This window comes from Triticum urartu, chromosome 6A (genome assembly GCF_056163025.1).
Source record: "Triticum urartu cultivar PI428250 chromosome 6A, HENAU_Tu73, whole genome shotgun sequence".
Taxonomy (NCBI): Eukaryota; Viridiplantae; Streptophyta; class Magnoliopsida; order Poales; family Poaceae; genus Triticum; species Triticum urartu.
The window spans coordinates 440945585-441017510 of NC_141878.1; the positions used below are offsets into that span (position 1 = coordinate 440945585).

Genomic DNA, 71926 nt, shown 5'->3' on the forward strand with positions numbered 1-71926 from the left:
GCGAGATAACTTGCTAAACTCATCCACGTACTGAGCCACAGTACGGTTCCCCTGGCGTAGGTTGCGGAACTCCCGCTTCTTCATCTGCATAGCTCCAGTGGAGACATGGGCTGTGCGGAAAGCTTTCTGAAACTGGTCCCAAGTGACATTGGCTATAGGAAAAATGGCTATGTAATTCTCCCACCATGAGGCTGCTGGTCCATCCAATTGATGTGCGGCAAAGCGCACCTTCTCAGCATCTGTGCAACCTGCGGTGTTCAACTCCCTTCCAATTCGGCGTAGCCAATCATCAGCAACTATAGGCTCGGTGCTACTGGAAAACACCGGCGGCTGTAACCTTAGAAAACGGGCTAGGTTGTCCACTAGCGGTGGGTTTTTGTTGTTGTTGTTGTTGTTGCCCTGGTTCTGAACTAGCAATTGCATCAAGGCATTCTGCTGCTGGATCAACTGGGTGAGCTCCGGCGGGAAGGCAAAACCGGTGTCATGTCTCGGAGGCATTTGAGGGGTTTAGATGGGAGAGATTTATAATAGAATAGGTCTAATGAGAAAATACTACCCATATGCACATGAGACAAACACAATCATTTCACTCAATCAATCAAGCAAGGGCATACAAACAGTCTAGAACTATCGCAAAAGTGCTCACTACTACTATATACATGGGGGAAATACTACTAATATATGGTAGTCATCTAGAAATTTTGATCGGTGGAAGACTCCATGATGTCTGCTCCAGCTTCGTCTTTAAAGTCATCATCACTAGGGTCAGAGTCGGTGTCGTCGATGATGAAGTAGTCCTCGGGGCGTATTTCCTTGGGTTCTTCTTCTTCTTCTATTGGTGCTGGTCCTCCCATGAATACTCCGATATTCTTGACTAAGTCGTCATTCTTCTCCAGTAGGGTCTTGATTTCCTCCTCATATCCATCGCGGGTAAACTTGAGTTCTTCCTCCAGCTCGATGATCCTAGTCTTCGCCTTCTTCAAGTACATCATGTCCGCACACATCTGGTTCTCCTGACGTCGAATGTGCTGGTTTAACTCCTGGATGAAAGCTGCAATGGATCTATCCTTCCTGGTGTTGATTAATTCCCATTGCTCGTCTCGGCGCCCACATATTTGGTAAATAGTGTCCTTAAGCTCCTTGTTGTAAACTTCTCCAATGCGCCACATGGTGATGCGAGCTGCCATACTCTTTCCTAAACTACAGGTTGGTGCGTCGAAGGAAAATTCTATGGGTTTAGAAGTTGGCGAGAACGTCCTTCCTGGAACTTGTACTTGAATCATCCAGCGCTCCTCTTCAGGTAAAGTGGCGTTGTACGTCCCGGTGAAGCTTGGTATTCCAATGTTCAAGTACCTAGTGACTTCCTTCAAGTGGCGTCCAAAAGGTGTGTCTTCATCCGGTTGTTCAAACTTGTTCTTCATCTCCGTCATCCTAAAGAGTAGAAAATGGAGAGGAGTCAGAAATGAGAAGAGAAGTGTGACATAGGGTTTATCTTAAGGGTTGTGTCCTACACTCAGTGTGTGCTCTGATACCATCTTGTAGCGAGCCGACCTCAGATGGTCAAGTCTCTGTGCTTCAGTGTCATCCCTGGATCGGTAATGCTGACACACACAGTACTCGAAGGATTTATAACAGAGTAGCAATCACACACCATTACATCGAATGTCTCCAAAGAGAACTTATTACAATAATATGGCTTAAGGCCATCTAATGCGATAACAGCGGAAGGCTTGGAAGATAGGGTGAATCCATCAACTCCAACGGCATAGCTGAGCTGCACGGCAACGACCTAACGAACCTTACTCGTCTGAAAAGTCTGCAACATAATACGTTGCAGCCCGAAAACGGGTCAGCACATGGAATATGCTGGCAATATAACACAGTAGAGCAGAAATAGAATAATGCTATCACTACATGCATATATGGCTGGTGGAAAGCTGTATGATTGTAGTTTTGCGAAAAGCCAATTTTTCCCTACAACAACGGAATAGATTTTAATTTTACTATCATGGTGGTTGAAACATCATTGAGAAGGTATCCCCAACTCAATCCCAATTAAAGTGAATTAACATCCCAACAGTATTAATTAAGCATGGTGAGATACATGCGATAACCCAAGTACTAGATACTCAAGAATTGTCCATAACCGGGGAAACGGCTAACCATGATTAGATTGTACACTCTGTAGAGATTTGCGCACTTTTCCCCACAAGACTCGATTGCCTCTGTTGGATTTGTCGCACTACATGGTGTTTGAGAAACGGATGACCGAGACACAGTCTTTCAGAAACATTAACTCTCTACTCCAGGTAGACCATACCAAACCTACAAAACCCACTACCTGCTGATCTACCTCTTCAAGAGCTTCACGTAACTTACTCAACTATGCTAGAGCCCATAATAGCTTGTGGCTGCACACGGAAGTTTCTAGCTTGAATCATCTCAGTTCCCTTTGAGCCTGGGTGGCGGTCCATAGGAAGATCACACGGGCACCCCGGGATTTCCAAAAAAACAGACAACACTGGGTTCCCCAGGTGCCTCAATCCACCCAGTTGTTTGATTAAGTTGCCACCTTAAGTTGAACCATTAATTAACAATCTCACATCTGACATGAATTTCACTCAAACCCAAACCACGTCTACGAGCATAGCATAGCAATATAAGCAATACGTAGAAGTAACTCCCAAGGGTTTGAATATAACAGGGCAATAGGTTCTACCTCAGCAACTACTTCCCAACCCACAAGTTAATGACATCCTAATCATGCAATGTTTGAGGATTGGAACTAATGCATAAAAACTGGGTAATAATGGCATATGATCAAAGTGTTACTTGCCTTGCTCACGATCCGCGAATCCTAGAGACTCGTAGTAACACGCTTCACACTCCGGGAATTCTATCACAAGCAAACAATAACATACATAAGTAACAAGCAACGATGCACAAGAAAAACTCAAATAAGAGAGGTTGACCAGAAAGTTCAAATTAAGAACTCCGGTTCGCAAAAAGAATCAAAACAAACGGAGCAACAAAACTCAAACGGCGAAAGAAAGAAGCTTCGTTTACTAATCTGAAACTAGGTCAAATTTTACAGTAACAAAACTTGTTTGAGTTGGTTAAACGGAAAGAGGGTTTCGAGACGAAACTCCAGGCGCTTGAATCGCCTGATTCCGTTAAACGAGCGAAAAGATAAACAGAAACTAAGATCGGATCAGAAATCACGATCAAAAAAATCACGGAATAAATCCGATAAAAGAAAACTCACGAACAGACTAACGAACGAGCGTTCGTTAGTTGTTTCTAACGGGCGAGGAACCATTCGTTAAAACGAACGTTTGGTCGAACGTCCGCTAACTAGAAGAACCGGAAAAAACCGGCGAATCCAAAGAAAACGGATCTAGGGTTTCTAAAAAAACGAACAGTTTTTATAAAAAAAACCGGCGGCAGGGCGCGGTGGCTACCTCCGGCGAGAGGGCTCTGGCGAGGCGGGGCAGCGGCTCGCGAGGCAGTGGGGCTTGGTGGCGGCGGCGGGGCTTGGCGGCGGCGGTGGCGAGCGCGGGCGGCGGCGGCTGCGTGAGGCGGCGGCGGCTGCGAGCGGCAGGGTTGGGGCGGGGTGGCGGCGTATATAAAGGGGCGGGGGCGGTGACTTGGAGGAGGGGGCAAGGCACGGCGGCTGCGGAGTCCAACTCGGACTCCGGTCCGAGTGGCGGCGGCGGCGGCGGTGGCATGGCGCGGCTGGGCCTTAGGCCCAGTCGGCGCGGAACCTTTTTTTTAAAACTTCGCCGACCGAAATAAAATCCTAGAAAAAAAATAATAATAACTAAAAACCTAGAAATGCCAAAACAATTTTTCACTGTCTAAATAAAATATTTAGAACAAGATGAACATTTTTTTGGCCCTAAAATGCAATTTTGAAAAACATGCAATTTTTCTAGTGCAAATAAAATCCAATAAAAATCAATTTAATGATTTTAATATTTTTCCTCCAATATTTCATTTATTTTGGAGAAGTCATATTATCTCCTCTCTTTAATTTTTTATGTGAAATATTTTTCGGAGAGAAATAATTAAAATCAAATCCTCTTTTCATTATTTGATAAAAAGAATCAAATATGAAGACCGGGAAATCCCCAACTCTCTCCGAGGGTCCTTGAGCTGCTTAGGATTTCGAGGATTACGGAACGGAAAAGCAATAAAACATGATATGCATGGATGATCTATGTATAACATTCCAAATTCAAAATTTGGGATGTTACATACACGGAGTGACAAATCCTAATCTCGATCTATGCCAACTCAACAAACACCATCGGGGACACCTGTAGAGCATCTTTATAGTCACCCAGTTACATTGTGACGTTTGATAGCACACTAAGTGTTCCTCCGGTATTCGGGAGTTGCATAATCTCATAGTCATAGGAACATGTATAAGTCATGGAGAAAGCAATAGCAATAAAATAAACGATCATAGTGCTAAGCTAACAGATGGGTCAAGTCAATCACATCATTCTCTAATGATGTGATCCCGTTCATCAAATGACAACTCCTGTCCATGGCTAGGAATCTTAACCATCTTTGATTAACGAGCTAGTCAAGTAAAGGCATACTAGTGACACTCTGTTTGTCTATGTATTCACACATGTACTAAGTTTCCGATTAATACAATTCTAGCATGAATAATAAACATTTATCATGATATAAGGAAATATAAATAACAACTTTATTGTTGCCTCTATGGCATATTTCCTTCATCAATCATCACCACTACAAAGGGTTGGAGAAACCGGACCCTACCACGGAATTGTAGGGGAACACAGTAATTTCAAAAAAAATCCTACGCACACGCAAGATCATGGTGAAAGTGCAACTATCCCTAGGTGGGTTTGGTAATTCCTAACAACATATAGCTCATTGAGCTAATGCTATTTCAAGATTAATATTTCAGGAAAGCTCAATGATTGGCATGGCATGGATGAGAAAAGTGGACCCCTCAAAATGCTAAGGACAAAAGGATTGGCTCAAGCTCAAAGCTCAAGACTCTACATTTTCTATTTTAGTGATCCAAGATCACATTGAGTCTATAGGAAAAGCCAATACTATCAAGGAGGGATGAGGTGTTGCTTAATGAGGCTCTTGCTCAAAATGCTTAGTGATATGCTCCAAAGCCCTCAACTACTTTCTCACATCCACATATGACCTAAACCAAAAGTCAAACTCGGCCCCATCGATTCTTTCTATCCGGTGCCACCGAGTTCAAATGGCATAGCCACTGCCACAAACCCTAGGCAAATCGGTCTCACCGATAGGGATCTCGGTCTCACCGAGATGGGATTGTAATCTCTCTGTTTCCCATCGTAACGTTTCGGTCCCACCGATATGAGCAATCGGTCCCACCGAGATTGGAATGTAAACTCTATGTTTCCCTTTCGTAACATTTCGGTCTCACCTAAATGAGCGAATCGGTCCCACCGAGTTTACCTGACCAACTCTCTGGTTAGCTTATTACCAAAATCGGTCTCACTGAGTTTGTGTAACCGGTCTCACCGAGATTACGTTATGCCCTAACCCTAACCATATCGGTCCTACCGAGTTGCATGTCGGTCCCACTAAAAATCCTAACGGTCACTAGATTTGCTGAATCGGTCTGACCGAGTTTACCAATTCGGTCCCACCGAGATTGGCAAGTTGTGTGTAACGATTAGATTTTGTGTGGAGGCTATATATACCCCTCCACCTCCTCTTCATTCGTGGAGAGAGCCATCAGAACAAACCTACACTTCCAACTTACCTTTTCTGAGAGAGAACCACCTACACTTGTGTTGAGGCCAAGATATTCCATTCTTACCATATGAATCTTGATCTCTAGCCTTCCCCAAGTTGCTTTCCACTCAAATCTTCTTTCCACCAAATCCATATCCTGTGAGAGACAGTTGAGTGTTGGGGAGACTATCATTTGAAGCACAAGAGCAAGGACTTCATCATCAACACACCATTTGTTACTTCTTGGAGAGTGGTGTCTCCTAGATTGGCTAGGTGTCACTTGGGAAACTCTGACAAGATTGTGGAGTTGAACCAAGGAGTTTGTAAGGGCAAGGAGATCGCCTACTTCGTGAAGATCTACCGCTAGTGAGGCAAGTCCTTTGTGGGCGACGGCCATGGTGGGATAGACAAGGTTGCTTCTTCGTGGACCCTTCGTGGGTGGAGCCCTCCATGGACTCGCGCAGCCGTTACCCTTCGTGGGTTGAAGTCTCCGTCAACGTGGATGTACGATAGCACCACCTATCGGAAACATGACAAAAACATCTGTGTCTCCTATTGCGTTTGAATCCTCCAAACCCTTCCCTTTACATTCTTGCAAGTTGCATGCTTTACTTTCCGCTGCTCATATACTCTTTGCATGCTTGCTTGAATTGTGTTAAGATTTCTTGACTTGTCCAAAGTTGCTAAAATCTGCCAAGAACTAAAATTGGGAAAAGGATAAGTTTTATTTGGTCAAGTAGTCTACATACTTTCGATCCTACAAGTGGTATCAGAGCTTTGGTCTCCATTTGCTTTGATTTCCATAGCTTTTGGTAGTCATAGCCTTGGTTTCACAACCTAGGAGAGTATGGCGTCTAGCGAGGGAAATTACCACCGTAGAGGTCCTTACTTTGATGGTACTAATTTTGCTAGTTGGAAGCATAAGATGAAAATGCATATTCTTGGACATAACCCCCCCCCCGTATGGGCTATTGTGTGTATTGGCTTGCAAGGTGAATTCTTTAATGGGACAGAACCGAACCGTGAAGCTACCGCGGAAGAGTTGAAGATGCTACAATACAATGCTCAAGCTTGTGATATCCTCTTCAACGGATTGTGCCCCGAAGAATTCAACAAAATCAGCCGTCTTGAGAATGCAAAGGAAATTTGGGATACTTTGATTGATATGCACAAAGGTACCAACTCCGTCAAGGAATCCAAGTTGGATGTGCTTCAAAGTCAGCTTGACAAGTTCGAAATGAAGGATGGTGAAGGTGTCGCTGAAATGTACTCTAGGCTTGCTCTTATCACAAATGAGATCGCCGGCTTAGGAAGTGAAGAGATGACCGAGAAATTCATCATCAAGAAGATCCTAAGAGCTTTGGACGGAAAATATGATATTGTATGCTCATTGATCCAAATAATGCCCAATTACAAAGATCTCAAGCCAACGGAAGTCATTGGAAGAATTGTTGCTCATGAGATGTCACTCAAGGATAAGGAGGAGCTCCATAACAAGTCAAGTGGTGCTTACAAAGCCTCATGTGAAGCTCCCACATCATCAAGTGAGAAACAAACCTTCAATGAAGAATTGAGCCTAATGGTGAAGAACTTCAACAAGTTCTACAAGAGTAGAAGCAAAGAGAGAAGTTCCAAGTCAAGGTCCTACAATGACAAAAGATCTTCTAGTCGAGAGCGAAATTGCTACAATTGTGGAAGACCCGGACACTATTCCAATGAGTGTACGGCACCCTACAAGAGAAGAGAATATTCTCCAAAAATAAGAAGTAGAAGAGAAGAATCACCATCAAGAGAGAGAAGGAGTAGAGATGATCGTTATGAACGAAGAACATCCCGGAGAAGCAAGGATTCAGAAAGGAAGGACAAGTCATCAAGGAGCTACACAAAACGAAGACATCAAGCTCATGTTGGTGAATGGGTATCCGGCTCCGACTCCGACAATCACTCCGAGAGAAGCTATCACTCCGACTCCGAATATACTCAAGATGAAGGTGTTGCCGATCTAGCACTTGTGTCAACCAACTCCTACGACATATTTGATTCACCAAATGAAGGACTTGGAAGATGCTTCATGGCTAAAGGCCCAAAGGTATCACACCCCGAGTATGTTGATTTCAATAGTGATGAAGATGACTTGTTAGGTGATGATGATTTACTTGTTGACAACTCTAGTGATGAATACTATGATGAAACGTCAATTATTCATGCTAATCAAGATAAAACGAATGACAATGATAAGGAGAAGATTGAGTTTCTAACTAAAGAACTAAACACTCTTAAGTTAGCTCATGAAACTATCTTAGGAGATCATCAAGAACTTTTAAGGACTGATGATAAATTACGTTTTGAGAAGCTCAATCTTAGGGGGGATCTCACATCTAGGGGGAGCTTTACTCTAAAAATTGAGCTAAAACAACTCTAATGGTGTGAACACAACAACGCTTTATGTAAAAGTGGTAACCCCACTTGTGCTTAAACGATGAGTATGACCTATGATCAAATGTTCTCATTTGACTCCTAAGTCAATATACTCATATATAGATGACCTAGTCATCGCCAATTGCTTGATAGATGCTAGAATTGGTTGTGCATGCTTTGCCACATATTTCATTTGCCATTTTATTGTGTGAGCATGTTGGTTGCATAATTTACTCATTCGAGGACATCCACTTGTTGTTTTGATTGCTTGGTTCCTTTTTCTTTTGGCAAGTGGATGGACAAGAATGCCTAAGAACCTTCTCTAGCTATCTATGACTTTCTTGTCTCAAACTCTATTCATTCTACATCACAAAGTTTGATCAAGTCAGATTCGAACCACTCTATGTGAGGAGCACTCAGAGTCCCCGATTTGTCATAGACTTAAACTTCCAAAACTTCTTTGTGTGTTTCGGTCTGACCGATTCATCCATTTCGGTCATACCGAGATCACTAAGTCGATCTAGATTTTCAATCTCGGTGCAACCGATTTGAACTTTTCGGTCACACCGAGTTGCAGTAACTGCTTGCAGTTATGCATCTCGGTGCCACCGAGTTGTTCCACTTGGTCACACCGACAGGGTCAGGCTATATAATATATATCCCCGGGACAAAATTTGGAAAATTCTCCAAACCCCTTCGCCCGCGCTCAGCCTGCTCTGCCTCCCTGGGTCTCTGGATCGTCCTCCTCATCGCCAGCTGCCTCCCGCTGCTGGTCTCCGCCGCCGTCAACGGAAATCGTCTCCGCCGTTGCCGCCATAGCAGGTCCATCGCCGCACTTAGGGTATGGACTTGATCCTTGTGCTAATCTCTCTCAGATTCCTAGCACATTGTTTTGCCATGTATCTTGCCACAATTGAGATCACTCTATCCAGTGAAATCACTCCGTAGTTTAGTTGTGGATTGAAAATTTAGGGTTAGGTTTCCGTCGAAATCATCTCGGACCAACCGAGTTGTTGAAATCAGTTCCACCGATTTGGCTAAGGCCATTGCACATGTGATTCTCAGTCTGACCGAGAATTGCAAATCGGTGTGACCGAGTTCAATTCTTTGTGAAACCCTAGCAGTCTCGGTGCCACCGAACTGTGACTCGGTCTGACCGAGTTCACTAGTTTAGGTTCCAAAAGCTGCTTCGGTATCACCGAGTTTTCAAATCGGTAGATCCGAAATGCTTTCTGTGGAAAACTAAAACCTCTGTACTTTGTGATGCTCATCCAATCTATCTCATCTATATCTATTCACAGGGTCTGCTGTCAGTGTTTGCATCATGTCAGATGAGAGTGATAGTCAGAACAAGTCTGAGGAGCAAGTTCACATGAGTGAGGGCACTAGTCCCTCTAGCAGCTATGATGAGGGAAGCAGGAGTGCACCCAGCAACTTGCCTAAGGCAGCCACCAGGGCCAGAAAGAAGAGAACCTCGGATTCTGAGGATGAGGACTATGTGGCTGTTGAGGAAGAGGCCACCTCAAAGAACAAAGTTCTGAAAAAGGAATATGGCACAGCTGCTGCCACTAAGCCAGGAATGAAGACAAAGGTTCCTGCCAAGAGAGTTCCTATGTCAAAGGCCAGAACATCCACTCAAGAAACTTTGGGATCTGCACCCAAAAAACAAGTTGTGGCAGAGAAAAAAAGGAAAGAAAGGGTCAAGAAGACCATGGCCAGAGTAATTGGGAAGCCCTCAATGATGGAAGATGAAGAGGAAGAGGTTGCTGCACTAGCACCTAAAGCTCAAAAGCTTATGGAAGATACTATAAGATCAGGGGCTGCTCCATCTAAGCCCAAAGAAGCTCCCAAGGCAGCTGCTCCAAAACCCAAAACTGTACCCAAGAGGAGTACAAGGAATATTCCAGCTGCAGAGAAGAATAAGGCCCTAGTGCCTGAAGTTGCTATAGAAGAAGAAGATGATGAGTCACGTGTCTTGAGGAAGTTGAAGCCCAAAATTCCAGATCACAATGATGCTCATCCAGTAGCTGAGGACATGAAGCTCAGGAAGGATGCAAGACTCAGACAGTGGAGATTGACTGATCCCTATGCAGTCAGGAGAAGAACTGCTGTGGACTACAGGTTCCATACAAAGGAACACCAGGACTTCTATGAGACAGCGTTTCTTGACAAGAAGCCTATAGTCTGTGATATGAGATGGGTGGACTGGGAGTACATCAGGGAAAGTGAAGAACACTATCCTGGAGTCTATGATAGTTTCAAGTCTTGTGGAGTAGAGGACTTTGTTGGACAGAAGCTCACAAAGTGGAATGATAAGCTTATTATGCAGTTCTACTCCACAGCTCATTTCTACCCAGATGGAAGGATTGTCTGGATGTCTAAAGGTACTAGGTACCAATCAACAGTTGAAGAATGGGCAAAATTGATCAATGCTCCTGAGGAGAATGAAGATGACTTGGATGTCTATGCCAAGAAGAAGAAGGATCACAACACCATGGCACATATGTACAGAGAGATCCCAGATGCTGCTCTTGAGACACACAAATTTGGATCAGTACATTACCTTCTGTCAGGTTTGCCAACAATCAACTGGATCCTCAGGCACACTCTATTGCCAAAGTCAGGTGATCACAAGATGATCAGAGGCCATGCAATTAACCTACTTCACATATTTGATGTGCCTCAAAAGTTCAAAGTCATGAGCCTAATTGTGGAAACTATAAAGAGAACAGCTGCAGATCAGAAGAGAAGTTGTGGGTATGCCCCACAGATCCAGGAGCTAATCAACTCCAAGATGGGCACTGGCACATATCTCTTGGACAAGGAACATATGCCCATCTACCCAGATTTTAAGGACAACACTGTGGTGATGTATGAGAATGAACCATCTTCTGTGCAAGCACAAGCAAAGAGGGAGAAGGCAAGGACTGAAAAGGCTACAAAGATGCCAACCATTGATGAGGCATCTCAGTATCTTCTGAAGAGCAAGCAAGATCAACTTGGCTACTTGATTGCCTCCACTCTGAGGATTGAGAAGGGATTGGCCACCCTGACTCAAAACCAGGAGAGCTTGGAGAGGACCATGGAGCAGAAGTTCTATGATTTAGATGTGAAGGTCTCAGTTGTTGAGCAACTTTAGGATGAAGTGTAGGAGAAGAAGGGCAAGTCTACCACTGATGCTTTTGCTAGAGTTCCCAGATGACAGAGATCTGCTGTAGTGTCAGTTACAGACACCAGAGCAACTTCATCTGCACCAGCTACAGCTTCAGTGCCACCAGCTCCAGCACCCACTCCACCAGCTCCATCTACATCAACTGATGCCTTCGTCCTTGGAGTTTTATCTACACCACCACCTGAAGACCAAGCCTGAGAGTCGATCTAGCACTATGCATTTTTATGAACTTTTTGGTAACTTGTTGCCAAAGGGGGAGAAAATGCATAGATCATAGGCTTCGAGAGAGAGTGTTGCTCTTTGTTCTCTCTTGTTTTTTTGGTGGTTGAACTTTGTTATTTGCTTGTTTGAGATACTTTATACTTTTTGTGATACTTGGATGATCATGTGTTTGATCATATGCTACCTTAATGCTTGTTGGATGACATTATCCTTTTATATCCCCATATGATCATTCACTTTGCTTGGTGATGAGTGCATGTATTTAATTATTATCATTTTGAGAACTCCACCAAGATGTATGTGACATGGAAGAGTAACCCATGATCCTAACTCATTGTGCATTTGCAGTCCAAAGCAAATCTTAAACTATGCACAAATTTAGGGCGAGCACTTGCTTTTCACATACTTCTCAAAGCGACAATGTTTTTCATTCTTATTATCATTTGTCGAAGCTTTGATCTATATGTTGTCATCAATTACCAAAAAGGGGGAGATTGAAAGTGCAACTATCCCTAGGTGGTTTTGGTAATTCCTAACAACATATAGCTCATTGAGCTAATACTATTTCAAGATTAATATTTCAGGAAAGCTCAATGATTGGCATGGCATGGATGAGAAAAGTGGACCCCTCAAAATTCTAAGGGCAAAAGGATTGGCTCAAGCTCAAAGTTCAAGACTCTACATTTTCTATTTTAGTGATCCAAGATCACATTGAGTCTATAGAAAAGGCCAATACTATCAAGGAGGGATGAGGTGTTGCTTAATGAGGCTCTTGCTCAAAATGCTTAGTGATATGCTCCAAAGCCCTCAACTACTTTCTCACATCCACATATGACCTAAACCAAAAGTCAAACTCGGCCCCACCGATTCTTTCTATCCGGCGCCACCAAGTTCAGATGTCATAGCCATTGCCACAAACCCTAGGCAAATCGGTCTCACCGATAGGGATCTCGGTCTCACCGAGATGGGATTGTAATCTCTCTGTTTCCCTTCGTAATGTTTCGGTCCCACCGAGATGAGCGATCGGTCCCACCGAGATTGCAATGTAAACTCTCTGTTTCCCTTTCGTAACATTTCGGTCTCACCGAAATGAGCGAATCGGTCCCACCGAGTTTACCTGACCAACTCTCTGGTTAGCTTATTACCAAAATTGGTCTCACCGAGTTTGTGTAACCGGTCTAACCGAGATTACGTTATGCCCTAACCCTAACCATATCGGTCCTACCGAGTTGCATATCGGTCCCACCGAAAATCCTAACGGTCACTAGATTTGCTAAATCGGTCCGACCGAGTTTACCAATTCGGTTCCACCGAGATTGGCAAGTTGTGTGTAACGGTTAAATTTTGTGTGGAGACTATATATACCCCTCCACCTCCTCTTCATTCGTGGAGAGAGCCATCAGAACGAACCTACACTTCCAACTTACCTTTTCTGAGAGAGAACCACCTACACTTGTGTTGAGGCCAAGATATTCCATTCTTACCATATGAATCTTGATCTCGAGCCTTCCCCAAGTTGCTTTCCACTCAAATCTTCTTTCCACCAAATCCATATCCTGTGAGAGAGAGTTGAGTGTTGGGGAGACTATCATTTGAAGCACAAGAGCAAGGAGTTCATCATCAACACACCATTTGTTACTTCTTGGAGAGTGGTGTCTCCTAGATTGGCTAGGTGTCACTTGGGAGCCTCCGGCAAGATTGTGGAGTTGAACCAAGGAGTTTGTAAGGGCAAGGAGATCGCCTACTTCGTGAAGATCTACCGCTAGTGAGGTAAGTCCTTTGTGGGCGACAGCCATGGTGGGATAGACAAGGTTGCTTCTTCGTGGACCCTTCGTGGGTGGAGCCCTACATGGACTCGCGCAGCCGTTACCCTTCGTGGGTTGAAGTCTCCATCAACGTGGATGTACGATAGCACCACCTATCGGAACCACGACAAAAACATATGTGTCTCCTATTGCGTTTGAATCCTCCAAACCCTTCCCTTTACATTCTTGCAAGTTGCATGCTTTACTTTCCGCTGCTCATATACTCTTTACATGCTTGCTTGAATTGTGTTAAGATTGCTTGACTTTTCCAAAGTTGCTAAAATCTGCCAAGAACTAAAATTGGGAAAAGGATAAGTTTTATTTGGTCAAGTAGTCTAATCACCCCCCCTTTAGACATACTTTCGATCCTACACATGGTGATGCATAGCAACCTGAGGGGAGAGTGTCGTCCATGTACCCTCGTAGACCGTAAGCGGAAGCGTTATGAGAACGCGGTTGATGTAGTCGTGCGTCTTCATGATCCGACCGATCCAAGTACCGAACGTACGGCACCTCCGAGTTCAGCACACGTTCAGCTCGGTGACGTCCCACGAACTCCGATCTAGCAGAGCTTCGAGGGAGAGTTCTGTCAGCACGACGGCGTGATGACGGTGATGATGATGCTACCAACGCAAGGCTTCGCCTAAGCACCGCTACGATATGACCGAGGTGGATTATGGTGGAGGGGGCACCGCACACAGCTAAAAGATCAACTGATCAACTTGTGTGTCTATGGGGTGCCCCTGGCCATGTATATAAAGGAGCAAGGGGAGGGGGGCGGCGGCCTCATAGGGTGCGCCCCAAGGGGGGAATCCTACTCCTACTAGGAGTAGGTTCCCCCTTTCCTAGTCCAACTAGGAGGGGAAGGAAAGAGGAGGAGAGGAGAAGGAAAGAGGGGGCCGGCCCCCAAAGCCCTAAACCAATTCGGTTTGGGCCTAGGGGGCGCACCCCACACTTCCTTGCTGCCCTCTATTTCCACTAAAGCTCACGAAGGCCCATTGACCCTCCCAGTGAATTCCCGTAACTCTCTGGTACTCTGGAAAATACCCGAATCACTCAGAACCTTTCTGATGTCCGAATATAGTCGTCCAATATATCAATCTTTACATCTCGACCATTTTGAGACTCCTCGTCATGTCCCCGATCTCATTCGGGACTCTGAACTACCTTCGGTACATCAAAAAACATAAACTCATAATACCGATCGTCACCGAACATTAAGCGTGCGGACCCTATGGGTTCGAGAACTATGTAGACATGACCGAGACTCATCTCCGGTCAATAACCAATAGCGGAACCTGGATGCTCATATTGATTCCTACATATTCTACGAAGATCTTTATCGGTCAAACCGCATAACAACATACGTTGTTCCCTTTGTCATCGGTATGTTACTTGCCCGAGATTCGATCGTCGGCATCCTCATACCTAGTTCAATCTCGTTGCCAGCAAGTCTCTTTACTCATTCCGTAATGCATCATCCTAATCTTGATGACAAAGGCTTATAGTGATGTGCATTACCGAGAGGGCCCAGAGATACCTCTCCGACAATCGGAGTGACAAATCCTAATCTTGATCCATGCCAACTCAACAAACACCATCGGAGACACCTGTAGAGCACCTTTATAATCACCCAGTTACGTTGTGACGTTTGATAGCACACAAAGTGTTCCTACGGTATTCGGGAGTTGCATGATCTCATAGTCATATGAACATGTATAGTTATGGAGAAAGCAATAGCAACAAACTAAACGATCATCATGCTAAGCTAACGGACGAGTCAAGTCAATCACATCATTCTCTAATGATGTGATCCCGTTAATCAAATGACAACTCATGTCTATGGTTAGGAAACATAACCATCATTGATTCAACGAGCTAGTCAAGTAGAGGCAAACTAGTGACACTCTGTTTGTCTATGTATTCACACATGTACTAAGTTTCCGGTTAATACAATTCTAGCATGAATAATAAACATTTATCATGATATAAGGAAATATAAATAACAACTTTATTATTGCCTGTAGGGCATATTTCCTTCAGGAATAACACGGAAGAAGATGTCAAAGTCGTCACACGAATAGCCAACCAATAGTTCTCATCAAAAGATACACCAACTGCCAAGATATGAAGAGAACCAGCATATCTAGGGTCACAAGCTCTCACAGGCCATTCGTTAATTGGTGTCAGATCGAACGTTGTTGAGGTAGGGAGACACCTTATTCCAATACACCATCGCCGCGCCACCTTGTCGATGTCACTAGGGCACAAAGACATAAGGAAAAGAAAACAAGACAGGTGGATCCCCACTCCTCCTGTCACCATCGAGGCCGCCAGATGGGAAAGAGGAGCAAGATTGTGGCAATGGCGTGTAGGAATGTTGTGGTGGCTAGGGTAGGATTCATGGCAAGGTGAAATCTGAACGAGTATCATTTACATGCTTAGCTGTACTCGGTGCATTAACAAGTAAACACAAGATATATACTTGTGAAGGTCATATACTAAGAGAAATATCAAGTTATGTGAAAAATGTACAAGCACAAAGTACATACTATGTATTCACGTCAACTTAATAGTCACACCCGATTAAAGTTATAATCACAAGAAATATCAATAATAGGGAAAATCTTCCAGGTTGTAATACTGTAAAACCACACACCATCATCTCTAGACAGCTCAAGTACTAAAACATCTCAAATAAACACAACACATTGCAAATATAGTTCAGGGAGGCACAACTATGGAAATTCAACGCATCTTTGGTCACTAGCACACTTTTCGGTTGTTTAGGCAGCAGGTAGAAACTTCATGCAAATTGGTGGTTTAATCTTGGCAAGAGCAAGTATTGAAGCAGGAAACGTCCATATGCCATCCCCACATATCAAAGCGGATGCAACTGCGGGCACCATGAAGCCAGCCTCCTTCTTGTTTATCTTGGTCCATGCAAAAACTATCAAACTCCCGAGGCACATATCAATAGCAAAGCTCCCACCTACAAGGAATGGAACTGCCATTGCCATTGGTAGGGGCACATACTTCGCATACTTGTGTGGCATGACATCTCTTGCTATACTGAAAACTGCCGCAAATGCGAAAAATCCGCCAGATATTGCAAGGCAATACTTCGGTAACACTGAGAAGCCCTCCACACCAAGTATTGCCATATTGCGGTATATGAGTGCATAAGGTGCCTTCCAAGTACCATATGGGTTACCAATATCAAATGCCTTGTAGAAGAGCATGAACGTGAGGGGGGCGATAATGCAACCCATGGCTGTTCCAATAACTTGTGCAATCATCATCGATTTTGGTGATGTTTGAGTGAGATAACCCGTCTTGAAGTCTTGCATCAAATCGGCGGAGATAAGCACCAGCTGCTTGACTAGGGTGCCAGCAACAAGGCCTGCAATGACACCATTATCCTTGCCGGCCCATCCCGCAAAGACAAAGAGAGCGATCTTGCCATAGTTATATCCCATGTTGATGTCGGTAAGCCCCGTACCATAGGAATTGGCGAATCCAAGTATGGGGGCAACGACATAGGCTATAACAACATAATACCACTTCACTTGTTTGAACATTACTGGTATGGTAACCACTGCAAGAATGCTAAACAATGCATAACCGGTGTATGCCATCCAAGAGGGGATCTGGCCTCTCTTAAAGATCTCCTGGCGTTGAAACTCCTCAAGTGAGACTGTATCGTCCACATTTTTTGCTGCAATTCATTCGCTCAACATTAGAAAAAAAAACTCATTTCTTGATTGGTGGTGCACTGAATTTTATGTTGTCATTTGTTCTTACCTTTGTTGTCAACCTGCTTGCGACTAAATTGTTGATACATGCTCATAGCAGTGATGCCAACAATTTTTATGAAGTGGTACATGCCATCCCCCATGATGAGAGCTATGCATATGAAGGCCTAGGTGATGACGAAATCATGGTCAGTGACATACAAGTTTTCATTACGGCATGCTATTAATTTATGTGATTGTAACTAAGGAAAAAGAGAGTTGTGGTAGATACCTTGTAACCGTACAAACTTTTCATGCTGCTTTCTGGTGCTTTTGCAGGGTACCAATCCCCCTTGTGTTTACTAATGAGTGGCCACATTATTCCCCATGAGATAATTGCACCAAGGAGGGTAGAGATATTTACTATATGTGGGCAAATCATCCCGGCACCAACGTATGTCATGCTGAAGTCAAAGTAGAATCTGAAACACAAATATTAAGCTGGGAGTTAACGGATCACATGCCAGAAATTATGACGACCCACAACGAGAAACAAGTCAAAAAAATTACGTCTGCTTCCAAGCCTTCAAACCGAAAGTAGGGAACTGAACAAATCCACAAGCATCGCCTCCGGTGTAGAACCATTGGAAGAAACTCCATAGAAAGCTACCCCCAAAGTATTTCAGGAATCCACGGATTTGCTTCCTGTCATGCGTAGAAGGTAGGATTAATTCATAAAGGTCAAGAACTCACTACGACTTGCTTGTTTTAATGACTGAAAGGACAATGCAACGAGCATAACTAAGTCACAATGTACATACCTTGAATTCTTGTCCCCTACATCGGTATGAAACCCATTTATAAGAATAGCAGTTGCAGTCCCACTTGGGTAAACTAATTTGTAGTCAACGACCAATACCTGAACACATTATGTCAAATCATTGAGTGGTCAAACAGATGAAAACCGGGTTTCACTGCTTGTAGTCAGTTGTTAGAGGTGCTCTACATATGTGGATGTAATTTTTATTATTTTTGGTGTTCGTTGTACTGCCATGATTGAAGATGAATCGAAAATTTTCTCAAAAATAAAAGAAAGAAATGAAATGAAAACCAGGCTCGCAATTGTCTAACGTGTAACCGATTGTGTTATCTTCTTAAATTTGTATCCGTTCTAAACTTAAAATACAACCGTGCATATATATCCGGTGTGGATGAGCTAATTTAATGTACTAACGTGCTAGTATATCGTAACACAGTGCACACAAAAGGTTGGGAAAACGGAAGAGAAGAAAGAGAGACCTGTCTGAGGGGAATCAAGGTGAGGAGGCCCCCGAAGCTGCAAGCGAGGAGGAATCCCGTCATCCAGCCTATCCCTGGCTCCTTCCAGCTTCCCGGCACGTTGCCCGGCGAGTCTCCGGCCAGCTCGTACGTCTTCTTGTTCAGGCCCAGCAAGGTTGACCCGAACCCACCTGCAGCGCGCCAGTCACAAACACCAATCAATGAAGAACTATACTACATAGACTGGCGTCATGGCCTCCACGGCCAGGAGTGATGCGGTGCTTACCGGCGAAGGCGATGGTGTAGCAGGCCACGCCGCAGGTCTGGACGATAGTGTTCTCCTGCCGCGTGAAGGGGCGGGACACGATGCCGAAGCGGTCCAGCAGGCGCGTCCACCCGCGGAGCGCCAGGAAGGAGAGCAGCGCGGCGGAGACGTTCAGCGTGGGCACCAGCCCGGTGGTGAGCGCGATCTTCATGACGATGACGGTGTAGATGAACCCGATGAGCAGCGCCGCCACCATGCCCCGCACCGTCAGCTCGTCCTGCCACCGCGGCATGGCCTCGAACTGCCACTCGCGCGTCGACGCCAGCGCGGGGTCCGACTCCCTGTCGCCCTCCAGGGCCTCGTCCTTGTCGATCTCCGGCGCGATCTTGGTGCGGTCCGGCGCGATGACGTCCATGGCGACTCCGCTCCTTGCCTCCGCAGCTGCTGCCACCGGAGCATGAAACCAAGTTAAGCAAGAATGAAAATAAATCCTTCTTCACCAGACCAAATTCTGCCCAGCAATTTCGAGCAAGAACTAGCAGGGAGCATCGCTCGCCTCAACGGTCAAGGTCGTACGGCTCGACTGATCACTGTACCGTGGAAGAAGAATCACTGGAGGCTGCAGCTTTCCAGGAAGTCGTGCCCCGTTTCCGCCCACGAGGCGAGCTGCAACCGTGTGCTTTTGGGGTGAGATTGTGATGTTAAGCATGGCCGATGCCACGGTTTTTATAGAGAGAATCATTGGGAAAAGTCCACCCGCTTACTTTTCCAAGTATCTGTAGATTATTTATTCATGGTGTAAGCGGATGTTCCTGACCAAGTACTACAGATGATGTAGCTGCGGCCCAGATTTACAGTACCTCGGTGACCCATCCGAAGCTGATCGGCAGTGCTACAGGATGTCATATTCGCGGGTTCCTTTGACTCTGGATCACTGATAAACTAGTAGGAAACTGTCGTGTCAGTGTGTACCAAGACTCCCTTCAAAAAAGAACTGTGTATAAGCTGTCGGACTCAAAGAGAGTTGTTAAAGAAAGTAACAGAGAAGGAAGGAAGACAGCCAGAGGGGGGCTATCAGTGGCGGCACTTTTCGTGCCATCATGCCGTAAGCTTCATTCCGAAAGTAATTAATGGACCACGAATTCCTTGGACATGGAAAATCAAAGTACCTTTAAATATTAAAATTGTTATATGGTTTGTTCATAGGGAGATGATCCTCACCAAAGATAATTTGGCTAAACGAAACTGGAATGGATGTAAGAAGTGTTGTTTTTATGATAAGGATGAAACAATTCAACATCTTTTTATTTCCTGCCCTTTCGCGGCTTTGATTTGGTGCACGGTTCATGTTGCATATAATTTGCCACCATCAACAAGTGTCTCAAATTTGTTTGGAAACTGGTTGGTTGGTATCAACAAAATACTTGAGGGTCATATCCGTGTAGGGGTTTGTGCCTTACTTTGGGCAATTTGGAATTACCGAAATGATTGTGTTTTTAACAGGTCTAGCTCTATTAACTTTTTGCAAGTTATCTTCAGAGCCACCACATCGATCCGCATGTGGTCATCACTTCAGCGTGGTGACGCTAGGGGGCTCATGGCCTTTGGGTGCAACCGTCTGAAGGTGGTTTCACAGGCGTTACTCAACCGGTTTGGCTGGCATGTCACTAATAGATTATGTGGTTAAGTCATGTAATCTTTCGTTTTGTACCCATCATTTGTGGTGTTTTTTTTGCCGTTTTGGTTGATACTACTGTGTTTTTAACATGTCTCGCTCTATTAACTTTTTGCAGGTTATCTTCAGAGCCACCGCATCGATCCATATGTGGTCATCACTTCAGCGTGGTGACGCTGGGGGGCTCATGGCCTTTGGGTGCAACCGTCTGAAAATGGTTTCACAGGCGTTATTCAACCGGTTTGGCTGGCATGTCACTAATAGATTATGTGGTTAAGTCATGTAATCTTTCGTTTTGTACCGACCATTTGTGGTTTTTTGTTGTTGTTGTTTTGGTTGATACTATGTATGTTTTAGACCTATTTATTTTCTTTTAATAAAAATGGTTGTGCGCATCATCATGATGATGCAGATACCAGGGTCTTTTCCCTTTTTGAAAGGAAAAAACGACTTTCTTGGACATGGAGCTAATGACATGTATTAGGGAAAATCACCTATTGATCATGCTAGGATATCAGACGTGCCGGTGCGTCAGATCCATATAAAAGAACTGAAGAACGTATTGTGTTCATGCAAAAAAGGGACTATTTGGGGCTAAAAACAAGGACTATTCTTTTAAGCATACAAATTTTAAAAAAACTAGTGTTTGTGTGACTTCGTTTAATTAGCTGAAGAAACCAGCTCTCTCGAAGCAACCGAAAGTTGTACTTGCATCCGAATTGTAACTGAGCTTGGTTTGCATTCCTAAATTTTGACATGTCTCGAAATACTAGAACTTTTTTCGATGAGATTTAGTTGACACTTAACGTCGACATCGAGATGATACAGCCATAAAAAGTTCACACCCAACCAGTTGTCAAAGAGAATAGTGTGACGAATAAAAGAACAGTAGATTTTAGCAAGTCAACGAGAGAAAACAATGTTCATTTATGCAGCTTGGAATTGGTACTGTATTTCCCTGTACAAGATACAGCACAACAATACGCCTGCTTCATGCCGCTTTTTGTGCCTTACCTATGCGATGACAATTTTGGCACGTACAATATGTTGTGCTCCAGTTGACCCTGGCTAAAAGAAATACAATGTCCTTCAGTTTAAGCAGCAAGGGCATATCAAAAACACAAGTTTAGGCACCAAGCACTAAGCAGGAGTTGCGAAAGAGTAAGAAAAGTAGTGGTGGTGTGTGAGCAATAATCTTGCCGCAGGGTGCAAAGGGAACACGAGATTCGGTCAAAGAAAAGAAGCGGCTGCCAATGATCCATATTCGGGCAATCTAGAAAATCCAGAATATTTGATTAGCCGAATAACCCGAGCCTGCCGACTTCGCTAGGATTCCTATTTACAAGGACCTCCCTCCTCTATCGAGTTGGTAGGTTCGTCTCACTTTCTTCCTCGGTTTTTTTCTCCCCACGTCCTCCTCTCACCTTTGGTTTTATATTGATTCTTTCAGTAACCCCAACCAATGCTGCACAAAATAAAAATGATTCGAATATGGCGTTGACGTTCAGTCTGGATAGCTCCCAGATCAAATGAATCGTTCCCTCGAAACGACCGATTGAACAAAAATTCCTGGTCGCAAATTCTGCTAGTCCATCTCGAGAAAAAAAAACTTCTGCTAGTCCATCTGGCACAAACCCAATTGCCCAAACCGAAAAAGGTCAATCACAACCTAGTTGCCTGCTGTTGCACTAAAAAAATCCAAAAACCAAAAAAAGGGAAAACACAGAAAAACCTTGCAAAACAGAAACAAAATGATTTGCCATGATATGCAAACTGAATTTGCCTATTATCTAAAAAGTATATATACCATAAAACTGCCATCATCATGTTAACAAAGGATTAAACAAAAAGAATGATACGGTGTACAAAAAAATAAATTACAATGGTTTCCTTTAACAATTTTTGCATGTCCAGATAAATAATTAAAATTGACCATGCTACCAATTTTTTTGCCATGGTACCAAAATTAAATTTTCCATGGCCAAAATATATAGGACAATTTGCCATAATAGAAAAAAACAATTTGCCATGGTCACGCAAAAAAAGAAAATTACCATGGATTGTTCAATAAATTTGTCATGAATTGTTCAAAACATAATAAAAAAGAAAACATTGCCATGGGTTGGTCAATAAATTTGTGGTGGTAAAAAATGTGAATGGTTCAAAAAGTAAAAATTGCCATGGTGCAAAAAAATAATTGCCATGGTTCATAAAGTATATCTACCAACGTCCGTAAGTTATATTTGCCATGGTGCAAAAAAGTAATTTGCCAAGATCCAATTCTTTTTACATGGTCCAAAGAAAACCATGGTTAATTTCATTGCCATGGTACACTAGCTTGCCGTTGCAATTCCACTAGTTGCCATGAGGGCATTAAAAAGTGTTTTGAAAAGACCTAAAGTTGCCATCTTGGAAAACAAAAAATGGTTTTAATTTGCCATGTGACCATGAGAAGAAAAAGTGATGGTAAAATTAGTTTAAAAGGTGTGTTGGTTATATGGCAACATTTTTTTTACTTTTTGCCATGGCAAAAAGTTTAACAATTTTGCCATAGTAAAAAGGTATTTTGTGACATGGCAATTTTTGTACTGGTGACATGGCGAAAGCTATGAACACTTTTGCCATGGATTTTTTTTATAAACATATAAAAGTTGGCATGGTATGGTTGAATTATTTATCATGTTGTATGACATCCTAGATATGCTTGTTCAATTTGTTGGCAACCTTGTAAATCTAGATTTGCCAAGCATGTGGGAATTTAGGAGTACAAAGGCTACAAAGTGATATGAATTTTTTAATGAAATTTGATCTGTGCGTTATGAAGAAAGCATTAAGATACTTTTCTTGGGAGAAACTGTTCTATACAAAATGACATGGCAAATTTTGATCTAAAAAAGGTCATGTCAAGTTTCTCTAATGGCAAAAGGGATAAGAAAAAAAATTATCTACCAAGTGAGATGGAATTTTTTGCTCTAAAAAGGTGATGGCAAAATGGAAAAGAAAATTTTATAAAGAAATTGTTCTGTACCAACTGACATGGTAATTCTTTTATCTAAAAAAGGTCATAGCAAAATGGAATTTAAGGAAAATTGTGTAAACCTTGTTGTTTGTGACTAAATTAACAAAAGTAGCCATCCTGATGTATTGGCCCATGGAAAAACACAAATTAAAAAAGGCCAAGTATGTGCAAAAGCAAGATTGCGCATGAGCATATCAGCTATAATATCTACAATCGCCAAGCACTCTACAATGACCTATAGTATCTTTAAATTGTCAACCACTCCGCAAAAGCACAACTAACAATGATTTGCATATAAAAAAGCATTACAAAATGGACACAAAATTCAGTGGCACAAAATCAAAGCCTTGGGTGACAAAAAATGAGTTAAAATGGTTAGGTTGCCTACCAATCCCCATATTTACCTAGAAAAATTGGCAAAAAAACCTCATAGTAGATAGTGGCAGAGCCACTACCTAGTGTGCGAAGTCGAGGTGAAGCTCGTCGAGCTCATGGAGTTGGGATCCTGGTCATCCTCCTCATCCAAGGAGACGGGCGCCTATTGCATAAAATTAGGAAAATAGCTTCAGCAAATCTGAGATAGGTTGTGAGGCATGAATGCCAATAGACCAAGGCAGAAGAGAGGGAAGCGAGAGAAAGGGTTGGAATTACCAGAACCATAGGAAGAACACCCACATTAAACCCATCAAGAGACGCTAGAATGGTGGCCAACCAGCCACGCCATGTGGCGCATGCTGGTTAGTTACGGTGAGAAATGCTTTTTTTAGAGTTTTTTTAAATGGTAGGAAGACTTTTTTCGAGAAAAGTTTTTGTAGGATTTTTCTTTTTTCTTTTAAGATGGTTGTGATGTCCACATGATGCGAGAATATTTTTTTTTAATTTTGACATGATAGTGAGGTGCGCATAGCTTCCTCGCAAGCGGCTCGCAATGGCAGGCTCCAACCACTAGTGACCACCAAGCGCAAGAGCAACATCTGGGAGTAACCGCACCGGTAACGAAAGAGATGTGGCTACGATATGTCTCAAATGCATCTATAATTTTGATTATTTCATGCCATGTTTATATCATTTTGACATAGTTTTGACATCAATTTATATTACTTTTCTGGACCTACCTATTAATTCAGTGCATGGTGCCAGATGTTATTTTCTTGCATATTATTGAATTTTCAGGAAAACAACAATTTTATCGGAACAAAAATTTCAGAAAAAAAACAACACAAGTTTTTCAGTCTAAAAGCTTCCGATGGCAACCGACGTAGGCCGAGGGGCACCCTGAGTAAAAAATGTTACACTCACGAGGGATAGATACCGGGGTCTCCCAGTTTCTTCGATGCAGGCTAGCCACTGTGCCAACTTCATCTTCGTATAGATTAGGTAGGGCGCGACGTACTATTAGGAAAACTAGCCGGTTTTCATACAGGTTCATTTCTTTTCCTATTTTTACTGGGTTTCTTATTTTCTTTTTTTTCTTCATTTCTACTCGGTTTCTCCGCCCCCCCCCCCCCCCTTTCTTTTCTTTTTTGCTTGTTTTTATTTTTTTCTCCAATTTTTTTGTTATTCTTTTGTTTTTTCTTCTTTGGGGTTTTTCATTTGTTTCTTTACTTTTTTCTTTGGTTTTCATTTTTTTTGTTTTTTCTTTGTTTCTTTTTTTTTCATTCTACATTCCGATACACATGTCAACATTTTTTTTAAATACTTGTTCACCAATTTTTAAATAATTGTTCAATATTTTTTGAAATAGTTGTGTGATATTTTTTAAAATACTTGTTCAACATTTCCCAAATACTTGGTCAACATCTTTATATACATGATCAAGATATTCTCAAATGATTATTCAACAATTTTCAAAAGCCTTGTTCAACATTTTGTAAATACTAGTTCAAAATTTGAAAATACTTGTCTAATATTTTTCAAATACGTGTCTAACATTTTTGTATACATGATCTACATTTTTTCAAATACTTGTTCAACATTTTTCAAGTACTTGTTCAAAAAAATTTAAATACTTGTTCAGCATTTTTGAAATATTTTTTTGAAGAGTGTTTCTGTAACATATACTCCCTCCGTCCCAAAATATAAGAACGTTTTTAACACTACATTAATGTCAAAAGCGTTCTTACATTATGGGACGGAGGGAGTACATTATAATATTTTAAGGTATAAACAAAAGTACAAAAATAAAAATAAAAGAGAAAAGAAAAAATGTAAAACAAAGACAAGAAAAATAGGCTGTGGCCTCCTGCGTTCGTGGGCTGTCCCAGCTTGCTCGCCCCTTTAGCGAGTCCGAAGCCAGACTCACTGAAGGCGAGATATAGGCACGCCCCAATAGGAGTTGAGAGCAACTAATTGAGGAGCATTCATTGGAAGCCTTACCAAGGGTTACTTGGGGTGAGCTGAGAGCGTGCCATAGTCGTCGCCACATGTCACGCTCTGAATGTTCGATCCGAATTTTGTTTCTATTCTATTTTATTTTTCTGCACGCGTTTTGGCTTTTTAGATGGGTTTTCCCTAGTTTTTTCGGCTTTACGGTTTTCCGCCCGTCTTTCTTACCTTTTGGATAAAAAAAATTGTAATTTTTTCTTTTGTCTAAAGAAACATATTTTTCTTTTTTTCCTTCCGTGAGAGGCATGTCCGTGCCTCTCGAAAACGAAAAAAATGCATATTTTTACTTTCGCGAGAGGCACGGTTTTGCTTTCGCATGTTTTATTTATTTTTTTCTTTCGCAAGAGGCACGATTTTTCTTCCGCGAGAGGCACATATTTTCTTCCACAAGAGGCATGGCCATACCTCTCGAAAATAAATAAAAAACACACGTCTTTTCTCTTCCGCGAGAGGCATGGTCCGGTTGTTTCTGAAAAAAGTTCGTCAAAACTTATCAACATGTGATTTAATTTTGAAAATCTCGACCCGAGGAAAGGAACTTCTTGGGCCCAAAGCGTGCCCATTTTCTTCTCAAGCGTGCCCATTTAAGTGCCTACTTGCCCACAGCGGGCTGACGGTGCGCGCGCGCCCGACGTTCGCGCCTTCCCCTCCTTGCTACCTCAAACCGGAATCACCAACAGAATCACCATATGCATCCACCGCCCAGCGATCGATGGGTGACGCCCCCTCCCTCCCATGGAAATTCCGGAGACTAATCATATCACCTCCCTTCGTTCGTCAGTTCAAATCTATTGCGTCGAAGGACGGGGAACCAGGGCGAGAGATCGGGCGCCATGGACGGTCTCGTGAATGGCTTGTCTGGCGCCACGCACGGCGGGGCTGAGGACGCCGCGTCTAGGGCGGCCAACCGTGCCGCTGCCGCTCCAGGGGAAGGGGACTGCCAGGAGAGAGCCCGGCCGACGTGGGCCGAGGTGCTCGCGTGCTGTTTGATAGAATGGCTATGTAGGCTGTAAGGAAAGAGAGTTCGGTTGTGGGGTCGTCTGATTGGAAAAAGTTCTGATAGTTTGAACTGAAAGTTGACTACCGTTTGGAAAATCTGATTGGAAGGAATGGCAGTCGTACCTATATCAGTAAATTATAGTAAGATTCTGTTTCATGGATTCTGATTTCTGAACTTCTATTGACTGTATGAAGAACTCCGAGGAATGGAAGCGATACAAAAGACCACCTTCTGAACAAGAATACTCTGAGGATGTCAGTCAGCTCCGCCATGGTCTAAATGTAGAGCCTAGCAGGGAGGAGCTCAATCATTTGCCAAAGGCATGCTGTCCGCTATGGGAGCTTGACCTGAACCGTCTCCTTCCTGGTAACGACTACACAATCGAATGTGGCCAAGGGAAGAAGGTTTATCAGAAGGGTGACATGGCATCTGAAAACTTGTTCAGCTGGCTGAAGGATGACGTACTGCGGAGGCCTACATACTGTCGCTTTTGTGCACTTGTGGACAACTACAACCCACGCCAAGGATACAAGGAATTAGTCACTCAGCAGGACAAGAATGAAGAAGCTGCTTTTATTGAGGAGATTGCTAGAAGTGCACCAATCAAATACTTACACCGGTATCTGGTGCTGAAGGGAATCACGTCTCAGGACCAGAAGGACTTCAAGAAAATGCTGGCATCCCTGTGGTTTAATTTGTATGGAAGGGGTGATGCTCTGGTAGCTCTTCTGCCTTTGAGCATGTCTTTGTAGGAGAGATCAAGGGGCGGTGTCGAGGTGAGGATGAGGTCACAGGCTTCCACAACTGGATTCAGGCAAGTTATTGTGTTATTTCAGCAGCATGGTTCCATTATCTGAAAGACATGTTATCATGGTGCTGTGTGACTAATATGCAGTTTTACCTGGAAGAATCCAAAGGCAATGTGGATTACCAAGGGTACATATTTCCAAAGAAATGCGGGGACCTGGTGAGTCTATGATCTGAACATACATGGCACATGTTTATATCGCAACTCGTATGGGTCTTAAAAGGTCTTATGCTGAATTGCTTGTCTGCAGCCAGACTCTGAGACACAGCTGCTCACCATTCAGTTTGAGTGGCATGGCTTGCTGAAATCTGTACCCAGCACATTGGTTGGTCAGTCCTGAGTTTGAGATTGCACTCTACACGCTCTGCTTCTTGGGTATTTTGGTTTGGCACTTCTGTCAAAGAGTGCATACTTACTTTGGCATAATAGTTCAAAATAACATCACATAAGGTTTTGTTTTATGCTATCAAGAATGGGAAGCATGAAATGAACTTGTACAAGTAGGAACTCAAGGCGCTTGTTCGTCAATCTTTAGGTTAATTTCTTGTCAAAAGTGAAGAATTGACAAACCTGTATGTTGAAGGAGGAGGTATATAAATAATATCTCTTTCACATCTTGACATGTTGAAAATAGCAGTCAATAATATAACGCAAAATTATATTTCATACCTAAGGTACCATCTGCAAAGTGCCATTTACCGATATCAGACCTCAAATATATGGCTAGCAACTGCAGAAACAAGACGCCACCATTTTCAATGTCCACTTTACAAGGTTGGATACACGGTAAAACATAGAAAACAGACTCATTTCATACCTACATTGGTACTGTATAAACAACCCTTCACATCAGGAACTCTCAAAGTCTCAAGTTCCAAATATGCAACTCAACCTAAAGAACTACGTATGAAGACAAGTACACAAAACATTAGATCTTCTAAAGGTTGTACACTGATAAGGAGGAAAAATCACCATTAGTGGATTTTTCTTCATAGACGCATCACAATGTACACGGAGTCTAGGACATTAATTGTTACAGAAGATCACGTTGGAGTTGGAGCAGCGGCAGCCTTCATGAACATGAATCTCCTCCTTGCGATGCTGTTTCCATTTTCACCTAGAGCAGCAAGGTGAAGCATCCGCCGCCTTGCTGAAGCCACGGCAATATCGTCTGCTGTTGGCTTACCCTGGACATCATGAGGTGGCGAGTTGCCCTCTGATGTGACACTTTCGCCATCCAACTGCTTGAGCTGCATCACTTGCTTTAGGCTGTCAGCCACCTGTCTCATGGTTGGACGGTCCCTTGAGCGCTTTGCAAGGCAGGTGTTGGCCAACTTAGCAATTTCTCTAGTTCCCTGCCTAGAGTAACGGCCTTCGAGTCTTGTATCTATAATCTTGCTGAACTGCTTACTTCCGGCAGGATACTGCTTTACCCATTCCAGCAGTTTCTGCTCATTCTTGGGGCGGTTCTTATCCATAGAACGTCGTCCGGTGAGGATCTCATAGAGTACTACTCCAAAGCTCCAAACATCACTCTTGGTGGTGAGATGGCCTGTCGCGACGTAGTCTGGAGCCGCATAACCATAGGTTCCCATAACCTGATTATGATAGAGCAAATTGTTCCCATAAGGAAATATTCTTGAATGGGTGGATGCAGCATGAGGAAACTCCATTATCTTGCTCTGAACTATAATTAACACGTACCGCTGTAGACACATGAGTTTGATCTGCTGATGGCCCTTCCCTTGCTAATCCAAAGTCTGAAAGTTTCGGTCTAAACTCCTCATCCAGCAGAACATTGGAAGCTTTGAAATCACGATATATGATCTAAAAAAATCCATGAAATTTGATCATAAAAATGATGACATTTCTATGCTATTTTCCTAAGCAAAATCAAAACCTGGAAGGTTGGAGATAACACTTATTTTAAAATCCTTCCCTTAACAAACAGGAAATAATATTCATGACATCCATTTTCTCGCAACTATGCGGTTCAATTAGTATGATCACTGCACAACATAGTTCCATCCAGAAATTAATGCTTTAGCACACATGTTTTAACTTGCAAAATTAGTTGAAGCAACATGGAATGAGTACTGTATCCATCCAAGTTATGGTCAGATCGATTAGATTTATTAATATGATGAATTAACTGAATTGCAAATTCCAGCATTTACCGATATGATGTGGTGCTGCACGAATTTATGCATTTTTCACTCCCTGTTATTTGCAAATCAGGTATCGTTTAAGTTCCAAAATATGTTGTAGATAGTCATACAACATTGGCCTCACTCTTGTCCTACAATAATGCAGTATTCTCATTTCTCACACAAAGAATGCTGTGGAAAGTTGGCAAGCTGTACCTGAATCTCCAACCCTTCATGGAGATACATCAAACCCTGAGCAGCACCAAATACTATTTCCAACCTGACGCCCCATGGAAGAACAGGGTATGCTCGATTGAATAGATGATCATCCAGAGTTTTGTTCGTCATGAACTCATAGACAAGCAGCCTCTGAGGACCTCTTTCATTACGGGCAGCACAGTAACCGATGAGCTTGACGAGGTTTGGGTGCTCGACAACCCCTAGAAAATGAACTTCTGCCAGCCATTGCTTATGCCCCTGATCAAGGTTGGTAGTGAGACAAAGGGAACTCAAATACAAGTACTGAATGAATCGTTGACTCCTAGTAGCATCAAATAGTTGGACAATATAATGATACTACTCCTTCCAATCCAAATTAATTGGCACAGGTTTAGTACAACTTTCAAGCAGGTTTAGTACTGAAGTTGCACTAAACCTGCGTCAATTAATTTGGATCGGAGGGAGTACAATGCAATAACACTGAAAGCATCCAACCACGCATATACTTGGCAGAATTCACACTGCACAGATGTTTGATAGTATTCTCATATTGCATATCATCAGAAGGATTGCAGCCTTAGGCCACAGAGATCAATGAACTACTCCAACAACTGAAACAATTGTGCAAACCTTGTCCAATCTTAGGAAGCCAGCACGCGAAGAGCTGCTACTATAGGTCGCAATTGGCAAGTAGTACTAGTAAACTGTAGGGTTATATCCGGGCTAGATCTTACACTGAATCAACCTATGATGACGAAGAACATGACAAGAAAAAACAAGAGAAGAACACCGCCGAATGAAATTCCTAATTTTAACCATGGAAATAGAAATACTACCTGGTGGCCGCTGGTGTTGAGCCTTTTGATGGCCACCACGGTGCCGCCGGCGGGGCCACCGGGCAGGCGGACGACCCCCTTGTAGACGCTCCCGAACCCGCCCTCGCCGATTTTGAGCAGCCGGCTGAAGTCGCTGGTGGCGGCGTGGAGCTCCCGGAGGCCGAACTCGCGCAGGCTGCTCGCGCCCCGCTCCTCGTACAGCTCTGGGATGCTCCGCGCCGACGAGGCCGACCCCGACGACTTGCTCCCGCCGGGCCGCACGGTCGCGCCGGAGTCCTGGGACTGGCTCGTGGCCGCGGCCGACGACGACGCCGTCGAGCAGGTGGCCTCGGAGGTGAACGACGCGCCCGGGCCCCGCACCGGCCTCCCGTGCGGTCTCTTGCCCTTGCCCGCCCTGATCTTGCTCCTGAAGCGGCCGAGGCAACCCATTTCCCCGGAGAACGAAAGCTCTGCTACGATTTCAGCCTCGTGGTGGCCTTGTTTCCTCCATGCGCGTGCGTGCGTGCCTCCACCTCGCTCGGCAGCTCGAACCACGAGGGGAAAGGAGGCACCGCGCGGCACAAAGCCGCCACTGGGAAAGTCAATAAAACCGACGCGGAATGGTTTGACGCGAGAAGAGAGTGGCAGGCTGCATGGCGCCACCAAGGAGAACCCACGATGAATTTCACCAACCTTCCTGGTAGAACTTAAGTTTCGGCTGTTGTTTCTGAACTTGAATTTTGGTTTTACGCTGTGAGGCGGAGGAAGAGAAGAAGCAGAAAACGATGTGTGTGAAGACTACGGGTTACTACTACTACGTGCCTAAGTTTCTGAACGGAGTTACACTAACTAGGCATGGGATGGGTGGTCGTATCAGTCAAACGAAATGGTCTCCGATGGCGACGGGAGAGGAGACGGGTGGGGGTTGCAATTGCAAATCGGAGGGATGGCTTTGACCCCACGTGCTTTTGCTTTTCTATACGTGCCAAACTAGTCATCGTATATCTTCCCTAAAAAAAGAGTACCCCAACTATGGTAGTTAAATAATGTCTGCTGGGAACGATTGGTACTCGCTCCCTCTGTTCCATAATGCAGTGTGTATGGATTAGTCCAACTAAGCAAACTTTAATCAAATTTACAGAGAAAATTATATATATATATATATATTATATATATATATATATAATGTTATTATTCATCATTCAGGGTGCAGAATAAGTTATTTTTCACCCGAGGTAATCTTATGATCATTTCATAATTAAATTACGTTTCAAATTCAAATAGTTATATTTCTATTGATTCACTACGTAAAATTTGACATAAAAAAATAAAAATATAGGTCATAAGACAAGAGAATTTACAGTTTATGTGTATTTTAGACTATGTTTTTACGTTTGTAATTTTACATAACATAAAATATTTTTTACGGCAATTATATTTTTTCTTATGGTCGCTTTTTGCGTCGGAAATAAGATAAAACTTACGGAACGCAAATTTACGGTGCATTGATGGTAAATGGGTGAGGAATAGTTATTCTTCACCCCCCTCTATTTTATCATCAATGCATCATAATTTTACGTTCCGTAAGTTTCGTCTTATTTCCGACGCAAAAAGGGACCGTAAGAAAATATATAATTGCCGTAAAAAATATTTTATGTTATGTAAAATTACAAATGTAAAAATATAGTCTAAAATACACATAAAATGTAAATTTTCTTGTCTTATGACCTATATTTTTGTTTTCTTATGTTAAATTTTACGTAGTGAATCAATAGGAATGTAATTATTTGAATTCGAAACGTAATTTAATTATGAAATGATCGTAAGATTACCTCGGGTGGATAACAGTTTATTCTGCACCCTGGGTGATGAATAGTAACACTATATATATATATATATATATATATATATATATATATATATATGGTGGGTCTATTATAATAACACCTCTTAAGACCTTATTCACATAAACACTATTCTGATCACGGGATCAGAATAATATTCTGATCACAACCTGACCTGCCCCACTAGTAGTACGTTGAACTTCCCTGTGAACTAGGTTGAACTTCCGCCAACATTGCCCAAATGGGGCTTGCGATATACCGTTGAAAAGCTATGGACCCCAATATCATGACCCAACTTAAATTTTTGGCAAAATATAAGCGGTGTCGTGGTTCTAAGTCTGACATCAATGTAGGGGGGTAGGTATGGAGAGGCAAGATCTTAGCTATGGAGTAGTTGTAAGCACACGAGGTTTACGAGTTCAGGCCCTTTTCGGAGGAAGTAATAGCCCTACGTCTCGGAGCCCGGAGGCGGTCGACTGGATTATGCGTGTATGAGTTACAGGGGTGCGAACCCTTTACACTAAGGAGGGGGTGGCTTATATAGAGTTCGCTGGACCCCTCCGGCCCTCAGTTGTGCAGGGTTTTAAATACATTAAGGTCGGGCGTTACTGGTAACGCCCCTAATAAAGTGCTATGATGACCATAAAAGCTACTTAATAACCGACCGTTAGCGTGCGGAGTGCCTTTAGGTCTCCTGGCCGTCGAGTGGTTGGATCTTGGTCGAGTGATTGCTTCTTGGTCGAGTGTCTTCGAGTCTGTCGAGTGGAACACCTCCAAGTCGATTGAAAGGTGATTTCTTCTAGAGATGTCCTTGAGTAGGGCAGTTGGGACAGGTCCATGACCCTACCCTAGGTGCATAGCTTCATCATTAGCCCCCGAATGGATCGAGGTTTGAGTGGGGAAGGAGTTGAGAACTTCTCCGACTCATTTTTCATGCCATGAGCATATCTTGTTTCGGATCAATGAACCTGAGTGATGACAGCAACTTCCTTTTCAGTCGCCTTGATCCATTCTTAGTTTTTTGTCGAGTGAGTTTCTTTACTTGAAAGGCTCCGAGTGACGGCGTGGAGGAGATCTTCCGTCTGACAAGTTGTTCTGCTGCCCGCAGATTTAGCGGGATTCGAATTTTGGGAAGCGCGCGGGACGGGGGAGGCCGCAGTAATCGGATGGGATAGGGCGGAGCCGCCTCGATCTCCGCGCCACCTTTTTCGCCACGTATCGCGCGCGCGATTGTTACGGGATTTGACAGGACCGCCTGGGCCTACCAGTCAGCCACTCGGAAGCGACCTCATATAAGGCGTTGGACTGGGGTTTCTTGAACAGCGTGTTCCCATTTCCTCTTCCCCTCTCCAGGCTTCTTCGTCGCGCTCGCTCTCGCCCCAGCGCCGCCGCTCCATACGCGTCTCGCCGGTGACGATGGGAAAGGAGAAGACGGCGGCTCTGGAGCGGGCGAAGAAGGCGATGGCAAAGGCGAAGGGGAAGGCGACCAGTCGGGGTGGATCTTCCTCGCGAGCCGGCCTGCCGAAGGGCTGGATCCAGGGCGACTGGATCCGCTCGACGATCCGCCAAGAAGACCTCGACGACCTAGCCGAAGGAGGGCTGATCCCCCATGGATCGGCGCGGCTTTCGGGGAAGGAATCCGAGCCGCAACCTCGGGAGGGCGAGTGTGTTCTCCTTGCCACCCACGTCAACCGTGGATTTTCCTTGCCTCCTCACCCTTTCTTTCGGGGATTTCTGAATTTCTTTGGGGCACAACTCCACCACTTCACTCCCAACACAATCGTATATCTCGCTGCTTTCGTGTCTTTGTGCGAGAATTTCTTGGGTTGTCGGCCTCACTGGGGTCTTTTCAAGCACATTTTCACTTATCATTCTCAGACGGTGAAAAAGGCCAATCCGAGTGACAGAGAACACAAGTGATTCAGATGTGTGGGGGTCTTGGTGTTCAGATGAGAGGGAAAAGTTCCTTTCCAGCCATGATTCTTCCCGACTCGGTTCGCGGATGGCAGTCGACCTGGTTTTACTGCAAAGACCAGCCGACGCCAGGGCAGTCGACTGGCCTCCCTCCTTTTACCATGGACCGAGTGAGGAAACCCTCCTCTTTGAAGGTGCTCCCGGAGGAGAAGGCGCAGGTTAGGGTGCTGGTCGAACGAGTGGTCCAGCTTATCCGTGACGGGGTCACCGGTATGGATCTCTTGGAGGTTTTCCTTCAGCGGCGCATCCAGCCTCTTCAAGCCCGAGACCATCCGATGTGGATGTATTCGGGTCTTGACGACTCCACTCGGATTCACCCGGGGAGGTCGATGACGACACACTGGAGAAGTGGTTGTTGGCCATGACCGGAAACAAGGACAACCCCAGGGGAGCCAGGAGAGTTCCTCCATTCGACCAGTCTCATGTAGAGAAGGTCCGATTCTGAGCTTTGATTGTAATCTGAATTCACTCACGCAGCTGTCTATACCGCGTCGACTGACTTTATTCTTCCTGCTTTCTTTCAGGCTCTTATCGAAATGTATTCAATGCCCAACGGAGAGCAAGGGCAAGACCTGGAAGGAGAGGCGAGCGGCGGCGACAGTGGCGAATGGTATTCTGACGGTGAAGGGGATGAAGAAAGTGATGACTCAAGTGACGAAGAAGAAGTCGAGTCACCTCCTCGCAGGGAGAGGCGATCCAAGCTTGACCAAGAACAACCGAGCGCCCGTGAAAAGGCGATTGCTCAGGCTGGTCAGTCTTCAAAGCGTCCTCGGACCTCTTCACCAACCCCAACTGAAAAAGCGTCAAGCATCCCAAAGTTGCAGAGCCGAAACCTCGGAAGGCGTTGCCGAAGATTAAGATTGACATCCCCGTCGCTTCTGCGTGAGTGTCTCCCTTTGTATTCACTCGACGCCCCGTGTTGTTTGTTTTTTCTTGATTTAACCAGACGAACTTTGGAACTGGCAGCGCTGCTACTTCCGGGACCTCAGCTTACAGGGACGAGGATGAGGTAATGGAGGATGCGGTCACTTCCAATCTGGGTATGATTTCTGCCATTCTGTCTTTATTTGGTCGACTCAACTGCAATGTGTACCATTGGGTGATGTGATTTTGGCGATTGAACTTTGAACAGCTCCTAACATTATTGACCTCCCCGATGATGATGATGAAGAGCCCGAGAGGCCTTTGACAAGGAAAAATAGGCAAGCTCCTGCAAGCAAGGTGCCACAGTCGACGCCGAGGGTGGAACCAGTCGTTCAGGACGCTGGTGATGCCAATCGGGGTTCTGTTACCTTTGCCGTGCCATTGTCAAGTGCCTTGCCTTCTTCATCGACTGCTCAGGCCCCTGTCGACCCACCTTCAGTTTTTGCGACCCATCATGTCCCAGAGGACGAAGTGAATGCTGCCAAGGAAGCCATACGCCAGGCGGGCATTATGATGGAGAAGATGAAGACGGTGCGGGACGCCAGTCAGGCCGCCTACGATGCCAGCTCGGCTCTCCAAAGCAACGTTCAGGTTAGTTGGTCACCGCTTGTTCTGTTAGGATATGCTATCTGAAGACTCTCTTTCCGAAAATCTTTGCATCTGTACACCCACTGGGTGCGTTGATTGAATTTTTGAACTAGTCGGGGCACGCTGAGTGCACCCACTGGGTGTAGTCCCCGAGACTACGATGGACTGCTGGCAGTCGACTGTAGTCTTTGTATTTTGATTCTTTCGCTCGATGTGGTCTGGCCGCGTCGAGTGTAAACCGAACTGGTAGTTTGTCTCTTCTACTCGGTCTGGGCGAGTGGGATCAGAACCGGTGGGGGCACGCTAAGTGCACCCACTGGGTGTAGTCCCCGAGACCGTGGTCTACTGCTGGCAGTGGACTGTGGTCTGAGTTCTATGGTCTGAGTTCTTCTTTCTCTCCTTTTTTTTACTCCCTGCACTCGACTCCGGCGGGCCGGTCGAGTGGGATCATAACCGGTGGGGGCACGCAAAGTGCACCCACTGGGTGTAGTCCCCGAGACTATGGTGGACTGCGGGCAGTCGACCGTAGTCTTAGTATTTATTGTCTTTGTCGTTTTTCGCTGTAAAATAATTTCTCCTCCCTGATTGCAGAAATCTTGTGATCTTGGAGCTTGCTTTGCTGACTTGGAGAAACAGCAGATCCAACTGAACCTTGACTTGGAATTGGCCAAGACAGAGCTGCAAAAGGCCAAGGATGACGCCAATGGTAAGACGAGCTTGTCGACTGGTTTGTCTTAGGCTTGAGTACCCTTCTGCTCTTTCTGAATCAAGCACCATTTCTTTGCAGAAAAACTGAGAGAAGCTCTGGCGAAGAAGGATCAGGATTTGGCTGCTGCTCAAAAGGAAGCTGACGACAGAACCGCTCTGGCTGAACAGAAACTAGCTTCGGTCGGCCAGTTGGAAGAAGAGAACACCAAGATGAAATCTGCTCCGAACGAAGCCAACAAGGAGTGCACGCGCTTGAAGAAGGACAATCTTAACCTGTACGAGAAGATGGAAGGCATCGCTCGCATGAGGGACGATCTGGAGAGCTATCTGAGGAGCATTGCCAAGAAGTTGTTCATCAAGCTTGAAGGTACACATTTTGTTCCGACTGATGTTTTTTGTCGACTCAGCGTACGAAAAATGACTTATCCTTGGATCGTGAATGCAGAGTTTTGCCAGAACTTCGAGGAGGAGACTGGGCGGATTGAGCTAGGTTTGGACCCAATCAATTCTCCCGTGAAAGATGAAACTGCCATGAATCTGCTCCGGCTGGAATCCCGCATCGACGGTGTTGTGGACTACTTGGCTCGACTGAAGGTCGCCACATCACGGATCGACACGGCACTTTGGCCAGAGGCCACGCACCAGAATGATCTTGAGTCCCTGATGACTCGACTTAACGAGATCCCTGATCGAGTGCAGGAGTGGAAGAAATCTTCTGCCCGGTGTGGTGCTGATGTGGCTCTGTCTTTGGTTCGTGTCCACTGCAAGGAGGTGCGACAAGATAAGCTGGCAGCAATCAAGGTCACCAACACCCAGAAGCATGACTTCCGATCTTTTATGGAGACTTACATCGCTGCAGCCACTCGGATCGCCGACGGCGTCGACCTGGACGAGTTCGTCGAGCCTAACAGTCCTCCTCTTGCGGAGTGAACAAACTTTTATGCCCCACCTTAAATTTGCCTTGGAATGCCGAGTGGTTTTCGTAACCGTTAAACTCTTTCGGGCTGAATGCCCGAGCACTTCGATCTGTGGTCCCAAACCTTTAGGATTTATCTGAACTTGATTTATCGTTGAATATCTTCATGAATCCTCCATCGAGTGGAGCTCGTTCTTCACTCGAGACAACTTTTGTATTTGTGGCGCAGCTCTGAAGGAGAAGGTAGCAGTCGACCTGCACCTCGTCGTCCTTGCGGGTCGGCGATGGAGCGCACGTTGTATTTGTGGCGAAGCTCCCAAGGAGAAGGTGGCAGTCGACCTGCACCTCATCGTCCTTGCGGAGTGGGATGGAACGCATGTTGTATTTGTGGCGAAGCTCCCAAGGAGAAGGTGGCAGTCGACCTACGCCTCGTCGTCCTTGCGGAGTGGGATGGAGCGCACGTTGTATTTGTGGCGAAGCTCCCAAGGAGAAGGTGGCAGTCGACCTGCACCTCGTCGTCCTTGCGGAGTGGGATGGAGCGCACGTTGTATTTGTGGCGAAGCTCCCAAGGAGAAGGTGGCAGTCGACCTGCACCTCGTCATCCTTGCGGAGTGGGATGGAGCGCATGTTGTATTTGTGGCGAAGCTCCCAAGGAGAAGGTGGCAGTCGACCTGCACCTCATCGTCGTTGTGGATTGAGATGGAGCGCACGTTGTATTTGTGGCGAAGCTCCCAAGTAGAAGGTGGCAGTCGACCTGCACCTCGTCGTCCTTGTGGATTGAGATGTGTTTCGTACTTAGGCGAGTACTGGACTGCAGCTAAGCCCCCGAGTGGGAGGCTGGCTCACCACTCGGTAGGATTTTTAAATACTTAGGCGAGTACTGGACTGCAGCTAAGCCCCCGAGTGGGAGGGTCGCTCACCACTCGGTAGGATTTTAAAATACTGAGGCGAGTACTGGACTGCAGCTAAGCCCCCGGGTGGGAGGGTCGCTCACCACTTGGTAGGATTTTTCAAATACTTAGGCGAGTACTGGACTGCAGCTAAGCCCCCGAGTGGGAGGGTCGCTCACCACTCGGTAGGATTCTCAAATACTTAGGCGAGTACTGGACTGCAGCTAAGCCCCCGAGTGGGAGGGTCGCTGACCACTCGGTAGGAGTTTCAAATACTTAGGCGAGTACTGAATTGCAGCTAAGCCCCCGAGTGGGAGGGTCACTCACCACTCGGTAGGATTTTTCAAATACTTAGGCGAGTACTGGACTGCAGCTAAGCCCCCGAGTGGGAGGGTCGCTCACCACTCGGTAGGAATTTCAAATACTTAGGCGAGTACTGGACTGCAGCTAAGCCCCCGAGTGGGAGGGTCGCTCACCACTCGGTAGGATTTTCAAATACTTAGGCGAGTACTGGACTGCAGCTAAGCCCCCGAGTGGGAGGGTCGCTCACCACTCGGTAGGATTTTTCAAATACTTGGGCGAGTACTGGACTGCAGCTAAGCCCCCGAATGGGAGGGTCGCTCACCACTCGGTAGGATTTTCAAATACTTAGGCGAGTACTGGACTGCAGCTAAGCCCCCGAGTGGGAGGGTCGCTCACCACTCGATAGGATTTTCAAATACTTAGGCGAGTACTGGACTGCAGCTAAGCTCCCGAGTGGGAGGGTCGCTCACTACTCGGTAGGATTTTCAAATACTTAGGCAAGTACTGGACTGCAGCTAAGCCCCCGAGTGGGAGGGTCGCTCACCACTCGGTAGGATTTTTCAAATACTTAGGCGAATGCTGGACTGCAGCTAAGCCCCCGAGTGGGACGCTGGCTCACCACTCGGTAGGATTTTCAAATACTTAGGCGAGTACTGGACTGCAGCTAAGCCCCCGAGTGGGAGGGTTTCTCTCCACTCGGTAGGATTTTTCAAATACTTAGGCGAGTACTGGACTGCAGCTAAGCCCCCGAGTGGGAGGCTGGCTCACCACTCGGTAGGATTTTCAAATACTTAGGCGAGTACTGGACTGCAGCTAAGCCCCCGAGTGGGAGGGTCGCTCACCACTCGGTAGGATTTTTCAAATACTTAGGCGAGTACTGGACTGCAGTTAAGCCCCCGAGTGGGAGGCTGGCTCACCACTCGGTAGGATTTTCAAATACTTAGGCGAGTACTGGACTGCAACTAAGCCCCCGAGTGGGAGGGTTGCTCTCCACTCGGTAGGATTTTTCAAATACTTAGGCGAGTACTGGACTGCAGCTAAGCCCCCGAGTGGGAGGCTGGCTCACCACTCGGTAGGATTTTCAAATACTTAGGCGAGTACCGGACTGCAGCTAAGCCCCCGAGTGGGAGGGTTGCTCACCACTCGGTAGGATTTTCAAATACTTAGGCGAGTACTGGACTGCAGCTAAGCCCCCGAGTGGGAGGCTGTCTCACCACTCGGTAGGATTTTCAAATACTTAGGCGAGTACTGGACTGCAGCTAAGCCCCCGAGTGGGAGGGTCGCTCTCCACTCGGTAGGATTTTTCTTTTACAAACTTAGGCGAAACGGATTCGTAGCTAAGCCACCCGCTGAGGGATTTCTTCCGCAAACAAAAACAACAACAATCACTGGGAAAATTATAACGCTCTTGTCTTTGATAAATAAGCTACAGAGTTTCTCTTATTACATCTCATCCGAGTGAGAATTCAAGTATAAAAGGGGTGGAGCAGCTCCGCATTCCAGGCTCGTGGCTCATCAATCTGGCGATCAACATTATAAAGGTGATACGCTCCATTGTGGAGGACTCTGGTGACTATGAAGGGACCTTCCCAAGTAGGAGTGAGTTTGTGTGGTTTCGGTTGATCCACTCGGAGGACCAAGTCTCCTTCTTGGAAGGCTCGACTCTTCACATTTCTGGCATGGAATCAACGCAAGTCTTGTTGATAGATGGTCGATCGGATCATGGCCATTTCTCTTTCTTCTTCCAGGAGGTCGACTGCGTCCTGTCGGGCTTGTTCCGCTTCATCTTTAGAGTAGAACTCGACTCGGGGTGCGTTGTGAAGCAGGTCACTCGGCAAAACTGCTTCGGCTCCGTAGACCAGAAAGAATGGGGTTCTCCCGGTCGATCGGTTCGGGGTTGTCCTCAATCCCCAAAGAACTGATGGAAGCTCGTCGACCCATGCACCTGCTGCGTGCTTGAGATCGAGCATCAATCGAGGTTTCAGTCCTTTGAGAATTAAGCCGTTTGCTCTTTCCGCTTGTCCATTCGACTGGGGGTGAGCGACCGAAGCGTAGTCGACTCGTGTGCCCTGAGAGGCGCAAAAGGCTCCGAATTATTCGGAATCGAAGTTTGACCCATTGTTAGTGATGATGCTGTGCGGAACTCCATATCTGAATATCAACTCTCTGATGAAACTGGTAGTAGTGCAAGCATCAAGATTCTTGATAGGCTTAGCTTCAATCCATTTGGTGAACTTGTCGACTGCTACCAGCACATGAGTGAAGCCGCTCCTGCCCATTCTCAGTGGTCCAACCATGTCCAGTCCCCAAACGGCGAAGGGCCAGACGAGTGGAATGGTTTTCAGGGCTGACGCGGGCTTATGCGACATATTGGAGTAAAACTGACATCCTTCACACTTGTCGACTATCTCTTTCACCATTTCATTCGCTCTTGGCCAGTAGAATCCCGCTCGGTATGCTTTAGCCACAATGGTCCGAGAGGACGCATGATGACCACAGGTCCCCAAGTGGATATCATCAAGGATCATCTGACCTTCTTCTGGTGTTATACACTTCTGACTGACTCCAGTCGCGCTTTCTCTATACAACTGTCCCTTTATGACTGTAAAGGCCTTGGATCGACAGACGATCTGTCGAGCCTCTTCTTCGTCCTCTGGGAGTTCTTTCCTTAGGATGTACGCGATGTACGGTATTGTCCAGTCGGGAGTGATGACCAAGACTTCCATGATCAGGTCGACCACAGCTGGAACTTCAACTTCAGTCGGATCCGTGGCACTTTTTGGCTGCGGGGCCTCTTCAGTGAAGCGATCCTCCTGAACTGATGGTGTGTGGATGTGTTCCAAAAAAACATTGCTGGGAATGGCTTCTCTTTTGAAACCTATTTTTGCCAAATCATTAGCTGCTTGATTTTTCAGTCGGGGTATGTGATGAAGTTCTAACCCCTTGAATTTCTTCTCCAGCTTTCTCACTGCATTGCAATAACCAGTCATGGCTGGACTTCTGACGTCCCACTCCTTCATCGCCTGATTAACCACCAAATCTGAGTCGCCATAGACCATGAGGCGACGGACGTCGAGTGAAATGGCCATGCGTAGCCCATATAAAAGTGCTTCATATTCTGCCTCATTATTGGAGGAATCAAAGTGGATTTGAAGAACATATCTGAGCTTATCTCCTCGGGGGGGAGACCAATACCACCCCGGCACCGGAACCATTCAGCATTTTGGAACCATCGAAGAACATGGTCCAATGCTCCGAGTGAACCTGAGTCGGCAGTTGCTGTTCAATCCACTCGGCGACGAAATCTGCTATTGCCTGGGACTTGATAGCTTTCTTTGCCTCAAACTTGATATCTAGAGGAAGGAGTTCGATCGCCCAATTTGCCACTCGACCAGTTGCATCTATGTTATGCAGGATCTCTGACAATAGAGCGTCGCTGACGACTGTAATGGAATGATCAGAGAAGTAGTGAGCAACCTTCTTTGTGGTCATATAAATCCCATATACAAGCTTCTGATAATGAGGATATCTTTGCTTCGACGGGGTCAAAACTTCAGAAATATAATATACTGGGCGCTGAACTTTGAAGGCTTTTCCTTCTTCTTCCCGCTCGACCGTAAGTACCGTACTGATGACTTGTCCCGTGGCTGCGATGTAAAGCAGCAAAGGCTCTTTGTTGATTGGGGCAGCAAGCACCAGCTGGGTGGAGAGCAGAGCTTTGAGCTCTGCAAACGCTGCATCAGCTTTAGGAGTCCACTTGAACTTGTCGGACTTCTTCATCAATCGGTAAAGAGGCAATGTCTTTTCACCAAGACGAGAGATGAATCGACTTAAAGCGGCCAAGCAACCAGTAAGCTTCTGGACGTCGTGCACTCAGACAGGACTTTCCATTCAGAGTATAGTACCGACTTTTTCTAGATTGGCGTCGATTCCCTGTTCGGAAACGAGAAAACCGAGTAGCTTTCCGCCGGGAACTCCGAATGTGCACTTTGATGGATTAAGCTTGATATCATACCTCATGAGGTTGGCAAAGGTTTCAGCAAGGTCAGTCAGCAGGTCGGAACCCTTCCGTGACTTGATCACAATATCATCCATGTATGCTTCCACATTTCGACTGATTTGAGTGAGCAAACACTTCTGAATCATCCTCATGAATGTGGCTTCGGCATTCTTGAGGCCGAACGGCATGGTAACATAACAGAAGCACCCGAATGGAGTGATGAAAGCTGTTTTGATCTCGTCAGGTCCATACAGACGGATCTGATGGTACCCGGAATAGGTGTCTAAAAAAGACAGTCGCTCACATCCCGCAGTCGAGTCGACTATCTGGTCGATGCGGGGGAGAGGAAAATGATCTTTCGGGCAGGCCCGATTGATATGTTTAAAGTCAATGCACATGCGAAGTGACTTGTCCTTCTTCGGGACCATGACAACATTGGCGAGCCACTCGGAGTGGTAGATCTCTCGGATGAACTCTGCTGCTAAGAGCCGAGCCACCTCCTCACCAATAGCCTTTCTCTTCTGGACGGCGGACCGTCGGAGATGTTCTTTGACAGGTTTTACTTTTGAGTCGACTCGTAGGCGGTGCTCAGCCAGCCCCCTGGGAACACCCGACATGTCAGAAGGCTTCCATGCGAAAATGTCCCGGTTCTCATGGAGGAACTGGATGAGCGCTTCTTCCTATTTGGAGTCGAGTGTTGTTGAGATATGAGTCGGAGCAGCACTGGGATCGATCGGGTGAATGTGAGCCGGCTTCGTTTCGCTAGACGACTGAAAAGCTGATTCTGTAGTGGGCTTCTTGGCTCGCAACAAATCACTTGGGTCTGCAGTCTTCTGGTATTCCTGCAGCTCCACCACTGCCATCTGAGCATCAGCGATCTTCGAACCTTTCTGAAAACACTCTTCTGCTTTCTTCCGATTGCCCATAACAGTGATCACACCTTCGGGACCAGGCATCTTCAATTTAAGATACACATAACATGGTCGAGCCATGAAGCGTGCATAAGCCGGCCTGCCCAAAATAGCGTGATAAGCACTCTGGAAATCTACAACTTCGAACGTCAACTTTTCTTTGCGGTAATTCTTGGAATCACCGAAAACCACATCAAGAGCAATCTGGCCTAGTGACTCAGCCTTCTTTCCAGGAATGACTCCATGAAAACTCATGTTGCTGGTACTGAGTCTGGACATCGGAATGCCCATCCCTTTCAACGTCTCAGCATACAGTATGTTCAAACCACTGCCACCATCCATCAAGACTTTGGTCAGTCGAGTTCCTTCAACAACTGGGTCGACCACCAAAGCTTGCCTCCCAGGGGTGGCAATGTGCGTCGGGTGATCGGACTGGTCGAATGTGATGGCAGTCTGAGACCACTTCAGATAACTGGGTGTTGCCGGAGCAACCATATTCACCTCATGGTTGATAACTTTCAGTCGACTTTTGCTTTCAACATCAGCAAAAATCATCAGGGTGGAATTGACCTGGGGGTATCCATCATCACTGTCTTCCTTGTCCTCAACTTTGTCTGACTCCTTTTCCTTATCTTTGGGCTGCTTGCCCTGGAACTGTTGGATCAAGAGCCGACACTGTCGAGTGGTATGTCTCGGGTAAATGAACTTACCCTCTTCATCTTTCTTGGTGTGGATGTGACATGGCAAATCCAACACATCATTTCCGTCTTGTTCTTTAACTTTCTTGGGGTTCCAAGGTCCTTTCGGTTTCCCCTTAAACTTTCCTTGAGTTACAGCCAAGGCTTCCCCAGGAGCAGCTGGCTCGGCTTTCCGCTTCTGTTTCCGATTGGAATTTCCTCCTCCGATTTCTGAAGCGACTGGCTTGAGCTTGCCACTCCCGAGTCGATCCTCATCTTCACCATTAGCGTACTTGGTGGCAATCTCCATCATCTGATTCAGAGACATGTCTCCGGTTCGACCGAATTTCAGATTCAGTTCTCTGTACTTGACGCCTTCTTTGAAGGCACAGACTGCTTGGTGGTCAGGCACATTCTCTACCGTGTGATGTAACGTGATCCATCTCTGGATGTAATCCCTCAAAGTTTCATTCGGCTTCTACACGCAAGACCGCAGTTCTGTCAGCCCTGCCGGTCGCTTGCATGTTCCTTCAAATGTGGTGACAAACACTCGGGCGAGATCTTCCCAAGTGTAAATGCTGCTGGGTGCTAACTGATTCAGCCACGCTCTGGCCAAGCCCTCCAACATGAGAGGCAGGTGCTTCATGGCCACTTCATCATTGCCACCGCCAATCTGGACGGCCACTCGGTAGTCTTCAAGCCAAGTATCGGGCTTGGACTCACCAGTGAACTTACCGACTCCAGTCGCCAACCTGAAGTTGGGAGGAATCACAGCGGCCCTGATGGCTCTACTAAAGCACTCTGGCCCCGAAACATGTACTCTGCTGCTGGTAGGTGCATCTCTGTCGTGACCTTCTCGGTGAGCTCTGTTCCTGTCGACCAAACCTTGAATGAGAATGGATCTCGCATCAAAGCCTGGTTCCCTGGGGTCGACTGGAATCCTTCGCCCAACACTATGAGGGTGCCTGTCATCCTGCTGTCGAGGCACATACGACCCGCTCCTCGGGGGAGGGGTGGGCACTCGACGTCGATCGTCACGATCGAATCGGTGATCATAATGCTCACGGTTCCTGTACTGATTACGCCGGTCCCCACGTCCCTCATGCCTTGGGGGCGATCCTGGGCTATGAGCCGACTGGACTGTGTCTGCAGCAATGGATCTGCTATGAATCCTGTTCCACGACTGAGAAACAGCGGAGTTCTGGTCTCCAGCTGCCCGGAGTAACGCTCTGATCTGCAACAAGCCTCTGCCGGCCTCCGACTGGGAAGGCTGAATCGACTCTGCTATACGGGTTGCAGCTGCTAAATTCTGAATCAGAGTTTGATATACCTGCGGGGGCGGAAAGAGCTAACGTCGACTGGATTCTGGAACCCGTTGTCGCGCATGCTCGTCGAGTGCTCGCTGGAGGTTCTCCAGTCGAGTGCGCTCGGCCAAGTTTGCCAGGCGCGCGTCCTCCAAGGCACGAGCCTCGGGGGTTTCTCCAACGATAGGAGTGTGCAGTGCATCCATGTTCCGGCGACGAAGTTCTTCTCTCTGCAGCGATGTGAGAGGCTCGGGGAGATATTCCTCATGGGGACGCGACGGGTCGCCTCCACCCGCGCCTCCGTCGATGCGGGGAAAACCGGGAGGACTGGGCGGTCCATCGACCATCAGAACCTCCGCCGCTGGATCACTTCTGTCGCACTCGGATGCGGTCTCTGCGGAGCCAGTCGACAGGTCGAACAGGCTGTAGAGGGATTCGTCGGGCTCGATCGCCGCGACTTGAGGGGTGGCCGACTGGCGTGCCACCGCGTGTCTCACCCACCGCTGAAGTCTCGACCGACCGGAGCGCTTGCGCCGGTGGGAAACAGGGAGGGAGGACAACACATGAACCGACCGATAATGGGTCGACGGTTGCCGCAAGAGGACGCCGCGGACGCACGCACGAAAGTGCATTGCCCCACGGACAGGGAGTGCGTCCACGTCGAGCGGAGCCTCCTGAAGCCAAGCGGAGTCGTCGGCGATGAACGTGAGCGCGCCGAGACGGATCTCGCGGCCCTCCACCAAAACTCCGCCAGAAACCATGATGATTTGGATCAGAAAAGATCGCAACTCCTCCAACAAATCGCTAAAACACCTGCCCCACGGTGGGCGCCAACTGTCGTGGTTCTAAGTCTGACAGCAATGTAGGGGGGTAGGTATGGAGAGGCAAGATCTTAGCTATGGAGTAGTTGTAAGCACACGAGGTTTACGAGTTCAGACCCTTCTCGGAGGAAGTAATAGCCCTACGTCTCGGAGCCCGGAGGCGGTCGACTGGATTATGCGTGTATGAGTTACAGGGGTGCGAACCCTTTACACTGAGGAGGGGGGGTGGCTTATATAGAGTTCGCCGGACCCCTCCGGCCCTCAGTTGTGCAGGGTTTTAAATACATTAAGGTCGGGCGTTACTGGTAGTGCCCCTAATAAAGTGCTATGATGACCATAAAATCTACTTAATAACCGACCGTTAGCGTGCGGAGTGCCTTTAGGTCTCCTGGCCGTCGAGTGGTAGGATCTTGGTCGAGTGATTGCTTCTTGGTCGAGTGTCTTCGAGTCTGTCGAGTGGAACACCTCCAAGTCGATTGAAAGGTGATTTCTTCTAGAGATGTCCTTGAGTAGGGCAGTTGGGACAGGTCCATGACCCTACCCTAGGTGCATAGCTTCATCAAGCGGTTTAAGAGCAGTTTTGAAAACCGTTTTTTCTTCGCGCAAAAAACGTGAATCGTATTTTCGATCGCATTTCTAAACCGTTTATCGGAATGAGGCATATAATATGGCATTGGAAAGATGCTGCAAAACCACTCCTTCCACAGGTTGAAAGTTTTCTCTAATTCCCTATGGTTAAAGAGTAATTTGAAAAAATGTAAAATTTCGTAAACCGAACAGCTGAGTTCATTTTTTCAATGTCATTTCTAAATGGCTAATCCAATGGAGGCATATGATACGGCGTTGGAAAGCTTATGAAAATGCGCTACTTTTTCATCTTGAAAGTTTTTTTCTAATTTTGAATGGTTTAAGAGTAATTTAGAAAATGGTCTAAGTTCTACCAAGTTCGTATTTTCGAGCTAATTTTTTAACCGTGCGTCCGAATGCAGCAAATGATATGGCGTTGGAAAGCTTGAAGAAATGCGAAACTTTTTTATATGTATTGTTTCTCCTAATTCATTACGGTTTTATGTCAGTTTTGAAAATGGTTAAAAGTGTATTTTTGCCGTAATTTCTACATAGTTTATCGGAATGGGGCAAATAATATACCGCTGAAAAGCTATGAAAAATGCAAAACTTTTTCATGTTGATGGTTTTCTCTGAATCCTGGCCGTTTTCAAGTAATTTCAAAAATGGCGGTATCATTGGTTCTGCCTTTATCGCGAAACAGATTCTTCGAAAATGCACCGCGTGAAAAACCTGAACTTCTCGGCGCGTGTACCTGAACTTCACTCTGTTTTTCACGTGATTTTTTTGCTCGTAGGTCTCCATCCACTGCTCGTAACTCTCCATCCATTCACCGGAATTGAGGAGGTGATATACCGATGGAAAGCTTCTGTAAGCACGCAAGTTTCTCGTGTTGATCATCTTTTCATACTCGCGACGATTTTAAAAGTTTTTCATCTCAAATTCATTCACTATAGAAGTCGAACTTCCTGCTGTTTTCACATTGAACTTCCGTGACGTATTTTCATTTGTAATTTTCTCATCCATTTTCGTCAGTGTTACACAAATGATATTCTTTTTGTACAAACCTCTCTCACAATATATTTTTTAACTTTCTCCGACCGAGGACATGAAACTTACACAAATGATATTCCTGTCGTTTTGAAGTAAATTAGAGAAATGACGAGGTCATGATTTCTGCCTTCATTGCGAATGGAAGCGCACTGCGTGAAGTAGTTGAACTTCTCGGACATGTCTCCTTGAACCTCACTCTGTTTTTGACGTGTTGTTTTTTGCACTGCGTGAAGTAGTTGAACTTCTGGGGCATCTCTGTTTGAACTTCACTTCGTTTCACTTTATTGTTTTTTGTATGAAATACACACCATGTAGTACGTGAACTTCCGGTTGTTATCACTTTTGAACTTCTCTCTGGTTTGAGAGAATTATTTTAAAACACAAAAAACAACATATTTTTTAATGTATTTTTGGACATCTAAATACACGGTGATCCTCTGTCACCGTAATTTTTTGAACTTTTCCTTGCCGAGCACTTGAACTTCTAGCAACTATTTTTTCGGTTATGAGTTGTTTTTAAAAGTGCAAAAATGGCGTTGTATTTTTTTTATTTTTTTGAACAGGTAAATCCTAGGTTTTAATAAACTCTGAACTTCTCTGTTATTTCAATTTGAACTTCACCTTTTTATATTTTTGAGTAAAGAATTGTATTCGATTTTATACGGAAAAAACCGAACATGGAAATACAAGGTGAACCTCTCTCGCAAGAATTTTTGAACTTCTCCGGACAGAGCACTTGAACTTCTAGCAAAAAGTTTTTAGCCTTTGCTTTTTCATTATTTTTTAATACAAAATGCACACCGTGTAGTACGTGAAGTTCTGGTAGTTATCAATCTGAACTTCTCTCGGTTACGTGAAAATATCTGAGTTTTTTCAATTTGTTGGTTTATCATTTAGTAACGAGGAAAATCTGGGTTCTTCATATACATTGAACTATTCTATTTTTAAAAAGTGAACTTCTTGGTTTTTACAATTTGGACTTCTTGGTGTTATTCATTTGTAACGGAAAAATGGGGTAATATGTATTTTATAGAGTTTTTCAAGTGCTCTGTTATTTTTAATATGACCTTTGATTTTTTCTAACGTGTAAAGTATGTTTTTTGTTACATTTTTTGAGTTTATCTGTGATATAATTTTAATTTTTTTGTCATCGCTTTTCAATAATGGGAAAATCCATGGGAGAATTTTTTTGAACACCCATAATATTTTCTTTGAACTCTCCAATTTATAGACATTGAGCCGCTCTAACTTTCGTTATTTCGAATAGATCATATTGTTAGAAACATTGAACTTCTTCGTTATTTCAAATATATCTTATTGGTCTTATTCTTTAGTAACCAAAAAAACTGAGTTTTTTCAAATAAATATCAAACGCTCTGCTTTTTAAAGTTGAACTTCTTTGGTTTTATTATTTAGTAAAGAGAAAAAACTGAGTTTTTAATATGCATTGAACTACTCTGTTTTTAAAATTGAACTTCGTGGTTTTAATCTTTAGTATCGGGGAAACTGTAAGTTTTTACAAACATCAAACAACTTCATTTTTTTAATTAGGACGTTTTGTTGTTATTCATTTTTATAAAGGAAAAGTCCTTGTTATGTTATAAACATCGAACCACTCACTTATTTAAATTTGAACTTCCATATCTTTTTAGACTTTGACTTTTTATTCCTTTTTCGTATATGAAACACACTCCACGTAGGAGGAACTAATTTCAGATAGAGCGTTTTTGTTTCAAATTTGTAATGGAATGAGAAAATTATTTTAAAACACCCAACATTTTTTATCTACCCATTTTACTTAAATCTGAACATCTAGGGTTAACATTTTATCAGTGAGGGTTCTTTTTCTTCTTGGTTTATAAAGATCGAACTTCTCCATTATTTTAAATTGAACTTACTACCTTTTATTTTAGTAACTTGAAATATCTGAGTTTTATATAAACATTGAATCGCTCGGCTATTTTGATTTGAACTTCTACATTTTTTTAGAAATGCAGGAAATACAGTCAACATCTTCGTTTTATTCTTTAGTAATGAGAAATCATCTGAGTTTTTCTTAACCTTCGAACTTCTCTCTTATTTTAATTAGAACTTCTTAGAAAAATATGGTTTTAAATAAATAAACAATTTTCTAGAATTTGCATGTAGACCATCATCAAAGAAGAACATATATAGTTGACAATGTACTACGCTACCATAGTTCTGAAAGATTAAATGAGACGTTGCAATCAAGATAGCCATCCTATTTTTCCTATGAATATTCTTTAATTTATTCTTACAAAAATTGTTATAAGTGGAGTGTATGGGTATGTACAATGATACAAGTCACCTTTGTAAAGTTTACAACAATACAAGCCTGTTGTCCCGAAGAAACATATAATATTGTAATTTCACCTCTCATAGACATGCACCTTTTTATTGAAACTAAACATGCACTTTGTTTAGTCAACATGAAACATGTTTCTAGATTAACCACATTTTTTGTCAGTGTGTTTGAACATCTGTTTCTCTCTGTATACAAGAAATACAATAATTTTCCTGGTATTTTTACTTCTTCGCACAAGCAAAGTACAATGTTACAATGAAATAAAATAATTTTTTAAGGGACTACTACAATCCACCTCCCAAAACAACACCTAGACTTGGGGGATTTATTCCTCTGTTGTTTCTAGTATGGCCTTCGAACATGGTTACAATAGTCAGTGGCTTGGTGACTGGAACTTCTAAAGAACAAATAAAAGAAACGATGTATGTGAAACACTCCAACAAGTGTTAAATTTTTCCAACAATAATAAAGGTGAACTTCATGTTTTTCTGTTTTGAACTTGTATTATAGTTTCATCATGTTTTGGCTGGAAAGTAACTGAAAGAAGAAGAAGAAACAAACAGCAAAACCAAAATTTGAACACAAATAAGAAGAAAACAAAGATGTGAACTAGCGGTTCAACTAGCACGAGCAAAAAGTCTGGCCGTGCATTTTTCTAAACTTTTTATGCAAGAACTCTGATTTTTTCACACCATGATCTTCCTGAACTTCAATTTTCCTCGATGAATCAATGGGTCGGGAGGCCCTTGTGGACGGCAACTACACCGTTGGGTGTCGAAACCGTCTTGGGGAACGACGTTGGAGCAGCGCAGGGCGGTTGGGGACAGCTATATCGGCAGGATTGGGGAGCTCATCATCCGCTATCGATGGCATCTCATTGCAGTGATGGGGGAGATGGACTCATCGTGCTTCGCCAGCAGCTTCGTAGGGAGACGGCGAGGAGTGGAGAGGGCGGCGGCCGTTGCCGCGATGTGTCGCCAGTAGCGCATCGGGGAGGTGTCCCGCATCGGTGGGCTTAACTCTGGACTGGGAGGATACACGTGGTGGGTCATGGCCGGGCAGCTGGGCGGCAGCCGTGGAGCGGGGTGGATGGCGAGCCAGCGGCCGGGGAGCGAGACGGCCGTCGAGCACTGGGGCGGCGAGATCTAGGTGCGGCGCCCAGTGTGTTGCCCGTGTCAGGGTGGGAGGAGGAAGGTGCATGGCCGGGGAGGAGCGTCGGCGGATCCAGAGCCAAACGGCGGCGGTTGCGCGACGGAGGTGGAGGGAGTGGCCTCGCGCCGTAGGAGGCGGCGGGCGGGATCCAGAGCCTGGCGGCGGCGCGCAGGATAGGGGAGGAGGAAGCAGTGCAGCGACCGGATCCATGGGCGAAGGTAGTGCGCTGGCTGGATCTGCGGGCGGAGGCGGCGCGCTGGCCGGATCCGCGGGCGGAGGCGGCGCAGCGGCCTGTTCCAGGGCCGAAGGCGGCGCGGCGACTGGTTTAGGGGGCAGGGCGGTCGACGCGGGTGGCGAAAGAAGGTGGACGCAGGTGGGGAAGGTGCTAGCGGGGGGAGGGGGCGGCGGCGCGGCGGAGAAGGCAGGGTGGCGGCACGTCAGAAGGAGGCGGGAGTGAGGGCGGCGCGCCGGGAGGAGGCCGCGGAAGGATCGGGGGAAGGTCGTGGGGTGGATCGTGGGAAGGTTGTGGGGAGGAGGTGGGTCGGGCCGTCGGGGTGGGCTGGGTTTTTTTTAATTCGGGAACACCTAATCAGACTCTATATAGGGCGTTGTGATCCAAATAACTATTTTTATATATATATAGTGATACTATTCATCATCCAGGGTGCAAAATTATTTATTCTTCACCCGAGGTAATCTTAGGATTATTTTATAATTAAATTACGTTTGGAATTCAAATAGTTACATTCATATTGATTCACTATGTAAAATTTGACACAAGAAAATAAAAATATAGGTCATAAGACAAGAAAATTTGCAATTTATGTGTATTTTACACTATGTTTTTACGTTTGTAATTTTACATAATATAAAATATTTTTTACGACGATTATATATTTTCTTACGGTCTCTTTTTATGTCGGAAATAAGACAAAACTTACGGAACGTAAAATTACGGTGCATAGATGGTAAAATAGAGAGGGGTGAAGAATAACTATTCCTCATCCAGGGTGACGAATAGCGCGACCCTATATATATATATGGTGGGTCTATTATGATAACACCTCTTATGACCTTATTCTAATAACACCTACCCCTTATTCTGATAACACTTTCGCGAAGACCAACGAACCGAACCCCTCCCCCACTTAATCCACCTTCCGCCGGTCAACCCCCACCTCTCTCGCATGATTCCCCCACCCTGCCCCATTGCCTCCTCCCACTCCCAGCCAGCGCGCCTCCCCTCCCCACCCACGATCCACCTTCTTCCTACTCCTCCTCCCGCCCGGAGCTGCCCCGCCTACTCCTCCTCCCGCTCGACGCCGCCCCGCTTACTCCTCCTCCCGCCCGGCGCTGCCTCGTGACTTCCCGTCGCTGGATCCAGGTCGCGGCAACCGATCGAGGCCATGCCGGTGCTGAATCCAAGGTGCGGCGAGCCCCCCGCAACGCCCCGGCGCCAGATCCAAGCCGGGTTGACCCGCCGCCGGAGACAGGCTGCGACGGCCCCCTGCGTCGTCCTGGTGCCACATGTAGGAGGAGGGGTGCTCCACATCTCGACCTCCGACGCGGCCCTGTGGCCTCCTCCCCAACGCACGTTCGACTAGTGGCAGTGCGGCGCGTGCGACTGTGCAGTCCGCGGCTCGTGGGCGGCAGCTCGCAAGAACCCGCTCCGGCCGCCTCGAGCCCTGGCACAGCCATCAGCACCCTCTCACCGGCCATCTGCGCGAGCACCTCGGGTGTCAGAGGCGCGCGTGGACCCACCACGGCTTTCTTCTCCAGCTTGCCCTGTCGCAGTGCGGCCTGATGCGGCTCGCAGTCCAGCACTCCACCACTTGTAGATCGGCTCACCAGCGTGCACGGGGTTGTGCTCAACTACATCACTGCCCCCCTGTTTTGTGGTTCGTCTCATGGGGCAGTGTACTTCGGTAGGATCCGTTCTGCATCTTTTTCTAGCAGTGCACTGAAGTTCACTTTACTGCAGCCCACATCTCCAGAGAGGGCAGCTCGCGGCCCGCCGGCGTGCAGTTTCGGTAACTGTTGTTTGCAGGATTATTTCCCTGAGCTAGCATTTTCCGGTGAGCATGTGCAGTACGATGGCGGGTGTCTGCAGTGCGGACGGTGAGCATGTGCAGTGCGGACAGTGAGAACATGCGGTACGATGGCCTCCTCTGCAGTCCAGCGACCATCGCCGTGCAGCTCGGCCACGCAAGTGATGTGGTACACTTGCAAAAAATTGCAGTTGTTGCTTGCAGGTAGTGTATGCTGCTTCGGGTGAGCTCGGCTCCTTGTAGTCCGCCGGCGCGTCCGTGCAGTGCGGCCCATGCATGTTTGCATTCTGTGGTGCGTGGGAAGCATCTCGCAAAAGGTCTCATGGAGTTATTTTGCCCCCCCCCCCCGTGCAGCTCGGTTGCCGCCTCCATGCAGTTCGGTTGACTCATTGATGCAGTAGGTCACCGGTGTGTGCGTGCAGGTCAGTGCGAGCGGGTGGGCAAATCAGTTCTGCCGGGCGGCACTGCGCCATGGTAGTTTAGTGTGTCTGTGTGTTTTTTTTCATATTATTTTGGCCATGTCAGTTCACCTGAAAACAAAAACAAGATTTTTATAAAAACTATTGCATGACGCTTACAAAAACGCCATAAAAAAATGTTAATTCACTCTATCGTGTTCGTGAACAGAAACCAAAACATCTTGATGAGGTTCACTTCTTATTAGATGTAGTTCCCTCGTTCAGTTCCTGCGGCCCACTCGTTAGAAAAAAAGGCAAAAGAAACAATTTTTTACAAAAATACAAAAGAAATCAAGAAACTCGTTTGCATGTGTGATGCAGTGCGGTTTTCAGTCCGAAGCAGTGCATTCTTTTGTCTGATGCAGTGCACACGTCGATTTTGGTGTTGCGAAAAACAGAGTGTCCGCATTTCGGTAAATTTAAAACTGCTCTTAAATCGCAAGGAATTAGAGAGAGTGTTCTACATGAAAAAGTTGCGTCTCGTCGATATATTTCCAACGGGATATCATTTGAATCATTTCGACAACCGGTTTGTAAAAAATTTGCGAAAAACGACCGCTGCCACAAGTTGTCCGCCGCACGATTTTCAAAATTAACTTAAAACCGTAAGGAATCTGAAAACCATTTCAACATATCAAAGTTGCGCCTCGTTCATAGCTTTTCAATGATATATTACACGCCTCGTTTCGACAAACGGTTAAAAAACTAGAGAGAAAACAATACCGAAAATTTGAATTTAAAAAAAACAGAATTCCACGATTTAGTAAATTTGAAACTGCTCTTAAACCGTAACGAATTAGAGAAATAAATAGATATGAAAAAGATGTGCCTCGACGATATCTATCCAACGGTGTATCATTTGCTTCATTCCGACGAGCGGTTTAGAAAAAAATGCGAAAAAACACTCGCTGCCACTCGTCGTGGGCCGCACCATTTTCAAAATTGCTCTTAAACCATGAGGAATCTCGGAAAGTGTTCAACATGTAGAAATTGCGCCTAATCCATAGATTTTCAACAATATATTACACGCCTCGTTCCGACAAACGGTTAAAAAACTAGAGCGAAAACAGTACCAGAAAAAACACTGCGTGCAGTTTTTTGCCACGGGAAGTTCACTCGCCTCAGTACTGCAGCACACTTGGTTCAAACAATGACGTGCACTTGCATTGAGCGTGCAGTGCGGAAGTGTTATCAGAATAGTTATTCTTATAATATTATCAGAATAGACTGGCTGATTCCAAACATATACAACATGAAACTATAACTGATGATGTATCTAATAATACACATTTGGTATTTTAAATGTGCATATTTTTGTCTATAAATATGGGCAAAGTTTGTAATGTTTGACTTTTGAAAAACTCTATGCACTACATTATGAAACGAAGGGAGTAACAATTACCATAAGCGGTTCGTTCAAAGCACCCTTTGGCGGCTTGCCTGTGCACCCAACCGCCCTAGGGTCTCTTGTGCCTCCCGCCGGCACCACCGGCGGTCTACCTCATCTTCTGTGGTCTTAGGGCCATGAAGGCGCGGTCGATCCCGGCCTTTGCCGGCGGGAGGGCTCCATTTTTTGATACTCTTTTGAGTTTTTTAGGGTTTGTGTCCTGCTTGGAGAGATGAGGCGGTGATGGCGTTGGCTCTCTGAAGATGGAATAAGATTCTCCCCGTCTAGCCCCCATCCCGATAGTGTTTCTAGCATCGTCAGGGGGCGTGTGGAGGTTTTTCTCTGGCGGATCTCGCGGGATTCGGTCGGTGTTTGTCTTCGGTGGATCCACATGGATCCGGTCTTCGCTCAGTCTATGTTCATGTGTCTACAGGTTGGATCCTTTCAATCTACGCTTCTCTTCATCGACGGCGGTTGTTGTTCTGGTGCGTTGGTCCTATGGGGCCTTAGCACGATGACTTTCCGACTGTCTAGTACAATAAGGTTTTCCCGGCTCCAATGAGGGAGGGGTGATGACAGCGGCGCGCCTTCGACCCGCTCCAATGCTTCTAGTGTTCGCTATGTGGTCTGTGGACCTGTATGTATTTTTTACTTCTGGTGTTCTTTGTACTATCTTGACAGTTGATGAATAGACCAGAAGTTTTTCCAGGGCTATGAGTTTAATATATTACCTCCTTCCCAAATTAGTTGTTTTAAATTTGTGATGTATCTAAGAACAACCAATCTGCATATCTTCATTTTGGAGAACTGAACATCTATTTTTTCTCCGCTACACCAAAATCAATGGCCATCTGCTTGATGTCCTAAAAGTATGGAGGTCGCCGCGTCACTCTTCACGAGCGACTTGAGTGACGACCAGCCTTGCCACCGCCGGCCTTACCTTCCTCTCCTCCTTGCAGCCTCCAGATAGGGCCGGAGGGCAAGCCCTCAAGGCTCTCAAGGACGGCTGCGAGGGGGGAGGGCTTCGTCCTTCGCCAGATAGTGGCGCGACCATGGGCTTCCTCGGAGGTGCGATTGCGAGGCGGCGGTGTGAAGGCATGGTTGAGGCGTGACGGTGGGCGTGCTCGAGCCAGGTGTAGTGCTTTGGTTGGGAGGCACAACGTCGTTTTGGCGGCCGGTGCACTCCTGATCTAGCTGCGGCTACACTTCGCATGGGCCCGCATCAGCAGTGGGGATTTGCTTTTCGTGCTCTAGATCTGGCCATGTTGGCCCGTGGGCCGACGGGCATGGGCAGAGCTCTTTTCGGGAAAGTGGTAGTCGACGGTGTTGTGCTTTGCCGTCGGTGTTGGTCTGAGTAGTGACCACCCCGTCCTGCGGCAATGGCCCCATTATAGATTGCGGTGGCCATTCGATAAGTCTTCGTAAGGGTTCTCCCTTCAGACCAAATGGTTGTATTCGGTAGTGAGATGTAAACAATGAATGCTGGTTTGACGCAAAGGGTATGGCGGTGCAGCGGCGACTGTCGCAAATCGCATGTACATGCTGGTATAGCAGAAAGGTGGTGGCGGCAACATTCTAGTGACTATGATGGGGTGCTACTTGAGCACCCGGTCTCGAGCTCCGGGGTGAAAACCTAAGTCTGACCGAGCTGGTATACCTGACAATGCCGATATTTTTGCATTGGTACCTTGTTGAAGTCATTGCTCGGATATGCTCGGACTGACTCTTCAGAGTGAAAATCTAGAATCCAGCTTTTGCTGGTTAGATCCGGTGACAACGATGCTTAAGCGTCGCTCCCTTCCTGAAGGCTTTGATGTTGAAGAACATCGTCATCCTTCTGGTTGTTGGGGAACGTAGTAATTTCAAAAAAATTCTTACGCACACACAAGATCATGGTGATGCATAGCAACGAGAGGGGAGAGTATGTCTACGTACCCTCATAGACCGAAAGCGGAAGCGTTTATCAATGCGGTTGATGTAGTCGTACACCTTCACGATCCATCCCGATCCAGTACCGAACGTACGACACCTCCGCGTTCAGCACACGTTCAGCTTGATGACGTCCTCGCCTTCTTGATCCAGCAAGACGGGCGAAGTAGTAGATGAGTTCCGGCAGCACGACGGCGTGGTGACGGTGTTGGTGAAGAACAATATCCGCAGGGCTTCGTCTAAGCACTACGAAAACTATGATGGAGGATAAACTAGAGGGGACGGGGTTGCCGGCACACGGCTTGGTGTTTCTTGATGTGTCTTGGGTGCTAGCCCTACCCCTCTATTTATATGTTGAGCCTTGGTGTCGGTGTCAAAACCGGCGAATCTCGGGTAGGGGGTCCCGAACTATGCGTCTAGGATCAATGGTAACAGGAGACAGGGGACACGATGTTTTACCCAGGTTCGGGCCCTCTTGATGGAGGTAATACCCTACGTCCTGCTTGATTGATATTGATGATATGAGTATTACAAGAGTTGATCTACCACGAGATCGTAGAGGCTAAAACCCTAGAAGTTAGCCTATGGTATGATTGTTGTATATGATCTATCGACTAGTCTGGCCTCGGTTTATATAATGCACCAGAGGCCTAGGATAACAAGAGTCCTAGCCGAATACGCCGGTGGGGAGGAGTCCTTGTCTTGATCACCAAGTCTTGTGGAATCTTCCATATATGCGGCAGCTGTCCGAACTGGCCCATGAGTATACGGCCATGGGGGTCCTCGGCCCAATCTAACAGATCGGGAGACGACGTGGTGAGTACCCCCTAGTCCAGGACACCGCCAGTAGCCCCCTGAACCGGTCTTCAAGTTAGGGACGCTCCTCGATTCTTCCGAACTGTTCTTCATCTTCGGTTGTCGGTCTTGAAAACTGGTTCAACAAATCTTCTTCGATCTTGAGGATCACCAACGTGCATCCGAAGAGTTTATACGTCGGGTATCCGAGGAGCCCTTTAAGTCTTAGGCCTTTATCAATGCCTTGTTTATTTTTATGCTACGCATCAGGTTTGAAGTTGTTCCAGGGCGGCAGCGTCCTCTTGCGTCCGAGCTCCAACGCCGGACTATATTTGTGGTGTCTTTTGCAGACGAGCACCAATGCCGGACCGCTTCCGAGCTCCAACGCCGGAATGTATCCGAGCTCCAATGCCGGACTATATCCAAGGTCCAACGCCAGACTGTATCCAAGCTCCAACGTCGGACTATATCCAAGGTGTCGTAAATCACCTTGGTTCAAAAAAGTTGAAGGAGTTTAGCTGAGCTTAATGCCGGAAATGGCCTCTATGGAGCCAGCCACTAGCGCCCGAGCTTTATGCCGGACTGCTTCCGAGGTAGTGCACCACCCTGACTGTGGGCCGATTTTTGTCAATATTTTTTACTGGTGCAATTTATTCTCTGCCGAGATATATAGCTAGTAGCCCTCAAGGTGTGTATCGGTCTAAAACCCGAGATGCACCTGAAGGATGACATAAGACCGCTGATCCCAGTAGCCGCTGAGACTCGGGTTGATTTTCAAAATCGGTCTGAGGATCAACTCCTAGCTCGGCAGAATACTTCGGGACACAAAAAGCGGCGTGCTCAGTCCTCGAGACTCAGGTTGGGTGCGACCGACCAACCTGAGGATCAAAATCTCCTCGGAAACTGTATTGCACTTAAAATTTTCTGCATTGGACAGGCAATGCAGTAGCCCCCGAGACACTGGTCGGGTGGCAACACCAGATCAGGGGATCGATGTGCCCCTTTAATATTTATAAATAATAAGCCCGAAGCCTAGTAGCCCCCGAGCCTTAATGCGGGCACGGGTGGCCGAATTAAGGATCGATATCCATAGTAAAATCACAAATTATGTGTAATGATTCTATGTATCCAAGTATTTTACATCATTAATGCTCGGATCCGCATTGTACAAAACTTTGTTGACCGACCATCGGCTTCCACCTCCTCGGCCAGTAGCCGAGGAGTGTTTGTCCTACTTTATAAAGCCTTTATGAGGGCAAAGATTTACGACAAACAAGGCAATCTGGCCATACGGTTTTATAAACAAAGGTACGCAGAGAGATATGTTATATCACTATTTAACATAATAAATGTCTTCCAAAGAAAATAATCCCGCTATCGGTTCCTTTCTTTGGGTTGTCATGCTGAGCATGATCATGAAACCTCAGCTCTAATGTAAGAGCAAAATATTGAGGATTTAGTTTGGGAGGCCAGTTACTAGCCCCCGGTAGTGTTCGGCGACAGTCGAGGTCAAGCCATAAACACTTCGGCCATTGTTATGAATGGACCATCATTTAACACCATCATCGGATCGCTGACCAGTTTATGCTTATTGTGACAGTCAGTTTTCGGCTTTCTCCACCGAGGTGCTTAACCATGTGAGCTGGAAGCACAATCGCAGTGGTTCTCCCTTTGCACACCTAGCCGAACAAAGCGGAACGTAGGAGGCAAGCGCAGGAGCCAGGCAACCCAACTATTGACCGAAGACACAATTCGAAACCAATGCATATATAGTGAGATCCGAGAATTTTTTTGCCGAATCTATAAAGGTGTCCGGCATAGCACTGAGAGACTTGTGTTGGAAACACACAAATAGTTTAAAAGTGCCAAAAAGCTTGGAAAACCAAAAAATGTCAGTAAAAACATGACGTCCGAACAAGATCAAGTGTTCGGTGCCAATCCAGAAATTGGAAGAGAAAGAAAAAATTGTGCTTCTGTCGTGTTTTGACAGCGACCAAGAAGAAAACACATTTACAGCTCATATATAAATTTTAAGAGCCCCCAAGTGACTTGGGTAAGAATTTTATGTATAATGATTGTATGTACCGAAGTACTTATATCATATTTGTGTTCACCCGAACTTTAAACGCGTCTTAACCGACCGTCGGCTTCTCCCTCTTCGGCCAATGGCCGAAAAGTGTCATGTACTCCGCCTGTCGAGAGTATCGACGGTGTTTCCGATGACCAGGCAATCAGGCCATAAGGCTGTAACAGACAAAGCGCGCTCAGGGAACTTATGCTATATTACTAACGAAGTGTAAGAAGCATCTTCGAAGAAAATAGTACCCCCACCGACACCTTTCTTTGGTGCTCATTATTACTATGAGACTTGTGCAATAGATTTTTTGTACTCATGAGTTCCATTGTGTGCCGACCATGATTGAAAACAATAAGAGTGCTAGCTTTCGGCTTCACCCAGTCTGAGGTCAGAGCTTGGATGACCCGGTCGTGACAATCGCAGAGGTGCTCCCTTTACTCCCTAGCCGAACAATCGGGAACGTAGGGGTAAGCACAGGAGCCAGGCAACCCAGCTTGCAAATCGCTTAGGTCAATATGGTGCATATTGTGGCGTAATACACGAACAAGGAACGAAGCCGTACAAGTATAATCATATGCAAGAGGAAAAGCTCCATCAAGGGAGCCCCCAAGTAAATGGGGTATTTGAATTTGTGTGTCACAAACAAAGTTTTGACAACGAGATTTTTTTACAAGCAACTTTTTTCCAAAAAAGTATAATGCTTGTTCGAGCCGAACACAAGTTAAAAATTTAAAACTTTGAGCATGAAGGCAACTTAGCTGGTTAATGTGTTCGGTATTGATGACGCGGTCCGAGCTTGATGCGGGACAAGGTTCCATCCCCCAAGCCGGTCCCAAGGTGGTGGAGCAAAGAGCTCGGCACTCCGAAGTGGTGACATAGCACGATCAATGCAGGCCGGCAGAGTGATGCTGAAGTCCCCGGCAAGTGGTAATGAAGTGTTGACGAAGCCCCCCGGCCAGCCGAGGTGACGCCAAAGGATATAGTCCAGCTGGATCATTTTCCTGTGCACAAAAAATAGTGCAAACCGGAGATAATAGTAATAATAATAATTAAAAAAATCGTTGCATAATAAATAATTTATGCAAAGTGCGTAATAAAAGAAATATGGCCTAGCGCCTAAGTCAATATCGATGCAGGGCATCGGCGTGATGCGGTAAAGGCGTGGCAAAGCCTGAATTCACAGGTCGGTCCGAGTTCCGGATGCGGCGTTCGCCGGACCATGTATGGAAACTGACCGAACCACTATGCGACCATCGTTAATGCGGCCATCATTTGATAGACCTGTGTACATATGATGAACAAACCAGAGTAATAATTCCTTGGGAAAAATGAACCCGGACAAGAAAGAAAATACTAGGATTAATAGCACCTGGTTTATTTATTGTAGCAATCCGAAGAAAGGTGAATCCGAAAATTGGGACTCGATCCGCACACCAATTGTCTGATGGGCGATAAAGCGACGGTATGGTGATGCTGGCAAAGGTTGGCTCGCCGAGGCAAAGCCCTCGGTCCAGCTAACGTGACGGAGCTGGTCGGCTAGTGACGCCGAAGTCTCCGAAGTAGGTTGATGAAGAGATGGTGAAGCCCCCGGTCCAGCCGAGATGTCGAAGCCTCGATGTCAGCCGATGAGTCGAAGTATGTCGACGTGATGGACACCAGCTTGAAGAAGCAATAGTGCGGCCCTGCCAATGCAGGTCATGACGTGGTCGATGCCGGCTTGATGAAGTGACCGTGCGGCGATGCCGGTATGCCCGCTCCGTGTAATCTGTGGGGCGGCGATGTTGGTGATGATTTATCCTTCGCGATGCCGGACTCTTGTTCAGCTTGCCGATATGATGATCCGAAGAAGTTGAGCTCGGCTCAACAAAGCGACGACGTGTCTAGCGCAGGTCGGCAGCCTTGGAGCAATATTGCCGGACTGGTTGGACACCAGTATGATGATGAAGATGACCTCAGGGGAGGCTTAAAAATTTACGGGCACGTGTTTAAAAACAATGCACAATACCCTAGAAGAGAATTTTTTCTAAAAAGGTTGTCCAATATCACGTTCATAAATAAACATGAATTCAGGTCGGATCCGTATTCGCGCAGAAAACGGATCCGAAAATTGGTCCACTCATCGGAAGGTTCCTGGAGTTTGAACCGTCGGCTCGGGCTAAAATTTGGAGGGGCGGTAGATATGAGAATTCCGCAGTAGATGAACGGTTGGATCTTCCAAAGGACCTCCGAGCTGGTCTCTGGGGACCATGCCCTAAACTCGTCCAGATTCCCGTCCAGATTTGACAGGGCTTCGGTATATCGTAGATTGTCGGAGATTCCTCCATCGGAACTCGACAAAATTTTTCATGGCTGTTGTAGACGTAATTTCATACTATTCCACCGAAGAAATCATCAAACCGACGCTCGAGGAGGTGGTGACGGCGAATACAAGTTCGCTGTCCATAAAAACAGCACGGCCGCCCGAGAGCAATGTTGACGTTGAGCCCTCGAGCTCCATGGATGACTCCTCTATGATCATGATAGAGATCGGAATTGATGTTGAAAAAGGCCCCCGTACGAACATGATGATCGGAGATGGAGCACGGTCCTCGGTCGAGTCAAGGTGACTAGTCGAGCCGGCGACGAAGATGCCGGCGTCGCAGTTGACCTGCGGGCGAGCCATTGATCCTTTTGCCGATCACATAGCGAAACTCTCAATGAAATCACCAATGTCGGTGTCAAAACCGGTGGATCTCGAGTAGGGGGTCCCGAACTGTGCGTCTAGGATCAATGGTAACAGGAGACAGGGGACACGATGTTTTACCCAGGTTCGGGCCCTCTTGGTGGAGGTAATATTCTATGTCCTGCTTGATTGATATTGATGATATAAGTATTACAAGAGTTGATCTACCACGAGATCGTAGAGGCTAAAACCCTAGAAGTTAGCCTATGGTATGATTGTTGTATATGATCTATCGACTAGCCTGACCTCGGTTTATATAATGCACCAAAGGCCTAGGATAACAAGAGTCCTAGCTGAATACGCCGGTGGGGAGGAGTCCTTGTCTTGATCACCAAGTCTTGTGGAATCTTCCATATATGCGGCAGCTGTCCGAACTGGCCCATGAGTATATGGCCATGGGGGTCCTCGGCCCAATCTAACAGATCGGGAGACGACGTGGTGAGTACCCCCTAGTCCAGGACACCGTCACTTGGGGTCGAAACTTGGAGTAAAAGCCTCCACAAAGTCGGTTTCACCCGAAAGGCAAGAGTCCTTCTCGGACTCCAGGGCCAAACTCCAGGGTTCCCGGCGTCTGGACCCAAACGCCAAGGACCCTGGCGTCTGGCCCCTGGACTCCGCAAAACTTCCTATTGCGCTTTCCAAAAACCTTGTGGGCTTTCCCCTTTGTCCCAAATAAAGTGTTCTCGTACCAAAACATTTCAGGAAACATCCGGAACCCCTTCTGGTGAATTCCGAAACCCTTTCGGAGACCAAACACTATTATACCATATATCAAACTTTATCTCCGGACCATTCCGGAGTTCCTCATCATGTCCGTGATCTTATCCGGAACTCCGAACAACATTCGGTTACCAACATACATAACTCATAAATACTATATCGTGAACGAACGTTAAGCGTGCGGACCCTACGGGTTTGAGAACTATGTAGACATGACCGAGAGACTTCTCTGGTCAATAACCAATAGCGGAACCTAGATGCCCCTATTGGATCCTACATATTCTACGAAGATCTTTATCGGTCGAACCGCATAACAACATACGTTGTTCCCTTTGTCATCGGTATGTTACTTGCCCGAGATTCGATCGTCGGTATCTCAATACCTAGTTCAATATCGTTACCGGCAAGTCTCTTTACTCGTTCCGTAATACATCATCCCGCAACTAACTCATTAGTTACAATGCTTGCAAGGCTTATAGTGATGTGCATTACCGAGTGGGCCCAGAGATACCTCTCCGACAATCGGAGTGAAAAATCCTAATCTCGAAATACGCCAACTTAACAAGTACCTTCTGAGACACCTATAGAGCACCTTTATAATCACCTAGTTACGTTGTGACGTTTGGTAGCACACAAAGTGTTCCTCCGGTAAACGGGAGTTGCATAATCTCATAGTCATAGGAACATGTATAAGTCATGAAGAAAGCAATAGCAACATACTAAATGATCAAATGCTAAGCTAACGGAATGGGTCAAGTAAATCACATCATATCCTAATGATGTGATCCCGTTAATCAAATGACAACTCATGTCTTGTTGGGGAACGTAGCAGAAATTCAAAATTTTCCTACGTGTCACCAAGATCTATCTATGGAGAAACCAGCAACGAGGGGAAGGAGAGTGCATCTGCATACCCTTGTAGATCACTAAGCGGAAGCGTTCAAGTGAACGGGGTTGATGGAGTCGTACTCGTCGTGATTCAAATCACCGATGATCAAGTGCCGAACGCACGGCACCTCCGCGTTCAACACACGTACAGCCCGGAGACGTCTCCCATGCCTTGATCCAGCAAGGGGAGAGGGAGAGGTTGATGAAGATCCAGCAACACGACGGCGTGGTGGTGGATGCAGGGCGTCACAGTAGCAGGGCTTCGCCTATACTACGAGGGAGAGACGTAACGGGGAGAGAGGGAGGCGCCAGGGGCTGGTGTATGAAATCCCTCCTCTCCCCCACTATATATAGGAGGGCCAAGGGGTGGTGGTGCGCAGCCTAGGAGATCCAATCTCCTAGGTGCGGCGGCCAGGGGAGGTTTCCCTTCCCCCCAAGGCACTTAGGGGTGCCTTCCACTAGTGGGACTCCTCCCCATGGAAACCCTAGGCGCATGGGCCTAGTAGGGCTGGTGCCCTTGGCCCATGTAGGCCAAGGCGCACCCCCTACAGCCCATGTGGCCCCCCGGGACAGGTGGCCCCACCCGGTGGACCCCCGGGACCCCTCCGGTGGTCCCGGTACAATACCGATAACCCCGAAACTTGTCCCGATGGCCGAAACAGCACTTCCTATATATAATTCTTTACCTCCGGACCATTCCGGAACTCCTCGTGACGTCCGGGATCTCATCCGGGACTCCGAACAATATTCGGGTTACTGCATACACATATCTTCATAACCCTAGCGTCACCGAACCTTAAGTGTGTAGACCCTACGGGTTTGGGAGACATGCAGACATGACCGAGACATTCTCCGGTCAATAACCAACGCGGGATCTGGATACCCATGATGGCTCCCACATGTTCCACGATGATCTCATCGGATGAACCACGATGTCAAGGACTTTAATCAATCCCGTATACAATTCCCTTTGTCTATCGGTATGTTACTTGCCCGAGATTCGATCGTCGGAATCCAATACCTAGTTCAATCTCATTACCGACAAGTCTCTTTACTCGTTCCGTAACACATCATCCCGTGATCAACTCTTTGGTCACATTGCGCATATGATGATGTCCTACCGAGTGGGCCCAGAGATACCTCTTCGTTTACACGGAGTGACAAATCCCAGTCTCGATTCGTGCCAACCCAACAGACACTTTCGGAGATACCTGTAATGCACCTTTATAGTCACCCAGTTACGTTGTGACGTTTGATACACCCAAAGCATTCCTACGGTATCCGGGAGTTACACAATCTCATGGTCTAAGGAAATGATACTTGACATTAGAAAAGCTATAGCATATGAACTACACGATCTAGTGCTATGCTTAGGATTGGGTCTTGTCCATCACATCATTCTCCTAATGATGTGATCCCGTTATCAATGACATCCAATGTCCATGGTCAGGAAACCGTAACCATCTATTGATCAACGAGCTAGTCAACTAGAGGCTTACTAGGGACATGGTGTTGTCTATGTATCCACACATGTATCTGAGTTTCCTATCAATACAATTATAGCATGGATAATAAACGATTATCATGAACAAGGAAATATAATAATAACTAATTTATTATTGCCTCTAGGGCATATTTCCAACAGTCTCCCACTTGCACTAGAGTCAATAATCTAGTTCACATCGCCATGTGATTAACACTCACAGGTCACGTCGCCATGTGACTAACACCCAAGAGTTTACTAGAGTCAGTAGTCTAGTTCACAACACTATGTGATTAACACTCAATGAGTTTTAGGTTTGATCATGTTGCTTGTGAGAGAGGTTTTAGTCAACGGGTCCGAACCTTTCAGATCCGTGTGTGCTTTACAAATCTCTTATGTCATCTCCTAGATGTAGCTACCACGCTCTATTTGGAGCTATTCCAAATATCTGTTCTACTTGGAGTTATTCTAAATTGTTGCTCCATTATACGTATCCGGTATCTCTATCGGAGCTATCCGGATAGGTGTTAAGCTTGCATCGACGTAACCCTTTACGACGAACTCTTTTACCACCTCCATAATCGAGAAAAATTCCTTAGTCCACTAGTTACTAAGGATAACTTTGACCGCTGTACTGTGATCCATTCTTGGATCACTCTTGTACCCCTTGACTGACTCATGGCAAGGCACACTTCAGGTGCGGTACTCAGCATAGCATACTGTAGAGCCTACGTCTTAAGCATAGGGGACGACCTTCGTCCTTTCTCTCTATTCTGCCGTGGTCGAGCTTTAAATCTTAACTTCATACCTTACAACTCAGGCAAGAACTCCTTCTTTGACTGATCCATCTTGAACACCTTCAAGATCATGTCAAGGTACGTGCTCATTTGAAAGTACCATTAAGCGTTTTGATCTATCCTTATAGATCTTGATGCTCAATGTTCAAGTAGCTTAATCCAGGCTTTCCATTAAAAACACTTTCCAAACAACCCTACATGCTTTCTAGAAATTCTACATCATTTCTGATCAACAATATGTCAACATATACTTATCAGAAATTCTATAGTGCTCCCACTCACTTCTTTGGAAATACAAGTTTCTCACAAACTTTGTATAAACCCAAAATCTTTGATCATCTCATCAAAGCATACATTCCAACTCCGAGATGCTTACTCCAGTCCTTAGAAGGATTGCTGGAGCTTTGCATACTTATTAGCATCTTTCAGGATTGACAAAACCTTCCGGTTGTATCACATACAACCTTTCCTCAAGAAAATCGTCGAGGAAACAATGTTTTGACATCCTATCTGCAAGATTTCATAAATAATGCAGTAATCGCTAATATAATTCCAACAGACTCTTAGCATCGCTACGAGTGAGAAAGTCTCATCGTAGTCAACTCTTTGAACTTGTCGAAAAACATCTTAATGACAAGTCGAGCTTTCTTAATGGTGACATTTACCATCATTGTCCGTCTTCCTTTTAAAATCCATCTACACTCAACAGCCTTACGACCATCAAGTAGTTCTTCCAAAGTCTACACTTTGTTTTCATATATGGATCCTCTCTCGGATTATATGGCCTCGAGCCATTTATCGGAATCCAGGCCCACCATCGCTTCTCCATAGCTCGTAGGTTCATCGTTGTCTAGCAACATGACTTCCAAGACAGGATTACGTACCACTCTGAAGTAGTACGCATCCTTGTCATCCCACGAGGTTTGGGAGTGACTTGATCTAAAGTCTCATGATCAATATCATAAGCTTCCACTTCAATTGGTGTAGGTGCCACAGGAACAACTCTTTGTGCCCTGCTATACACTAGTTGAAGTAACGGTTCAATAACCTCATCAAGTCTCCACCATCCTCCCACTCAATTCTTTCGAGAGAAACTTTTCCTCGAGAAAGGACCCGATTCTAGAAACAATCCCTTATTGCTTTCGAATCTGAGACAGGAGGTATACCCAACAGTTTTGGGTGTCCTATGAAGATGCATTTATCTGCTTTAGGTTCGAGCTTATCAGCCTGAAACTTTTTCACATAAGCGTCGCAGTCCCAAACTTTTAAGAAATGACAGCTTAGGTTTCTCTAAACCATAGTTCATACGGTGTCATATCATCGGAATTACGTGGTGCCCTATTTAAAGTGAATGTGGTTGTCTCTAATGCCTAACCCATAAACTATCGTGGTAATTCGATAAGAAACATCATGGTATGCATCATATCCAATAGGGTGTATTTATGATGTTCGGACACACCATCACACTATGGTGTTCCAGGCTGTATTAGTTGTGAAACAATTTCCACAATGTCTTAATTCCATGCCAAACTCGTAATTCAGATATTCATCTCTATGATCATATCATAGATCTTTTATCCTCTTGTCACGACGATCTTTCAACTTCACTCTGAAATTACTTGAACCTTTCAATAATTCAGACTCGTGATTCATCAAGTAAATATACTCAACGTCTACTCAAGTCATCTGTGAAGTAAGAACATAACGATATCCACTACATGCCTCAGCACTCATTGGACTGCACACATCAAAAATGTATTACTTCCAACAAGTTGCTTTCTTGTTCCATTTTACTGAAATGAGGCTTTCAGTCATCTTGCCCATGTGGTATGATTTGCATGTCTCAAGTGATTCAAAATCAAGCGAGTACAAAACGGTCCATTTGCATGGAGGTTCTTCATGCATATACACCAATAGACATGGTTCGCATGTCTCAAACTTTTCAAAAATGAGTGAGTCCAAAGGTCCATCAACATGGAGCTTCTTCATGCGTTTTATACCGATATGACTTACGTGGCTGTGCCACAAGTAGGTGGTACTATCATTACTATCTTTTGGCATGAACATGTGTATCACTACGATCGAGATTCAATAAACCATTCATTTTAGGCGTAAGACCATTGAGGGTATTATTCAAACAAACAGAGTAACCATTATTCTCCTTAAATGAATAACCGTATTGCGATAGGCATAATCCAATCATGTCTATGCTCAACGCAAACACCAATTTCGATGGTAGAGGGAGCGTGCGATGCTTGATCATATCAACATTGGAAACACTTCCAACACATATCGTCAGTTCACCTTTAGCTAGTCCCCGTTTATTCCGTAGCTTTTATTTCGAGTTACTAACACTTAGCAACCGAACCGGTATCTAATACCCTGGTGCTACTAGGAGTACTAGTAAAGTACACATCAACACAATGTATATCCAATATACTTCTATCGACCTTGCCAGCCTTCTTATCTACCAAGTATCTAGGGTAATTATGCTCCAGTGGCTGTTCCCCTTATTACAGAAGCACTTAGTCTCGGGTTTGGGTTCAACCTTGGGTTTCTTCACTGGAGCAGCAGCTGAATTGCCGTTTCATGAAGTATTCCTTCTTGCCCTTGCCCTTCTTAAAACTAGTGGTTCTACTGACCATCAACGATTGATGCTCCCTTTTGATTTCTACTTTCGCGGAGTCAAACATCGCGAATATCTCAAGGATCATCATATATGTCCCTGGCATATCATAGTTCATCACAAAGATCTAGCAGCTTGGTGGTAATGACTTCGGAGAAACATCACTATCTCATCTGGAAGATCAACTCCCACTTGATTCAAGCGATTGTTGTACTCAGACAATCTGAGCACAAGCTCAACAATTGAGCTTTTCTCCTTAGTTTGTAGGCTAAGAAAATCGTCGGAGGTCTTATACCTTTTGACGTGGGCACGAGCCTGAAATCCCAATTTCAGCCCTCAAAACATCTCATATGTTTCGTGACGTTTAAAAAACGTCTTTGGTGCCTCAACTCTAAACCGTTTAACTTAACTATCATGTAGTTATCAAAACGTGTATGTCAGATGTTCGCAACATCCACACACAACGTTCGAGGTTCAGCACACTGAGCGGTGCATTAAGGACATAAGCCTTCTAAGAAGCAATGAGGACAATCCTCAGTTTACGGACCTAGTCCGCATAATTGCTACTATCAACTTTCAACTAATTTTTCTCTAGGGACATATCTAAACAGTAGAACTAAAGCGTGAGATATGACATAATTTGCAAAATCCTTTTGACTATGTTCAGGATAATTAAGTTTATCTTATGAACTCCCACTTAGATAGACATCCCTCTAGTCATCTAAGCGATTACATGATCCGAGTGAACTAGGCCGTGTCCGATTAACACGTGAGACGGACTAGTCAACGTCGGTGAACATCTTCATGTTGATCGTATCTTCTATACGACTCATGCTCGACCTTTCGGTCTCTGTGTTCCGAGGCCATGTCTTCACATGCTAGGCTCGTCAATTTAACCCTAAGTGTTTTTGCATGTGTAAATCTTGCTTACACCCGTTGTATGTGAACGAAAGGATCTATCACACCCGATTAACACGTGATGCTTCGAAGCGACGAACTGTAGCAACGGTGCACAGTTAGGGGAGAACACTTCTTGAAATTTTAATGAGGGATCATCTTATTTACTACCGTCGTACTAAGCAAATAAGATGTATAAATATGATAAACATCATATGCAATCAAATAATAGTGACATGATATGGCCAATATCATATAGCTCCTTTGATCTCCATCTTGGGGCTCCATGATCATCTTGTCACCGGTATGACACCATGATCTCCATCATCGTGTCTTCTTGAAGTTGTCTCGTCATCGACATGCAAGTCGTGATTCCCTTGACAAGAACATGATCAATCTCATACATTACATATAACATTCATCACATCCTTTTGGCCATATCACATCACATAGCATACCCTGCAAAAACAAGTTAGACGTCCTCTAATTGTTGTTTGCATGTTTTACGTGGCTGCTATGGGTTTCTAGCAAGAACGTTTATTACCTACGCAAAGACCACAATGTGATATGCCAATTGCTATTTACCCTTCATAAGGACCCTGTTCATCGAATCCGATCCGACTAAAGTGGGAGAGACAGACACCTGCCAGCCACCTTATGCAACTAGTGCATGTTTGTCGGTGGAACCGGTCTCACGTAAGAGTACGTGTAAGGTTGGTCCGGACCGCTTCATCCCACGATGCCGCCGAATCAAGATAAGACTAGTAACGGCAAGCATATTGAACAAAATCAACGCCCACAACTACTTTGTGTTCTACTCGTGCATAGAATCTACGCAATAGACCTAGCTCATGATGCCACTGTTGGGGAACGTAGCAGAAATTCAAAATTTTCCTACGTGTCACCAAGATCTATCTATGGAGAAACCAGCAACGAGGGGAAGGAGAGTGCATCTGCATACCCTTGTAGATCGCTAAGCGGAAGCGTTCAAGTGAACGGGGTTGATGGAGTCGTACTCGTCGTGATTCAAATCACCGATGATCAAGTGCCGAACGCACGGCACCTCCGCGTTCAACACACGTACAGCCCGGAGACATCTCCCATGCCTTGATCCAGCAAGGGGAGAGGGAGAGGTTGATGAAGATCCAGCAACACGACGGCGTGGTGGTGGATGCAGGGCGTCACAGTAGCAGGGCTTCGCCTATACTACGAGGGAGAGACGTAACGGGGAGAGAGGGAGGCGCCAGGGGCTGGTGTATGAAATCCCTCCTCTCCCCCACTATATATAGGAGGGCCAAGGGGGGGTGGTGCGCAGCCTAGGAGATCCAATCTCCTAGGTGCGGCGGCCAGGGGAGGTTTCCCTCCCCCCCAAGGCACTTAGGGGTGCCTTCCACTAGTGGGACTCCTCCCCATGGAAAC

General features: G+C 45.7%; 2 protein-coding genes and 1 pseudogene across 6 annotated transcripts; 1 reads left to right on the forward strand and 2 right to left on the reverse strand.

The window, feature by feature from the left end:
- Positions 1–15909: 15909 nt before the first annotated feature.
- Positions 15910–19405, reverse strand: LOC125513920 (iron-phytosiderophore transporter YSL15). Of its 4 annotated transcripts, none has more exons than XM_048679130.2 (8): positions 19251–19405; positions 18676–19095; positions 18411–18580; positions 17933–18030; positions 17682–17816; positions 17404–17593; positions 17182–17299; positions 15910–17095 (listed from the first exon to the last, which is right to left on the reverse strand). In XM_048679130.2, exons 2-8 carry the CDS (start codon positions 19067–19069, stop codon positions 16164–16166), a joined length of 2037 nt encoding a protein of 678 aa, XP_048535087.2. In that variant the 5' UTR covers positions 19070–19095; positions 19251–19405; the 3' UTR covers positions 15910–16163. The 4 variants fall into 4 exon arrangements, with proteins under 4 accessions (XP_048535087.2, XP_048535088.2, XP_048535089.2 ...); XM_048679131.2 differs by having other exon boundaries at positions 18676–19098; positions 19251–19395; XM_048679132.2 differs by having other exon boundaries at positions 19211–19358.
- A 6923-nt stretch (positions 19406–26328) lies between these two features.
- Positions 26329–28108, forward strand: LOC125513922 (uncharacterized; annotated as a pseudogene). Its single transcript, XR_015608449.1, has 2 exons — positions 26329–27700; positions 27792–28108. The product of XR_015608449.1 is annotated as an uncharacterized LOC125513922 (transcript).
- Positions 28109–28321: 213 nt separating this feature from the next.
- On the reverse strand, positions 28322–31504 carry LOC125513921 (putative serine/threonine-protein kinase PBL19). Its single transcript, XM_048679134.2, has 4 exons — positions 30744–31504; positions 29905–30165; positions 29246–29368; positions 28322–29139 (listed from the first exon to the last, which is right to left on the reverse strand). The coding sequence occupies exons 1-4, from the start codon at positions 31170–31172 to the stop codon at positions 28585–28587; spliced, it is 1368 nt and encodes a 455-aa protein (XP_048535091.2). The 5' UTR covers positions 31173–31504; the 3' UTR covers positions 28322–28584.
- Positions 31505–71926: the final 40422 nt, after the last annotated feature.

What these genes read in the sequence shown, in the direction of transcription:
- LOC125513920 (XM_048679130.2), bottom strand. Translation starts at nt 19,069, where the DNA reads ATGGACGTCATCGCGCCGGACCGCACCAAGATCGCGCCGGAGATCGAC. An exon ending in CTACACCATCGCCTTCGCCG is followed by an intron (nt 18,581 to 18,675) that starts GTAAGCACCGCA and finishes GGCGCGCTGCAG; the next exon opens with GTGGGTTCGGGTCAACCTTG. An exon ending in GTAGGGGACAAGAATTCAAG is followed by an intron (nt 17,817 to 17,932) that starts GTATGTACATTG and finishes TACGCATGACAG; the next exon opens with GAAGCAAATCCGTGGATTCC.
- LOC125513921 (XM_048679134.2), bottom strand. Translation starts at nt 31,172, where the DNA reads ATGGGTTGCCTCGGCCGCTTCAGGAGCAAGATCAGGGCGGGCAAGGGC. An exon ending in TCAACACCAGCGGCCACCAG is followed by an intron (nt 30,166 to 30,743) that starts GTAGTATTTCTA and finishes AACCTTGATCAG; the next exon opens with GGGCATAAGCAATGGCTGGC. An exon ending in AAACTCATGTGTCTACAGCG is followed by an intron (nt 29,140 to 29,245) that starts GTACGTGTTAAT and finishes TATCATAATCAG; the next exon opens with GTTATGGGAACCTATGGTTA.